General features: G+C 39.7%; 2 protein-coding genes across 2 annotated transcripts; one reads left to right on the forward strand and one right to left on the reverse strand.

Moving 5' to 3' along the window:
• Positions 1–4446: 4446 nt before the first annotated feature.
• On the forward strand, positions 4447–39618 carry stat2 (signal transducer and activator of transcription 2). The gene is made up of 24 exons (XM_062997959.1): positions 4447–4648; positions 9303–9434; positions 9529–9673; positions 10939–11034; positions 11158–11250; positions 13731–13809; positions 14351–14430; positions 14544–14692; positions 16696–16854; positions 17739–17828; positions 18348–18407; positions 18555–18575; positions 18685–18778; positions 18865–18912; positions 19751–19834; positions 19947–20045; positions 22027–22162; positions 23042–23094; positions 24502–24596; positions 24710–24849; positions 25379–25567; positions 27092–27146; positions 30633–30691; positions 36417–39618. Exons 2-24 carry the CDS (start codon positions 9304–9306, stop codon positions 36683–36685), a joined length of 2424 nt encoding a protein of 807 aa, XP_062854029.1. The 5' UTR covers positions 4447–4648; position 9303; the 3' UTR covers positions 36686–39618.
• A 2885-nt stretch (positions 39619–42503) lies between these two features.
• On the reverse strand, positions 42504–43778 carry gpr84 (G protein-coupled receptor 84). The gene has a single exon (XM_062997960.1). It carries the CDS (start codon positions 43776–43778, stop codon positions 42540–42542), a length of 1239 nt encoding a protein of 412 aa, XP_062854030.1. The 3' UTR covers positions 42504–42539.
• Between the last annotated feature and the right edge of the window lie 9833 nt (positions 43779–53611).

Raw genomic sequence — 53611 nt, forward strand, 5'->3', positions numbered from 1 at the left:
TTTGCAAGCAAAGATGGGTCATGGCACACCACCAAACCTTTTGAGACAATTGAAAAAATAAAAATAAAATTTTATTAAGCAAAATTGCAAATAATATTGATATTTTACCTTCTTCTGTACATAATGCTGTTAAAAGTTTTGTAAACGTAACATAGTCCGACTCTGCATCAAGAAATGCAACTATTTTATGCAAAAAGGAAACCATACATCAATTCTGTGCAGAAACTTCTCTGGGACCAATCTCATCTCAGATGGACTGAAAGACAGTTGAAACATGCTGTGGTCAGATGAGTCTGCATTTTTTTGGGAAAATATGGACCTTGAGTTCTTCCTGTCGAAGCTGAAAAGTACCATCTAAACTGAAAAAGGTACAAAAGTCAACATCTGACATGGTATGGGAGTGCATCAGTGCCCACAACATTAAGGTCATGCGTATACTAGGTACCACTGGCATGGAGGTGTATATTGGGATCATAGACATCTTTTTCTTGAAATCCATGACTATTTAAGCAAAACAATGCCAGGACTCATTCTGCATGTGCTTTGCAGTTTGGCTTTATAGACACAAAATGTGTGTGCTTAACTAGCCTGCCTGCAGTCCAGATCAGGCTCCTACTGGCGTATCATAAAGAGCAGAATTAAACAACAGCGACTGCAGACTGTTGAGCAGCTGAAGTCTCGTATTAAGAAAGAATGGTTAAAAATGTTATTTGCAAAACTGCAACAAGTAATATTCTCATTTTCTAAATGATTAAAAAGTGGCGTTAACAGTAGGGCAGTTGTAGCCTAGCGGTTCAGGTACTGGACTAGTAAGCAGAAAGTTGCTGGTTCAAACCCCACCAGGTTGCCACTGTTGGGCCCTTGAGCAGGGCCCTTAATCTTTAATTGCTTAGACAGTATACTGTAAGTCACTTTGGATAAAAGCGTCTGCTAAATACCGTAAATGTAAATGTAAAACAAGAAAGGTGATATAACACAGTGGTAAACATGCCTCTATCCCAACTTTTTCGAGTGTGTTGCAGGCATATTAATTGTTAATTTGTTTATACTTACAAAATACCATTAAGTTGGTGAGTGAAAACTAAATTTTTTTAGTTAAATAAAAGTACAAAAGAATCAACAAATCACAGATTTTTGTTTTTATTGCATTTTAGAAAATGTCCCAGCTTTCCTAGAAACATCCACAACATGTACTTTCCATAAATAATTTTAAGAGTGGTGTGACTGTTACTAAAGATAAGTAAATGAAGTAAAGGAAAAATAACAACAACATGTAATTGTAGTAAAGCTCTATAAAAGGGTTCAGATTTAATGCTAAACAACTTACAGCAGTTTGATGTCTTTATGCTTCACTGCTGGTTGGAAGAATACTGTTTGGTGGCTGGATAAAAGCATACATTTGGGTAAATGGTTCATTGAACAAGTTTCCTTAATTACATCAATGTTTTTGCTTGTAATTCTTTTAATACTTTGTTGTTTTAGCACAAGCCAGGGTGTGGCAGTGTCTCATCACTTATTACGTATGTAAGCCCTAAAAAATGTATCAGATACGTCATTAACCACTAAAAGACGCATGAGGAAAGGGGTTAAATGAGTTCAACCCTGTCAATTATATATTGACACACAAAATATCTACATAGAAGAATAAGGCGCCTGCCTGGGTGTGAACTGCAGTAACTTACAGCACTGTAAGGACAGTGTATTGTCTAAGCAATTGAGGGTTAAGGGCCCAACAGTGACAACCTGGCAGTGGTGGGGCTTTTACCAGCGACCTTTTGATTACTGGTCCACTACATTAACCGCTAGGCTACAACATTTCTATGAAAATTAACTTTGTCAGTGTAGAATTACTGACTGTATATAACATTTACATTTTTTGCATTTAACAGACGTTTTTTCCCAAAGTGACTTACAGTACTGTGACAGTATATTGTCTAAGCAATTCAGGGTTAAGGGCCTTGCTCAGGGGCCCAACAGTGGCAACCTGGCAATGATGGAGCTTGAACCAGCAACCTTTCGATTAGTTCACTACCTTAACCACTAGGGTACAACTACCTAATACATTTTGCCTAATATGTGAAGAAATGCTACTGACATACTCAAGTTGAGCTGATTATAGAACTTAGGGAATATGAAGTATCATATATAATATTAGACAATGTTAAGTAATAACAAAAGAAGAATAAACATTATTATTTATATTATCATCATTATAGCCATGTGATAATAGGATAAACTATGGACCCACCACAATACCACTTGTGCTTTATAAAGGCCTAGATAAATGAATGAATGCTATGACTGTTATGAATGTTTAGCTTCACCACCAAAATCACCACCTTAGCACCAATAAAAATGAACAAGAAAAATAACCCGAATAAGCAATGAGTTTTTTAAAGGCTTTTACAGCCCAAAACACTTCTTTCCCAGGGAGTGACAAGCCTAAAAATGTGCAGGCCCTTCTTTCTCCACCTTTCAATTACTATAGTAATGATTAATTGATTTTCAGTTTTTATCATTTTTTTCTGAAAAAGATAGCTTTTATCTACCATTATCTCCAGTTAAATACTTTGTTTACAGGTGACCTTGGTTCCGGTACATCCTCACAGTCCTCAGCAACTCCCTCATTTTCTAATTATTTTTACAGCATTACTTCATAGACATCAGAACCTTTCTTGTATAAATGGGATTGTGTTCTTAAACATGATTACACATAATTTCACTCCATCATGGACAATGAGAGCCACCCTCTGCACACAGTTATCATAAAACAGAGGAGTATGTTTAGTGACAGACTGCTGTCACTGAGTTGCTCTAATGACTGACTAAAAGTGTCCTTTGTCCCCGAAGCCATTAGGCTCTACAACTCCAGCAATCTGGGACAGCGGGTGATATCTAAGGTCTGAGGGCCCTACATGGGGTCCTACATGTATTTGTACATACAGGTATATATGTGTCCTGAAGTATATTCATACACATACGTATGTTGATGTACTGTATATATATATATATATATAGCTCCCTTGAGATCATTGACAAGCTCCTCCCGTGTAATTCTGGACTGACCTCACCTTTCTCAGAATCATTCTTACCCCACCAGGTGAGATCTTGCATGGAGCTCCAGAGTGAGGGTGATTGACTGTGATCTTGTATTTCTTCCATTTTCTAATTATCGCACCAACAGTGGTCTCTTTCTCACCAAGCTTCTTGCTGATGGTCTTGTAGCCCATTCCAGCCTTGTGCAGGTCTACAATCTTGTCCCTGACGTCCTTTGATAGCTCTTTGGTCTTGCCCATGGTGGTCGAGAGATTTGAATGGAAGAAACTGATTCTGTGACAGGAGTCTTTTATACAGGGACAAGACTAATTTGTGTGTCTCATGGGCACATAACCGGTCTGTGGGGGTCAGAATTCTTGCTGGTTGGTAGGGGATCAAATACTTATTTCCCTTAATTAAATACAAATTAATTTATAACTTTTATTTAATGTTTTTTTTCTGGATTTTTTGTTGATATTCTGTCTCTCTCTCTGTTAAAATAAACCTTCCATAAAAATTATAGACTGTTCAAGTCTTTGTAAGGGGGTAAACTTACAAAATCAGCAGGGGATCAAATACTTATTTCCCCCACTGTATATATATCTATATTTAATTTGTACCATACACTGTATACTTGGAACTGCACTTTTACTTTCATTTATTCATTTTTCACTCAAATTCTTCCTCATCATTAATAACTGCACTGTAGTTATGCAATATAGGTAAAACTCAGGTAACTTTCCATCTTAGTTGTTATATTTGTGCTGTTTTTTCACATTTATATTATTGAATATAGTGTCTATAAATCACGTTGTCAGAACATATAACATGTACCAGTAGTTTACATTGATCACAGTGTTTCTCAAAAAAAATAAAGCAGTTTAAATAAGGGCAGGTCCTTTGATTAATTTGAACTACAATAAACAATATCTGACATGTTTTTATAGTTTTTATGAACTTGTGTTGCTGATACGAGGGTTTGAATTTAGCGCTTGGATGAACGCAGTAACTTTCGCTTCGTCATTTCTTGGAAGCTTCAGTTCTCAGCCCTTAAGTTTCGATATGGCCGCTGTTCCGGCTTCCTCCCTCCGCCGATTTGATTGACAGGTAGTTCGCCAAATCGCTGTGAACACACGCAGTGGCTGCTTTCTGCGTAAACACGGCCGCTCAGGGAACAGGAATATTAACGCAATATGACAATAACGAATAAATAATAATCACCGGTCACGTTTTACTTCAGTTCGTTCATGTTTACTGAGAAAATGCGTGTTAAACATGAGGCATGTGCATTACAATGTGGGAGGAGGCGGAACAACCGAAAGAACAGACCAATAGGAAACAAGAACCAACACAAGCAAAAGGCAGGTTAACCAATGAGCTGTGGCTTTTCAGGAGGGGGTTGAAAGAAAAGCGAGCGGCTGCTGTTCCACCGCACGGAGCTCGTGTTTATTTACTCTTGTTTACTATAATCATAAATTCTGACATGGTTATTTACCTCAGACTGCTGTGTTGGAGCGTAACAGAGTTTATATGCGGTGCAAGTGCCTGATTTGCAGGACTTTTTGCAAGAATTTTTGTACTCAAGTGGATCCCTGTTAATCTACTGTAACAGGTAAGAGATTAATGCATGTGCTCAGTTATACAGGTGTTGAGGTGTATTCACGGTGTTCCGTACACCGCACAGAGGTGAGCGTTTCATAGTTGACTTATCAATACATTTACATTTTAATACCATTTATACTAATTAGTGGAACGGAATTTCCTATGCTGTTCGAATCACAGAAGCGCTGTCGTCCGGTCGGGCCCAGACAATGCCCTGGTCCAGGGTATTCTTGTCTTTCCGATCAAATCGGCCCCGCCGCGACCCTGACCAGGACAACGCTGTTGATGAAAATGAAATTAAGCCCAATTATCAATGCGACCTGTATGAAACACTGTTACCTCTGTGATATATGGAACAAGTGTGTGTGTGTGTGTACTCTGTGATGGACTGTCCAGGTGTTTCCTATCTTTCGCCCAGTAAATCGTACCCACCGCGACCCTGACCAGGACAACGCTGTTCATTAAAAAGACATGAAGCCCGATTATCAATGCGAGCTGTGTGGGACGCTGTTATCAGTGATATATTGAGTTATATGGAACAAGTGTGTGTGTGTGTGTGTGTGTGTGTGTGTGTGTGTGTGTGTACTGTGATGGACTGTGATTTCGCCCAGTAAATCGTACCCACTGCGACCCTGACCAGGACAACGCTGTTGATGAAAAATAAATGAAGCCCTATTATAAACGCGACCTGTATGAAACACTGTTACCTCTGTGATGTATGGAACAAGTATGTGTGTGTGCGCACTGTGATGGACGGTCCAGGTGTTTCCTACCTTTCGCCCAGTAAATCGTACCCACCGCGACCCTGACCAGGACAACGCAGTTGATGAAAATGAAATAAAGCCCGATTATTAATGCGACCTGTATGAAACACTGTTACCTCTGTGATGTATGGAACAAGTGTGTGTGTGTGCGCGCACTGTGATGGACGGTCCAGGTGTTTCCAACCTTTCACCCAGTAAATCGTACCCACTGCGACCCTGACCAGGACAACGCAGTTGATGAAAATGAAATAAAGCCCGATTATAAACTGTATGCGAATTGTATGGAACGCTGTTATCCATGATATATATGGAACAAGTGTGTGTGTGTGCGCGCACTGTAATGGACTGGCGACCTGTCCAGGTGTTTCCTACCTTTCGCCCAGTGAATCGTACCCACCGCGACCCTGACCAGGACAACGCTGTTGATGAAAAAGAAATGAAGCCCGATTATAAATGCGAGCTGTGTGGGACGCTGTTACATCAGTGATATATTGAGTTATATGGAACAAGTGTGTGTGTGTGTGTGTGTGTGTGTGTGTGCGCGCGCTGTGATGGACTGGTGACCTGTAAATCGTACTCCCCGCGACCCTGACCAGGACAACGCTGTTGATGAAAATGAAATTAAGCCCCATTATAAATGCAACTGTATGCAACGCTGTTACCTCTGTGATATATGGAACAAGTGTGTGTGTGTGTGTGTGTGCGCACTGTAATGGACTGGTGACCTGTCCAGGTTTTTCCTACCTTTCGCCCAGTAAATCGTACCCACCGCGACCCTGACCAGGACAACGCTGTTGATAAAAATGAAATGAATCCTAATTATAAATGCAAACTGTATGGAACGCTGTTACCTCTGTGATATATGGAACAAGTGTGTGTGTGTGTGTGTGTGTGTGTGTGCACGCACTGTAATGGACTGGTGACCTGTCCAGGTGTTACCTACCTTTCGCCCAGTAAATCGTACCCCCCCCCCCCCCCCCCCGCGACCCTGACCAGGACAACGCTGTTGATGAAAAAGAAATGAAGCCTTATTATAAAAACGAACTGTATGAAACGCTGTTACTTCTGTGATATATGGAACAAGTGTGTGTGTGTGTCTTGTGATGGACTGGCGACCTGTCCAGGTGTTTCCTACCTTTCGCCCAGTAAATTGTACCCACCACGACCCTGAATAGGGTAAAGTAAACAGACAATGAATGACTGAATGATCAGTTATCAGTTATATGTATATGACAAACATTTGTTACATTCAGATAAACTAATACTTTATCTGGATGATGAGTTTTATTAATACTTACACTTGGCAAAAATGGAAAAAAAGTATTATTGAGAGTACAGGAAATCCACTGATTCAGTTTTTCCATCTGATACCCACCACAGAAATTGTTCAGTGTTTCTGTAAACCTACGCCATAACAGACTTTTACACACAGTTACCACATTATCAGATAGACCTGCAATAAAGGTGCACTTTGCTGTTTCAGGAACCAACAAAAATCCATTTGTTGTTATATATAATTTCCCAGCTCCTTCACCCTTCACCAATGAAAAACACCACTGACCCAGCACTGGCCTTGGGAATTGGCCTACAGGGCTTGGGAATGTAATCTTGGGTCATGGCTGGCCAGAGTCACTGTCCATCTGAGATAACTGGCATAAAATCATTGTAGTTTCTCCATCATAAAATTTTAGTTAGTAAATAATTCTTGTTTGTTCAGATACCACAACAGTACATATAAATGTTGAAGTAAAATGACTACAGGTCCAGAGTGCATGTACATTTTATTATCCACAAAAGGATAAGCTAGGGCAGATAGAATGCCTTTATTTGTTATATATACATATACAGTGTATCACAAAAGTGAGTACACCCCTCACATTTCTGCAAATATTTCATTATATCTTTTCATGGGACAACACTATAGACATGAAACTTGGATATAACTTAGAGTAGTCAGTGTACAACTTGTATAGCAGTGTAGATTTACTGTCTTCTGAAAATAACTCAACACACAGCCATTAATGTCTAAATGGCTGGCAACATAAGTGAATACACCCCACAGTGAACATGTCCAAATTGTGCCCAAAGTGTCAATATTTTGTGTGACCACCATTATTATCCAGCACTGCCTTAACCCTCCTGGGCATGGAATTCACCAGAGCTGCACAAGTTGCTACTGGAATCCTCTTCCACTCCTCCATGATGACATCACGGAGCTGGTGGATGTTAGACACCTTAAACTCCTCCACCTTCCACTTGAGGATGCGCCACAGGTGCTCAATTGGGTTTAGTCCATCACCTTTACCTTCAGCTTCCTCAGCAAGGCAGTTGTCATCTTGGAGGTTGTGTTTGGGGTCGTTATCCTGTTGGAAAAGGGAGGGGATCATGCTCTGTTTCAGAATGTCACAGTACATGTTGGAATTCATGTTTCCCTCAATGAACTGCAGCTCCCCAGTGCCAGCAACACTCATGCAGCCCAAGACCATGATGCTACCACCACCATGCTTGACTGTAGGCAAGATACAGTTGTCTTGGTTCTTCTCACCAGGGCGCCGCCACACATGCTGGACACCATCTGAGCCAAACAAGTTTATCTTGGTCTCGTCAGACCACAGGGCATTCCAGTAATCCATGTTCTTGGACTGCTTGTCTTCAGCAAACTGTTTGCGGGCTATCTTGTGCGTCAGCTTCCTTCTGGGATGATGACCATGCAGACCGAGTTGATGCAGTGTGCGGCGTATGGTCTGAGCACTGACAGGCTGACCTCCCACGTCTTCAACTTCTGCAGCAATGCTGGCAGCACTCATGTGTCTATTTTTTAAAGCCAACCTCTGGATATGACGCCGAACACGTGGACTCAACTTCTTTGGTCGACCCTGGCGAAGCCTGTTCCGAGTGGAACCTGTCCTGGAAAACCGCTGTATGACCTTGGCCACCATGCTGTAGCTCAGTTTCAAGGTGTTAGCAATCTTCTTATAGCCCAGGCCATCTTTGTGGAGAGCAACAATTCTATTTCTCACATCCTCAGAGAGTTCTTTGCCATGAGGTGCCATGTTGAATATCCAGTGGCCAGTATGAGAGAATTGTACCCAAAACACCAAATTTAACAGCCCTGCTCCCCATTTACACCTGGGACCTTGACACATGACACCAGGGAGGGACAACGACACATTTGGGCACAATTTGGACATATTCACTGTGGGGTATACTCACTTATGTTGCCAGCCATTTAGACATTAATGGCTGTGTGTTGAGTTATTTTCAGAAGACAGTAAATCTACACTGCTATACAAGTTGTACACTGACTACTCTAAGTTATATCCAAGTTTTATTTCTATAGTGTTGTCCCATGAAAAGATATAATGAAATATTTGCAGAAATGTGAGGGGTGTACTCACTTTTGTGATACACTGTACATGTGTACAAAGCAATTCTATATTGCCCCCTATAGAATGCCCCCCCCCCCCCGAACGAATTTTTTAAAAAGGAGTCCACTGGGGGCCAGTACTACTGTGTCAGCCATCTTGGACTCCCTGTCCTTCTTTTAAATGAACTTATGTTACTGTTTTGCATCTGGTGACATGATAAATGTGCTGAACTGAGTAGGCCAAGTTTTCCAGAGAATAGTTTAGATGGCATTGTATCAAAATATATTTTATTGAAATTGAACTTAATTTGAACACTTTAGACACAAATAATAAACCAGCTCAGGGACCTGTGAGAGAAATGCAAACTTACACCAGCATGCGAGTACACCAGCCAGAACGTGAGCATTGTTAGTAAAGTTTTGTTTAGTAAACTGTAGCCTGTCAAATTGAATTTTAATTGTAATTCCTACTTAATTTAATAAAAAAGATCTACTGAACTAGCTTCTGATTGGATGTATGTTTTTGTGTGTAGAATGTCGCAGTGGGAGCGCTTAAAACAGCTCGACACATCGTGTTTGCAGCGGTTAGATGAATTGTACAACAAAGAGGAGTTGCCCATGGATGTGAGATACTATCTTGCACAATGGATAGAGGACCAAGACTGGTAAGTACCAGTAAAGCTAATACAGCAGGGCTGAATGAATGATGCAACCTTAGTAAAGCTAAGTAAAAATGTGTTTTCTGTGTGCATTTACTAGGGAAGGAGCTTCTCGGGACACTTCTCGGGCGGTGGTCCTGTTTCAGGTCCTGTTGGAGAATCTGGATAATCAGTACAGTCGTTTCGTCCAGGAAGGAAATTTTCTTATGCAGCGAAATTTTAGACGCTTTAAACAAATCTTTCAGGTAAAATCTTCTCTCCTTTTGTCCTTTCTTTCTTTGGCTTAATATTTCCTTTTTCTACTGGTTCTAGTTTACCACTGTTACATCACTTTTTATTTAAAAAATGTTCTCTTAATGTTTTCCATTGTCATATATTGCACAAGAAGTCCTTTTTTTAAATGGGAGACAGGTCTAGACTGCTGGCAGGCCAGTCTAGCACCTGTACACTCTTATTATTATAAAGCCACACTGTTGTGACAGCAAATGTTGGCTCGGCATTGTCTTGCTGAAACACAAAGATGTTATTTGAAGCACATGTTGCTACTAAATGTAAAAAATAAATAAATTAATTAAAAGGGGGAGAGGGGGATTGGTTGCCCAGCACAAAGAGAAAGCCGTCCTGAACTCCAGCACTCTTACCTGGCGTTCACAATGGCAGCGATGCACCCAAGGGACAGGCTGTCATTCATTTTCAATTAGAAAAGGCGGTTACTGCTAACAAGCGGCAGTGCAAACGTTAGTGACGCAAAGTGGGCGGAGTCGGTGGTGCGACAATGTTCAGCAAAGTTCAGCTTTATGCAAATTAGTAGCGAAGTGATGTGGCGATTGCCTGTAATAATTATGTATTGTGCAGAGTGGTATGCGCTTCATCTGCGCCACCGTGAAGCAGTACACGCCTTTTTCGATTTCTAGATAATTGTTCCTTTTAGAGATGAAAGCAGTGTAAATCTTTGGAAATAGATGGTAGTGATAGATGGCAGATGCAGTTTTCTTGTCATAATGACTTCACAGACAGTGATGCACTACGCAGAAGTTACATTTATAGACAAGCAATTTGCCTTCAGGAATTTTATTTTAAGTGGGATTACATCTGATTTGTGGTAAAAACTGGGTAAGAATGAATCTGATTTGTAGTCAAAATGTTTTTTTCTATATACTCTGTAGATACTAGCAGTAAAGTATGCTGTACTACCATAGCATTTGCTTGTTTTTCCCTTGGTGTCAGTTAAACCATGGCAACCAAATGTCCATGGGCAATAATGACTCTGCCGGTGTGAACGCAGGCCCGCATTCGTAAATGCTCCTTTTACACTCGATTATTAAAACATTACCTGTGGAAAGGCTTAGACTTTCCACTCTTACATTGCCTCAGTCCCAACATTACAGCTATCAAATTTTAGCATATATTTTTAGGAATAATAAAGGTAAAACATGAGTTATCATTTTTTAATGCCTGTAAAAGCCAATTCACAAATGAACATTTCCTAAGTTTTTTATTTGAATTGTAGAGGTACCAAGAGGATCCATGTACTTTGGCAGAAATTATCAACTGGTTCCTGGCCAGCGAGCGAGAGATTCTGCAGGCTGCAGAGCTAGCACAACAAGTCAGTACTTGCTTTAAAACTATTACAAATTACCCTCTTTACCTGTGTGACCATGATTCTTACTGTATGTCTTAGAAACTTAGAAATTAGTGAAACTTATTTTATTATTTGCTGTTATTTCAGGTTCAGATGTTGCAGGTTGAACAGAGCTCAGTGGAGTCGGAGGGACAGAAACATTTAGAGAAGAATATCAAAGGTTTTAAGAGCAAAGTTCAGGTAAGTCATAGTAATTGGGTTTTCAATGAGATGTTTCACAAGCTTAATGTACATTTGTAAAAGGTTGGCAAATAAAAATAGAAGTGACTGTTCTATTATGACTGTACTTCACCTGCTTAGCAAAAAAGACTACCTGATTAGAATTGAAGGACTACAACATGCTTACAGCACAGCGGCTGATAAGCAAATTACCACTGCATATACAGTGTATCACAAAAGTGAGTACACCCCTCACATTTCTGCAGATATTTAAGTATATCTTTTCATGGGACAACACTGACAAAATGACACTTTGACACAATGAAAAGTAGTCTGTGTGCAGCTTATATAACAGTGTAAATTTATTCTTCCCTCAAAATAACTCAATATACAGCCATTAATGTCTAAACCACCGGCAACAAAAGTGAGTACACCCCTAAGAGACTACACCCCTAAATGTCCAAATTGAGCACTGCTTGTCATTTTTCCTCCAAAATGTCATGTGATTTGTTAGTGTTACTAGGTCTCAGGTGTGCATAGGGAGCAGGTGTGTTCAATTTAGTAGTACAGCTCTCACACTCTCTCATACTGGTCACTGAAAGTTCCAACATGGCACCTCATGGCAAAGAACTCTCTGAGGATCTTAAAAGACGAATTGTTGCGCTACATGAAGATGGCCAAGGCTACAAGAAGATTGCCAACACCCTGAAACTGAGCTGCAGCACAGTGGCCAAGATCATCCAGCGTTTTAAAAGAGCAGGGTCCACTCAGAACAGACCTCGCGTTGGTCGTCCAAAGAAGCTGAGTGCACGTGCTCAGCGTCACATCCAACTGCTGTCTTTGAAAGATAGGTGCAGGAGTGCTGTCAGCATTGCTGCAGAGATTGAAAAGGTGGGGGGTCAGCCTGTCAGTGCTCAGACCATACGCCGCACACTACATCAAATTGGTCTGCATGGCTGTCACCCCAGAAGGAAGCCTCTTCTGAAGTCTCTACACAAGAAAGCCCGCAAACAGTTTGCTGAAGACATGTCAACAAAGGACATGGATTACTGGAACCATGTCCTATGGTCTGATGAGACCAAGATTAATTTGTTTGGTTCAGATGGTCTCAAGCATGTGTGGTGGCAATCAGGTGAGGAGTACAAAGATAAGAGTGTCATGCCTACAGTCAAGCATGGTGGTGGGAATGCCATGGTCTGGGGCTGCATGAGTGCAGCAGGTGTTGGGGAGTTACATTTCATTGAGGGACACATGAACTCCAATATGTACTGTGAAATACTGAAGCAGAGCATGATCCCCTCCCTCCGGAAACTGGGTCGCAGGGCAGTGTTCCAGCATGATAATGACCCCAAACACACCTCTAAGACGACCACTGCTTTATTGAAGAGGCTGAGGGTAAAGGTGATGGACTGGCCAAGCATGTCTCCAGACCTAAACCCAATAGAACATCTTTGGGGCATCCTCAAGCGGAAGGTGGAGGAGCACAAAGTCTCGAATATCCGCCAGCTCCGTGATGTCGTCATGGAGGAGTGGAAAAGCATTCCAGTGGCAACCTGTGAAGCTCTGGTAAACTCCATGCCCAGGAGAGTTAAGGCAGTTCTGGGAAATAATGGTGGCCACACAAAATATTGACACTTCAGGAACTTTCACTAAGGGGTGTACTCACTTTTGTTGCTGGTGGTTTAGACATTAATGGCTGTATATTGAGTTATTTTGAGGGAAGAATAAATTTACACTCTTATATAAGCTGCACACAGTCTACTTTTCATTGTGTCAAAGTGTCATTTTGTCAGTGTTCTCCCATGAAAAGATATACTTAAATATCTGCAGAAATGTGAGGGGTGTACTCACTTTTGTGATACACTGTATATCAGACACAGCATTTATTTACCACACATTCATGTTTCACTGGAATTTATATACTAGAGGTGTAAATTACTGCAGGTTTCAACAAGCAGCTCTGACTGCACACGCATATGGCTTAGTACAGATTAGAAATTAGCTGATTATGTTTAAGGTTGGCTCTATCCAGACCTAGCTTCTTGTCTTAAGAATGGGAGTGATGCAGATGGTTTAAAGTGGTAGAAGTAGCCTGAAGCGAAAGTTTTGTAATATTTATATATTCCACCGCTTTACCTGCATATATCATTATATATATTTATAAGTTCTGTTGTGGTGGAATTGTGTGAAGCATGTCAGTGTCACTGCAGTGCTGAGAATGATCCACCACCCAAATAATACCTGCTCTGTAGTGGTCCTGTGGGGGTCCTGACCATTGAAGAACAGCATGAAAGGGGGCTAACAAAGCATGCAGAGAAACAGTCAGTAATTGTAGAACTACAAAGTGCACCTATATGGTCAGTGGAGCTGATAAAATGGACAGTGAGTGTAGAAACAATGAGGTGGTTTTAATGTTATGGCTGATCAGTGTAGTCTGTTGTATGTGTGGATTGATGGATGAATGGATTGGTGGATGGATTGATGGATGGATTGATTGACAGGTGCTGGAGCACTCATTGAGGTGTCTAGAGGAGCAACAGGATGAGTTTGACTTCAAGTATCAGACACACCAAATGGAAGGTGAGTTTTTTATATCTATTATTCTTATACCCTCTTCCATCATACTATGATTATAAATGTTCTGTTTCTTTAGTTTTAATACATTTTTGTACTATTCTGTATGTTCTACTGTTATGGGAGGTGCAAAGCCGACTTGGTCAATATTGGGGTTAGAAGTTGGCACATGTTTTCCAAGTATTTGGGGCGTGCGGCTCTCTGTGTGCTTTTTCTACCTGTGTGAGCTTGTTCTTCTGGTTTCCTCATACATACATTCCGAAAACATACAAAAGATGAATCGGCTGCACTAAATTGCCCCAGATTCATGTGTAATTGTGTAAAGTCATTTGTATACGTTGCCTTGCAATGGATTGGTGCCCTGTTTAGGGTGTGTCCTCACTTTGCGCCCAGTGTTTCAGGGTTGCGCCAGACCCACTGTAACCCTGACCAGAATGACATGATTGGTAAACATGAATTAATAAATGATTATACAGGGTTTGTGAGAATACATGCTCAAATCAAGAAAGTGAAATTACCAGATTCTGACCATGCTTGTATATTTCAGGTACAACAGATGAAGCAGAGAAAAACAAGCAGCTAAAAGTTCTGCAGATGATGCTCAACAGGCTCAATACATCTAGAAATGTACATCTTTATATTTTTATGTATTTATCATACATATTTGGTTTCTTTGTTGGATTTTAGATCTTGACCACTTTCATCTCTTTTTTTTTTGTCTTTGCCTCTTTCTGTTTCAGTCGTTTCTCACTGAGATCTCCTCTCTGCTGGATGCTGCTGCTGCTCTCTTGTCTGAGATCATGGAGGAGCTGGAGGGCTGGAAGCGCAGACAGCAGATCTCTTGTATTGGGGCTCCGGAAAACACAGACCTTGAACCATTGGAAAAATGGTATGACGGACACTGTGAATGGCTTAAAACCTGCTCACCTGGTGGCATATGGGTCAAATGCAACTATACACAATATTTTAAATGACCAGCCAGACTGTTGCTAACTGCTGTAATAAACAGTTATAAAAAGGGAGGGACTAGGGAGTTTTTCTGTCCCTATCAGTGTGGGTTTCCTTGTTGTAGAGGGTGGATTGGGTACTGTAATGTGCACCTAGGTAAATAAGTATGTTTGTATGTGTGTTTTGCCCTGCAATAGAATGGCACCTCACCTCACCAGTGCAGGTTATTAGGGTCCCTTTCCATTTTTTTCTCTTTTTCTCTAATTTTTCCCTCCAATTTTCTCCCCTAATCTAGTCATATCCAATTACCCTGATTGTGTTATGCTTAACCTCTACCGATACAACCCTCTACTGCTGACTGAGGAGCTTCGCAACTGACACACACCCCCTCCAACACGTGTTCAGTACGACTGCATCTTTTCACCTGCACGAGGCGAGTTCATATGCGGGTCAGCCTTGTGCACGGAGAGCCAGCATTGATCAGCATTATTCCCCAACTCTGCGCAGGCGCCATCAATCAGAGAGCCACACCGCAAGAGCCAGCAGAAAGCCAGTAGAGGTCGTAATTGCACCAGTTTTGATGAACCCTGTGAACAACAGCCAATCGTTGTTCATGTAGCCGCCCAACTGGATGGCAGAGCTGAGATTCGATATGATGTATTCGAAATCCCAGTTATGGTGTGCTAGTGTGTTTTTTTTAATGCTGCGCCACCTGAGCGGCTTCCCTTTCCATTTTTGACGGGGTAGAGGGGTGACAAATTGTACAGCGTAACTACAGTCAGTAGCTGTATACATTTATCTATACCTATATCTTTAAAGTTGAAAGTTAACATGAACTCTTTTTGATTTTATGTTTGCATTTCCCCTCTTTTTCCATATTCAATTCCCCAATTCTAACTTCCTTATGAGGACTGTCACGCACCCTCCGACACACACATAATCTGTGAATCAACCATTCCTCATGCAGGCACCACAGTATGTTGTAGCAGTCTTTAGACTCTTTTGGTTACATTCATGACAGAAATGGTAGTTACTCATTACACAAGATTCATCAGTTCACAATGTTATATTGAACACAGTCATGGACAGTTTAGTGTCTCCAATTCACCTCACTTGAATGTCTTTGGACTGTGGGAGGAAACCCACACAGACAAGAAGAGAACATGCAATCTCCACACAGAAAGGACCCGGACCTCCCCACCCACTTGCTGTGAGGCAACAGTGCTACCCAATTAGCCACCGTATCGCCAATAGACTTGGGTAGAGACTGTAGACTATAGGTGATGGTGAAACTGGTAGCTCCTGTATTGTTTGGATCACACAGTTCTATTAGTCAATATGAGTTTAATTCTCATTATTGCAGCAGTGGTATTAATCTAATTAAGGAGATATATCCTAAGTTTTCTGTGTTGTGCAAGTCAGCTGGGTGGAGACTTGCTGTTAATTTAAGTTGCTGGTAAAAGTTGTAACCTATATAATAAAACAAAGGTTTAAGGAGGGAAAGGATAAAGAACCACTGTAGTGTAGCTATCATCTTTTTAATTTTAGGCAGAGGGTTTCAGCTTTCATAGACAAGTTGTAAGTCTGTGAAACCTACATGTATTTTGTATTAATATTACTTAATATAATATTTTCCTTAGTTTCAAGTTAAAATGGTACTTGAGAAAAATAATTAAACGCTGATGTACATTTTAGTTTGGTCAGATCCACTGTATGTGATAGTTGATTTTAATAACGTTAGCTGTTTACTTAACAATGTAAATTCATTTAGTCAACAATTAACTCAACAATGTAAATTCATGTGAGACTGTAGTGTGTAAATAACACAAAACCATTCAGTGGTAAATGTAACCTGGTAATTACGTGAATTTTGAGTGTCAAAAGAACACTGTACCATGAACTGTACTGTACCTGAACCTTCTAATCTCAGTTTTACCTAATTAGGTACACACAGGTAGGAGACGGGATGTTTCAGTTGCACAAGTTCCTACAGAAGCTGGAGGAGCTTCAGGGGAAGCTGAGTTATGACGAGGACCCCATCAAAGTCCAAAAGCACCCCCTACAGGAACGCGTGGACATGCTAATTAAAACCCTGCTGACGAGGTACACACAAACACTTGAAAAACTGAGTATGTTTTTTACAAACCCCATTTTTATCAAGTCGGGATGTTTTATAAAATGCAGTAAAAAGAAGAAATCTGTGATTTGTTAATTCTGTTAAATCTTTATTTAACTGACAAAACTAGAAAGAAAATATTTCCAATGTTTTAACAGATCAAATTTGTATTTTGTAAACATAAACACATTCAGAATTTTATTCCTGCAACACACTTTAAAAAAGTTGGGACAGAGGCAAAATAAGAGCGAAAAGTTTGTAGAATAATCAATTACAGAATTTCACAATGAGCAGGTGAATTGGTAACAGGTGAGTGTATAAAAATGGGTATGAAAGGGAGGATCCACTGGATCATTCTGCACCCGCGACAATAGTGTGGCTTCATAGACACAGAGTGTGTGTGCTTGACTGGCCTGCCTGCAGTCCAGATCTGTCTCCTGTTGAAAATATAGTGCAGCATAAAAAGGAGAATCAGATGACGGGTGACCACAGACTGTTGAGTGGCTGAAGTTTAGTATCAAGCAAGAATGGAGAAAAAATTCCACTTGCAAAAATGGTTTCCAAACCATTAAAAAGTCTCATTAATAGGGTGATGGAACACAGGGGTAGGCACACTTTTTTGGAGTGTGTTGGAGGCATTGTGTTTATATTTACAGAAAATGAACAAATAACAGATTTTTTTTTATTGCATATTACAAAGCGTCCCAACTTTTCTGGAAATGGGGTTTGTATTATTAACTTGCGAACACAAACATATGGGGTTCAAGTATGTATCCTGTTATTATCATTTTAAAAAAATATAAGAAAACATTCATACTTTGTACACCAATAAATGCATTAAACCCTGGGGTTTCCTGTTTGTTTGCTGTAGTGCCTTTGTTGTGGAAACGCAACCCTCCATGCCACAAGGTCGAGGCCCTCTTGTGCTTCGAACCAATGTCCAATTCTCAGTAAAAACCAGGTAAGGCCATGTTGCATTCTATAAATCAAAAAACACGTTTGATTTTAAACACATGTTAAATTTGGCTGTGTTCTTAGAGCTCAACCATTCAAGCATTTTGTTCACATTTACACTGAAAATGACTGCATGGAAAAATGATTTTTAGGGGCACAGCTGTGACACCCGGTACTTATAATAAGCCGTTCTTTAATAAAGATACTAAATACTATATACTTTATACTACCTACTGCTGTTAAAATATAACAAGCAACATGTTGTGCTATGGAGACCATAAATACTTTTATGTGTTTCAATTTCTGGGGGGATGAGGGAAGTGTTTGAATTATTTAGTCTGTAAAAATAGTTGCAGAAATAATTGAGATCTTAACACTGTCATACTTTTGACCCTAGTGATGTAGCTCGGCAACTTTTGAGGTCAAGGTTTAAGATCAGACTCGGTTTTGGTGCTAGGCCACATCTCCACATGTCTCAGCTCTTGTTTAACCTTCACTACTGTTCCCATGTGTTCTGTGTTTGCAGATTTCTTTTTAAGGTGCCTGAACTTAACCATGCCATGAAAGTTACTGTGTCCATTGATAAGTATGAGCACTTCTGTTTTTGCAAGATAACCTTTAGTAAAAAAAGTTAAAACAGAATGAATCAGATGCTTCAGACTAATTTAAATTTTATTGGCTCACACTTGGCTTAACAACTGTTTTCTCTTTCTGTTTTCTTTCTGCATATAAGGGCTGCTCCAAATGTGAAGGGGTATGTACTAAGAAAATAGTTTAAATAGTTTAATAGTTTAAATCAGACAGTCCTGCCAACATGCAATATCACTGATGTGCCAATCTTTATTTGTGTGTATGTGTTAAAGGTATCGTAGGTTTAATGTTCTGGGAACGTTAAGCAAAGCTTTAAACATGTCTGAGAGCATGAATGGTGGCATGGTGGCAGATTTCAGACATTTGGTAAGTTGATTTTTTTAAATCTAATTTTAAGACAAATGCTGTAAAAAGTTCCTGCAGTAAAAGGTTAAAGATGTTGTGTTCTCCAGACTTTAAGAGAGCAGAAGGTTGGAGCAGGAGGGAAGGGGAATAATGATGTGAGTATCACTTTGATTACTTGTATTTAATGTTCTTTAAAAATGGAAATGTATTTAGTTGGAAGCTTTGTATAAAAACCTTATAAATTACATCTAAATTTCTAGCCTTAGTTAAAATGGTTATTTTACTGTGAAGATACTCTTAGGCTGCGTTTATGCTTGTAGTTTAGTTCCCTCGGTCTGGACCAACCAAAAAAATGATATATTTTACCTGTTACATTTTAGTCCTGGTTTGTTTAGCTTTCACACTAACAAATTTATAATCAAACCAAAACCAAAAAAGTGACGTATGACACATTTTGCAAGCCAGTCATCATGTAACAGACCTTCCTGTAATGACACTGATAATGGTCACTGTATGTGCTTACACATTTTCAACAATTGTCAACAATTGATCAAAAAGTGTGTTTCACGGCATTGAATCATTCATCTCTCACTGTATTCTGTATTGCACCTTGAAAGAGTCAGTAAAGTACACTTATGTTCCACGTAACAAAGTTTTTTTTACTTTATGAGTTAAGCAAACCCTAAATGCCCCCAGTTACAGTCAGAACAATGCACCACGCTGGGTTTAAAAAAAAAATGTAACCCTGGGTTCAAATTCTAAATGGGAATGACAGTGACAGGAGGTGCTTTTGTATTATGGCAGTTGCTTAATCAAAAATAAAGGCAAATTAAGTTGCAATTAAAGGCTCAGCTGTTCAGGATGATTTTTGTTGTAGTTCTCCTTCATCCTGGTTATCATCTGTGTCTTTGCACTGTACACCCCTTGCTCAGTTACTGAGGAATAATTGGTGTTTTTAATAATTGTTTTATTTTTGTATCTGTGTGTATCCAGCTGTCACTGAGTGTGACTGAGGAACTGCATACAATTCACTTTGAGACACAGTTTGATTTGCATGACCTGTCTGTGCCTCTAGAGGTGAGGATTACCCTTTGCACTCTCAATAGTGTTTCAAAATGGCCAACATTCATCTTAATGGAAAATGTGTATATTATTAAATTCTTATTTTAATATTTTCTCTGTTTCTCAGACTTCCTCTCTCCCTGTCATTGTGATCTCCAACTCCAGCCAGCAGCAGAGTGCCTGGGCATCTATACTTTGGTTCAACATGCTCTGCACTGACCCTAAGGTGGGGAAAACAAGTACTCACTGACTTAAGTGTTAAGGTAGCAAGGGGTAGAGTTTAGGCACTAGTGGCTACGAGGTGAAGTGCAGCACCAGGTCAGGTTTTCTTTTTCTACCACAGTATCATTTAATGCTAGCCTTTCAGCAAGGGAGTCTGCCATGTTTTCATTCATGCATTGTAAAAATTGTGGTAAGGCTTTTGGATGCATGTCTGTAATGTGACTAAGAGGAAACATTTATCACAAGAAAAAATCGGCTTATTGTGCGTTGTAGTGTTATTTTGACTTCTACATTTTGAAGTTTACAAGGTTCTTTTTGATGAACTTTCAATTTGAAAGGTAATTGTGGTGCAGTTTATTGCTTTTCTTCACTGTGTAACTGTTGATTCTGCTGTTTTTAGGTCATCCTGCATCTGTTTGTGGGTGACTGCTGGCTTCTTTGTTACCTTTTATAGTTAGTCTAGGAGCAAAATCTGTGGACAATTTGTGGTTCTATTAACTTTCCACTTGCTGATAATAAACCAGTTGTACTGACAGGACTGTTAAATATGTTTGTTGTGGCTCTGTAGCTTGTGTCAAGAATTTTGTTTTTTAACGGCGACGTCTTTTTAATTAAATTAGGTGCAGTTTGCACTGTAAAAATTTTTTTATTAATAATGTGTAAAACTGTGTGTAAAAAATTTTTTTCCAACCCTTCACCCTTTTGTTTGTATTTAATAATTTCCAAATCCACACTATAATTTCTCTGCTGCTTGCACCATCCCCACTATGGCCAAGGAGAATTGTCTACTTTTTCTGTCACGTTGCAGTTGCTGGCTTCTTCTTTACACCAGCCAGCTGTGGATTCTTACAGAGAGCAGTGGTGTGTGCCACCACTACTCCTGCTTATGCCTAGCTCACACTACACGATTTTTGCCCCGATTTTTGCTCGCCGACTGGTCGCCTCTAGATTTGCTGGCTCGGAGGCAACTCGGCATTTGTTCGGTGATCGAAATTCGGCTCTCAATTGCTATGTGTGAACTGCTCAACAACTTGATCCGAGTTCCGGCGACTGAAGAGAGATATCTAGCATGCTAAATATCTGGATATCAGTCGGGCGACTGGATGGGGAGGAGTTGTAAAACGTGGGACGGGCATAAAATAGTTTATATCAGAATACATCAGCACACACAAGTTTTACAGTATTCTCGACCTTATCGTTCTTGACAAAACACAATACCAACTTTAAATAGCAAAAAAAAAAATTATTTACCTCCAACTCACTATAGAAAAATCCATGCTGGATGCGTAGCCCACTCAAGTCAGATTCATTTGTTTTTCCTCTTTGATTTTACGCTGCACATCAGCACACAAACAACTTTGATCGCTCGCTCATTATTGACGTGCATTTTTGGACGTAGTATAGTTAAACCCCTCATCACTTCTCACGTTTGTTTTCGTGACAAAACGTAGTTTGGGAGACCAGACAGACTCACCTGCGATTCCTCCTGATGGTAGATCGTGTAGTTTAAAACCCCCTATCGCCGATCAGTCGTGTGGTGTGAAATACACAAGGACTGAAAAGACTCCCGAGTGCAAGAGATCCAGTTGTGTAGTGTGAACTGTACAGCGATCTAAACAACTTTAAAGTCGTGTAGTGTGAACTTGGCATCAGTCAGACAGCGGACCTATCGTCCCTTAGATATGGCCAATTGTATTGTTGCATTGTTGAGTGCCCAGCCAGACCGGTAGCACTAAACATTTAAACTAAAGAGCTCAAACCCTCTTGGTGGTGAGCTTTTGTTTCTGCTGGGCCATTGCATTGTACATATAAACATTTATATTATAAATACTAATTAAAATTCCATTTTTACACATATGGTTGCTAAGATTTAATACTAAATCACGAAACATTGTTTGTTTATGTTGTATTTATAAATCATATTTATGATTCATATATATTTATGCAGTGCATTAACAATTGCATTTATTTCTGTGTGCTATTAGAACCTGGTGTTCTTTGCAAGCTCTCCTGTAGCATCATGGAGTCAGCTTGGGCAAATGCTAAGCTGGCAGTTTATATCTTGTGCAAAACGTGGCCTGGATGAAGACCAGCTTGAGACTCTTGCTCAAAAACTCTTTGGTAAGCTTGTATCCAGTCTTAAATAAATCACCCATTAATCATGCTTGAGTAAAAATAGCAATAACGTACACTTAAGTCATTGTTTTATAATAAGGACAGAAACCCATGAGGATATTGCAGCGTTATCTAGTAGCTTACACTTCTTCAATGTCACACACAGTGAACAGTTGGACCTTCTGAGTATCCTAGGTTTTAGGTAATCCTTAGGTAATGCACACTATTATATGATGTACATAAATATTAATAATAATAATAAAATAATACAGTAGGATATTTTATTTGGGGGATTTATAAACATTAGTGCTTTATTGTTCAAGAAAAGTGGGTCCTAAGGACCTGTGTTCAGTCTTTACCTCCAGTCATTGTGAGGAATACAACATTCAGGCATAACATTATGACCACCTTCCTAATATTGTGTTGGCCTTCGCTCCCCACGTGCATCACTGAGCCTTTGCTGCCCTTGACCCTGTCGCCAGTTTACCACTGTTCCTTTCTTGGACAACTTTTTCTAGATACTGACCACTGCAGACCGGGAACACCCCACAAGAGCTACAGTTTTGGAGATGCTCTGACCCAGTCGTATAGCCATCACAATTTGGCCCTTGTCAAATTTGTTCAAATCCTTATGCTTGCCTATTTTTCCTGCTTCTAACACATCAACTTTGAGGATAAAATGTTCACTTGCGTCCTAATATATCCAACCTACTAACAGGTGCCATGATGAGGAGATAGTCAGTGTTATTCACTTCACCTGTCATTGGTCATAATGTTATGTCTCGTCTGTGTATATTCTGCATATTCTTATTTAAGGAATATAGATATTATTTCACAATACCTGTATTTTTTACACTCATCTAATTTTACCATTTCTTTATTTAGGCAGACAACAGAGCTATGAAAACTGTATAATATCCTGGACTAAATTCAGCAAGGTAATGATGACTAAAAACTAACCTTCTACTAATGTAAATGATGTGTATTTGAAATATATGTGTATATTTAAACTCCGAGTTTGCATACAACTGTATGGACAATGTGTTTCATGGCACTTATGGGATTTCAATGATTTCTGCAACTGATCTTTTTCTGTGACTGATTGGAACCCAAAACTCTTTAAGTCCTGACCTCAGCTCTATTAAGTATATGTTTACTGTACTGAAAAGTCAAGTATCCAACAGAAGTCAAGAAATCCAACAAATGTGTAGTGTAGTGGCTAAAGAGTCATTTGTTGTGTCAGAAGCGTATTGATGGCTATGAGTAAAAAAGAGCTATATACCGTATACACCCATCAGCCATAACATTAAAACTACCATATTGTTTCTACACTCACTGTCCATTTTATCAGCTCCACTTACCATATAGAAGCACTTTGTAGTTTTACAATTACTGACTGTAGCCCATCTGTTTCTCTGCATGCTTTGTTAGCCCCCTTTCATGTTGTTCTTTAATGGTCAGGACCCCCACAGAGCAGGTATTATTTAGGTGGTGGATCATACTCAGCACTGCAGTGACACTGACATGGTGGTGGTGTGTTAGTGTGTGTTGTGCTGGTATGAGTGGATCAGACACAGCAGCGCTGCTGGAGTTTTTAAATACCGTGTCCACTCACTGTCCACTCTATTAGACACTCCTACCTAGGTGGTCCACCTTGAAGATGTAAAGTCAGAGATGATGGCTGATCTGTTGCTGCTGTTTGAGTTGGTCATCTTCATCAGTGGTCACAGGATGCTGCCCACGGGGTGCTGTTGGCTAGACATTTTTGGTTGGTGGACCAGTCCAGCAGTCCAGCAGTGACAGTGAGGTGTTTAAAAACTCCATCAGCATCGCTGTGTCTTATCCACTCATACCAGCACAACACACACTAACACACCACCACCATGTCAGTGTCACTGCAGGGCTGAGAATGATCCACCACCCAAATAATACCTACTCTGTAAGGGTCCTGGGAGAGTCCTGACCATTGAAGGACAGCATGAAAGGGGGCTAACAAAGCATGCAGAGAAACAGATGGACTACAGTCAGTAATTGTAGAACTACAAAGTGCTTCTATATGGTCAGTGGAGCTGATAAAATGGACAGTAATTGTAGAAACAAGGAGGTGGTTTTAATGTTATGGTTGATCGGTGTATGGCCAATATAAGGTGTGCTGTATGTATATTTTGACCCAGCAGATTTTTTAAACAGTGACAAACAAGCATAAATGAGCTCATTATTCTAAAAAAAATTGGACAAACGAGTATGTGTCCCTGTCATTTAATCACAGAAAATAAACAGTTGCAAAAGATATTTAAAATTCCCGTCCAAATGTAAAAAATTGACTCTGCATTCCTGCTTTGTAGGAGAATATCCAGGACACAAATTTTACCCTCTGGGTGTGGCTGGATGGCATTCTTAACTTGGTGAAGCAATACCTTCCAGACTTGTGGAATGATGGGTAAGTGTGTATGTATGTGCTGTATTTTAAACTAAATCTCTGAAGGAAGTCGGATGAAATCTGGCTGTGCTCACAGAATTATGATTGTGTCCATACTCATAACATGTGTGCAGGTCTATAATGGGTTTTGTTAGTAAGGGAAAGGAGAAGGTCCTGTTAAAGAAGAAGCAGAATGGCACTTTTCTCCTGCGCTTCAGTGAGAGCATCAGGGATGGTGGCATCACATTCAGCTGGGTGGAGTACTCCAACAATGGTACGCTCTCACACTCCTACACACACACATATACACAGTGGGTGTGTAAGAAAATCTAGTGAGCTCTCTACATAGACAGCATTTTACGTCATCCTATGCGCGCTCCAGAGAAGGAGGCTGTTCACTAGTAAGGTATCTTAAAACTTCAACGGTATTTTGACTCAAGAACGAGTGAGCATCCAATGCTGCCTTAGCGGTGGAGGCAATCCCAGCATTCAGTGCGGCACAACTTTTCTCACAGAAAAAAATATAAATATGGTGGACGGTGTGGAGAAACGAACATTTTCAAATGTAAATAAATGATTATTGATTTTTAATTTGTATGAACTTGCACAAGTGTCATTTATTTATCGAATAAACCTGCCTTATAAGTCAGTGACAATAGAATCCTCTCTACTTAGGCAGCTGCCTATGTGGGCAGTAAGACAGCAAGGCAGCTCACTAGGTTTTCGAACACACCCAGTGTTTCTGTTTTCTCAGACTGATTCACACACACTTAACTTCAGGCTTGTTTCTGCTCTGAGTGTAGGGAAACCCAACGTGCGAACAGTGCAGCCGTTCACCAGTGTGGACCTCAAGCAGATTCCTTTACCAGAGATCCTACGTAACTTTCAGATCATGGAGGCAGAGAACGCACCCGTGTACCCACTTACATTTCTCTACCCAAACATCTCTAAAGATCAGGCATTCGGCAAGTATTACAACGAAAAGACTGGAGGTAAGCAGCTCAGCGTCTGGTCTTTATGCATACGGTGTTGACATGTCATTCAGTGGGATGGACATTTTACAGTTTTGGCTTTACAGATATTTACTTTTTTTCAACAAATACTATCCAAAAGTATCACTGTTGTTCCTCTTTTACTTAATTTTTAACAACAGTTTTTGTAGATTCTAGACATTTTTGTAAGTAATAAAAAAAAACGTTGCTCTGGTCGAAATCATTTGATGAGTTCATTAACTTGGAGCGTTTTCTCCATAGTTTAGTTTCATGTCACACAGAGACAAATCCAAAAGCACCAAAGTGCATCACAACAAACTATGTGAGAACGTTTACTCTACTTATTGGTCATATGTGTCTGAAGCACAAGTAAACATGGAGCAACAGCAGAGATGGTATTTGTTTATAGCTGTGGCAATATACCAAGCTAATCTACATCAGCAGAGTGCTGAAAATGCTGTACTGCTTTAGACTTTGACAATGTACAACATACAAACATGCTATTTGGGTCAGATCGAGGTCAGACCACGTTCTCAAGTCAGACGAACTGCTCCAGAGGTTGTTTGGTACTGGACCGAGGCCACTTCCTTTCAAGGATCTTGGTGCAGTTGTTTTGGTCTACATCCAAGTGCTATTAGTGTGTTCACACCTACTCAAATGAATCACACCAAGATGGAAAAAAGAACCTGGGTCTGATTTAATTTGCAGATGTGAAAACACCTTAAGTGTTAAGGACTTTTGGGGGTGTCAAAAATGTAACAGCTAGGAGGAAGGAAAACCAGTCTAGACCTGTATTTTCTCAAGGACTTCTTTGTAATGTCTGGTAGATATGTGGAAATCCTACAACAAAAAAGTATTTTGGTTCAGTTCATTAAACATAAATATCGGCAACAATTAAACCTGAGCTTAGGGGATAGGGGGCAGAATCACTTCATATTTTTATATTAAAAAACTTAAATTGGGCCGCTCAGATGGCACAGTGGTAAAAACACATTCTGGAACCAGATCTGGGATCTCGAATACACCGTATCGAGTCTCAGCTCTGACTGCTGGCTGGGCTGAGCAGCCACATGAACAACGATTGGCCTGTTGTTCAGATAGGGGTGGGATATTAAAAGCCAGAGAGGGACTCTCTCATAACTAATGCAGTTACGACCTCTGCTGGCTGATTGATGGCGCCTGCACAGAGATGGGAAAAGAGTGCTGTCAGGGTGTGTCTCTTTGTACACAGTGCTGATCCGCCTTGCACTCGTCAAAGTGTAGGTGATAAAATGCATACGGCTGCTGGCCACGTGTCGGAGGGGGCATGGGTTAGCTTTGTTCTCCTGAATCAGAGCGGGGATCTGCATTGGTGGAGAGGAAGCATGACGCAATCGGGCAATTGGATGTGCTAAAAGGGAGAAAAAGGGGAGAGAAATGCATAAAAAAGACCTTACATTGTATTAAATGGGTTAAAATGCATATTTGTGTGTGTATGGGTAATAGAAAGCAATCACTGATATTTTTTGTTTCTGTTTGTTGCAGAGGAGAGTCCTTATATAAAATACATTAAAACCAAACTGGTCTTCGTATCAAAAGAGTAAGTGTTGCTTCTGAAATTTCTTTTCTTACTTGGCCATGTATTAAATACTCATATTAATAGTACGTAATCCAAATATTAGGAGCATATAGGACATTTTAACATGGAGTGCAAGGGGTAGAGCAGAGTGATGACATAGCCTAGATGTACCATGACTGTACTATTAGAAATTAAAATGCAGAAACATAGAATTAAGTGCATACAATAGATACCTTTTTGATACAAGCATTTACTAGACACTGCAACACAAGCAGCAACAGTAGGCTCTCACTGCATGCCGAAAAGGGACAAACCTTGAGCAATGTCAGTGATGGTCACCTGCTAGTGCAAATACTGGGTAAGCCAGTGGCCCTGCAGTATTTTGATTAATTTTTAGAACAACTCATTTATTTAAGGGTGCCCAGGTGGCGGAGCGAGATAATCCGCTAGCACACCAGCGCCGAGATTCTGAACTCCTGGGTTTGAATCTTGACTCTGTTACCGGTTGGCTGGGTGCCCTCTAGCAGGCTAATGCCTGCAGCAGACAAAATTGGCTTCCAGTATACTTGGTTGGGAAAAATCAGACCAGGGGGTGGGGTTATCAACCCTGTGTAAGGACCTTGGTTGCCCAGGGCGTCTGTACAGAAAGTGGAGGAGCGCAGAGATCGGGGCGTGGCTCTCCATATGCGAAGCCGACCTCAACGCGCACTTTCTGAATAAGAAGGGATCGGTGGACTATGTACATGTGTACAGGGAATGTGTGTCACACAAATGTACACCCTCCACGGACGCCGTCGGGGTCCCCAGCAAGGGAGAAAAAGGGAGTTAAATGCATAAAAAAGAAACTAATTTATTTAAAAGCTAACATCAATACAGAGACCACTGTTTTAGTGCAGCACAGTGTATTTACACTAAGTTATCAATCCAGCATGGCGCATTGCAATCTAATTGCTCTGACCTATCAGTGTGCTTGCTGCTGCTGCGGATGCTTTAAGTGCCCCACTTATGTTTCACTGTGAATGCCAAAATTCTGGTTCATTTAGTCATTAAGTTTAGTTAATATAGTACTCAAGGTTGGCAGCTGTGCTAAAGCAATTCATTATCATGAAGAGCATTTGCACATTAAGGATAATGTTATTCCACTCGTTATTCTTCTGTGCTTTCAAATGAAACGTTTGGATAACCTTACACTCAATTACACCCAAGGATTTTAATGCAATGCATCCTGCAACTCTTCTTTATTTGGGATTGAATGATTAAAACACATACACACAGAAAATGAATGAATTTGACAATCTGCCAGGTCAAAATTCATACAATTTATACAGGGCACTTGGGTAGTGCAAAGATAGAATGCGCTAGGCCAGTGGCTTTTTAATTACCGGCTGGCTGGCTGAATGTGCCTGTACAGAGATGGTGGAATAATGATTAGTGAGTCTTCATGATACTGTGCTCTGTATGAACCAGTTTTGGGCAGGTGAAAAAAAGTGCCAACTGGGCGTGTGTTAGGTACAGTTCTCCGTGGTCAACGCAGGGGCCTGTATCTGTGTAGGAAAGATACTGCTGGGTAATTAAATATGAATAGTCTGGGAGAAAAGGAAAAAATGACAAAACTAATCAAAACATTTATAAAGCACTATAAATTTAAATATCAACCATTTGATGCAATGGTTAAGCATTGTATAGTGAAGTTGCTGTCTAGCTTGCTGCGTGCATTTGGCATTTTGCTTGCTCTGTGGATTTATTTAGAAGTAAATGCTGATGATAACATATGTAGTATGTGTTCATATTTAGCTATTTGGGACTTAGATCACAAACTTAATGAGCAATGCACTATATGGACAAAAGTACTGGGACACACCTCCTAATCACTGAATTTAGGTGTTTGATTTATTTCCATTGCCACCTGTGTGAAATCAAGCACTTAGCCATTCAGTCTGCCTTTACAAACATTTGTGAAAGAATGGGTCATAGGGAGATCCAAACCTCATCTGGCATTAACATCAGCACAGAAACTGTGCACCGGGAGCTTCATGGCATGGGTTTCCATGACCAAACAGCTGCATGCAAGTCTTACATCACCAAGCACAATGCCCGGCATCAGGTGGTGTAAAGCACTTCTCCACTAGACTCTGGAGCAGTGGAAATGTGTTCTGTGGAGTGATGAATCATGCTTCAATATCTGGCAGTCTAATGACAAAGTCTGGCTGTGGTCAATACCAGGAGAATGTTACTTGCCTGACTACATTGTGCCAACTGTAAAGTCTGGTGAATGATGGATAATGCTATGGGTAGTTTTTCAGTGGTTGGACTATGCCCCATCATACCAACACATTTTGGACTTTATAGGAACAGTTTGAGAAAGACCCTTTTTATTCCAGCATTACTGAACCCTATTGCAAAAAGCAAGGTCCCAATTCTTTCATCCATATAGTATATAATAGCAGGAATAAATTCTAAACTATTTGTCATGTGCATAAACCTTTCTTGTTTGCAGTGCTGTTAAAAAGTATTTGCCCCCACGCGATTTCTATTTTTGCTCATTTGTCACATTTAAATGTTTCAGATTTTCCAACTAATTGTAATATAGAATAAAGATAGAATAAAGACAACACAAGTAAAATTGTTTGAGGATAAAGATTTGTTCGAAAACTCACCCATTTACATTTTCAGCATTTAGCAGATGCTTTTATCCAAAGCGACTTACAGTACTGTGACAGTATACTGTATATTATCTAAGCAATTGAGGGTTAAGGGCCTTGCTTTAGGGCCCAGCAGTGGCAACCTGGCAGTGGTGGGGCTTCAACCAGTGACCTTTCGATTACTAGTCCAGTACCTTAACCGCTAGGCTACAACTGTCCTAGCAAAAAAGTAAATGCCCCCCTAAATCTAGTAAATGCTTGTGCCACCTTTGTCAGTAACAACTGCAATCAAACACTTCTATTTAAGTGATGTTTAGATTCAACAGATCTGACATTGCAAATCATGCTTAGGTGTGGCTAGTGACATTAACTTTTTAAGATGTTAAACTAAGGGGCAAGTACTTTTTCAAATAAGGCCAGGTAGGACTGAACAGCAGACATTTACTTCACCACAAATTATCATTCTAAAAAGCAGTTTGTGTTTACTTGAGTTATCTTTGTCTGACATTAAAATTGTTTTATAATCTGAAATATATAAATGTGACAAATTACTGTCTTGCTGCTTTTAATGCCACAAAATGTGTATGACTAAATAATGATAGCAATTTTTTAGCAATTAAAACAAATGTTGGTTGCATGTAAGTTGTATTAAAATCGTGACTTGCTTTCTGGCAATACTAATCTAATGAATATTACAATTTAAAATGACGTATGGTAGCAGTTAATAAATGTTCTGCCAAGTGTGTAAATATATGCTCAGAATGGCCACAAGATTTTTGTAATTAGTGTAAATTGTAGTTGTATAACTTAAGATGATTCTGTAAGTGTTAGTGGCTCAGTAAATGGCCCATTGTTGTTGCAACAGGAATGGGTCTACTAGCGCGCCTGATGGGCCCGTCCCTGATCTGTGTGCTCAGCCCACTGGTGAGTCAAGCCTCACAGTTACATTAATAATCACTCAGATGCACCACTACTATGATCCACTACCTCTGGCTAATAACTCGGTGTTGTGCTTTAATTGCTGTCCTTCATGTTCATTGTTTAGTGGGGTCATTCTGTGTCTTACTAATTAATTTCAGTTCAACCTTTCATTAATCTCCTTCATTTTTTATTTTGTGTCCACCTGGTAATCACAATCTGGAAGTACATAACGTAGTTCAGCACTTTTACCAATCCTCTTTTGTGTTGCCTGATTAGGAATCCTTTCTTTCTGTCATTGCCGCTCAGCATGAGTTTCATCTCAGACTTTTCAGTGGAATTTGTTTAACAATGTTTACACTAGGTCCTGACCGATATCAGCCAATACTAATGTTCCTCAAGTCTATTAGCAAACCCATTATCCAGAATCAGAAATTACGTTTTAATAAGTTGGTAAATGAAAACATTAAAAATATTTTCTTTCTTTTATTGGAAATATTTTAAATTGTAATAAAGGTTAAAGATAATAAATAAGAGATTCTGTTTTTTATCGTAATTTACAAAATGTCTCAACTTTTCCAGAATATTTTTACAAATATAACTATATTGCTACAGTAGACCCTTGACTTATGAACCGTTTACCATATGAACATTTTGGGTTATGAGCGATTTTTTCAACTTAACGTCCGAACAAATTTCGGATTATGAACCAAAATTTGCATGCGAATGAAACGAACAAGTTGACTCAGACCTCTCTCTCTCTCTCTCTATATATATATACAGTGTATCACAAAAGTGAGTACACCCCTCACATTTCTGCAGATATTTAAGTATATCTTTTCATGGGACAACACTGACAAAATGACACTTTGACACAATGAAAAGTAGTCTGTGTGCAGCTTATATAACAGTGTAAATGTATTCTTCCCTCAAAATAACTCAATATACAGCCATTAATGTCTAAACCACCGGCAACAAAAGTGAGTACACCCCTTAGTGAAAGTTCCTGAAGTGTCAATATTTTGTGTGGCCACCATTATTTCCCAGAACTGCCTTAACTCTCCTGGGCATGGAGTTTACCAGAGCTTCACAGGTTGCCACTGGAATGCTTTTCCACTCCTCCATGACGACATCACGGAGCTGGCGGATATTCGAGACTTCGCGCTCCTCCACCTTCCGCTTGAGGATGCCCCAAAGATGTTCTATTGGGTTTAGGTCTGGAGACATGCTTGGCCAGTCCATCACCTTTACCCTCAGCCTCTTCAATAAAGCAGTGGTCGTCTTAGAGGTGTGTTTGGGGTCATTATCATGCTGGAACACTGCCCTGCGACCCAGTTTCCGGAGGGAGGGGATCATGCTCTGCTTCAGTATTTCACAGTACATATTGGAGTTCATGTGTCCCTCAATGAAATGTAACTCCCCAACACCTGCTGCACTCATGCAGCCCCAGACCATGGCATTCCCACCACCATGCTTGACTGTAGGCATGACACACTTATTTTTGTACTCCTCACCTGATTGCCGCCACACATGCTTGAGACCATCTGAACCAAACAAATTAATCTTGGTCTCATCAGACCATAGGACATGGTTCCAGTAATCCATGTCCTTTGTTGACATGTCTTCAGCAAACTGTTTGTGGGCTTTCTTGTGTAGAGACTTCAGAAGAGGCTTCCTTCTGGGGTGACAGCCATGCAGACCAATTTGATGTAGTGTGCGGCGTATGGTCTGAGCACTGACAGGCTGACCCCCCACCTTTTCAATCTCTGCAGCAATGCTGACAGCACTCCTGCGCCTATCTTTCAAAGACAGCAGTTGGATGTGACGCTAAGCACGTGCACTCAGCTTCTTTGGACGACCAACGCGAGGTCTGTTCTGAGTGGATCCTGCTCTTTTAAAACGCTGGATGATCTTGGCCACTGTGCTGCAGCTCAGTTTCAGGGTGTTGGCAATCTTCTTGTAACCTTGGCCATCTTCATGTAGCGCAACAATTCGTCTTTTAAGATCCTCAGAGAGTTCTTTGCCATGAGGTGCCATGTTGGAACTTTCAGTGACCAGTATGAGAGAGTGTGAGAGCTGTACTACTAAATTGAACACCTGCTCCCTATGCACACCTGAGACCTAGTAACACTAACGAGTCACATGACATTTTGGAGGGAAAATGACAAGCAGTGCTCAATTTGGACATTTAGGGGTGTAGTCTCTTAGGGGTGTACTCACTTTTGTTGCCGGTGGTTTAGATATTAATGGCTGTATATTGAGTTATTTTGAGGGAAGAATCAATTTACACTGTTATATAAGCTGCACACAGACTACTTTTCATTGTGTCAAAGTGTCATTTTGTCAGTGTTGTCCCATGAAAAGATATACTTAAATATCTGCAGAAATGTGAGGGGTGTACTCACTTTTGTGATACACTGTATATATATATATACAGGGGTTGGACAAAATAACTGAAACACCTGGTTTTAGACCACAATAATTTATTAGTATGGTGTAGGGCCTCCTTTTGCGGCCAATACAGCGTCAATTCGTCTTGGAAATGACATATACAAGTCCTGCACAGTGGTCAGAGGGATTTTAAGCCATTCTTCTTGCAGGATAGTGGCCAGGTCACTACGTGATGCTGGTGGAGGAAAACATTTCCTGACTCGCTTCTCCAAAACACCCCAAAGTGGCTCAATAATATTTAGATCTGGTGACTGTGCAGGCCATGGGAGATGTTCAACTTCACTTTTATGTTCATCAAACCAATCTTTCACCAGTCTTGCTGTGTGTATTGGTGCATTGTCAGCCTGATACACGGCACCGCCATTGGATGCACATGGTCCTCCAGAATGGTTCGGTAGTCCTTGGCAGTGACGCGCCCATCTAGCACAAGTATTGGGCCAAGGGAATGCCATGATATGGCAGCCCAAACCATCACTGATCCACCCCCATGCTTCACTCTGGGCATGCAACAGTCTGGGTGGTACGCTTCTTTGGGGCTTCTCCACACCGTAACTCTCCCGGATGTGGGGAAAACAGTAAAGGTGGACTCATCAGAGAACAATACATGTTTCACATTGTCCACAGCCCAAGATTTGCGCTCCTTGCACCATTGAAACCGACGTTTGGCATTGGCACGAGTGACCAAAGGTTTGGCTATAGCAGCCCGGCCGTGTATATTGACCCTGTGGAGCTCCCGACGGACAGTTCTGGTGGAAACAGGAGAGTTGAGGTGCACATTTAATTCTGCCGTGATTTGGGCAGCCGTGGTTTTATGTTTTTTGGATACAATCCGGGTTAGCACCCGAACATCCCTTTCAGACAGCTTCCTCTTGCGTCCACAGTTAATCCTGTTGGATGTGGTTTGTCCTTCTTGGTGGTATGCTGACATTACCCTGGATACCGTGGCTCTTGATACATCACAAAGACTTGCTGTCTTGGTCACAGATGCGCCAGCAAGCCGTGCACCAACAATTTGTCCTCTTTTGAACTCTGGTATGTCACCCATAATGTTGTGTGCATTGCAATATTTTGAGCAAAACTGTGCTCTTACCCTGGTAATTGAACCTTCACACTCTGCTCTTACTGGTGCAATGTGCAATTAATGAAGATTGGCCACCAGACTGGTCCAATTTAGCCATGAATCCTCCCAAACTAAAATGACAGGTGTTTCAGTTATTTTGTCCAACCCCTGTATATATATATCAAATTGGCCCCAAACAAGGTGCAGAGAAAGCTTAGTGTTGAGAAAATGAAAAAATCTACTACTATCTATTACTAAATCTATTACTATTGAAAAAAGAAGGAAATGTATTATGGTATATGGTACAGCAAACACACTGTACTGAAATGTAATGTGTGTTTTTTTATGTACAGTACAGTACTACTGTGTATTGTTGTTTATTATTGTTTATTACAGGAATGTCTATTCTATGTAATGTATAATAATGTAAGATTTAAGGGAAAATATACTTGTATTTATAACAAAAAAGACCATTTAAGACATTAGAAAGTTTAGGTAAGGGGGGTGGTTTGGGAGGTCTGGCACGGATTAATTCTATTATTTCTTATGAGAAAAATAGGTTTAACTAACTAACATTTTGACTTAAGAACAGCCCGTTGGAACCAATTAAATTCGTAAGTCAAGGGTCTACTGTATATCATTAGTGGTCTCAGTCTTTGTGCGGCCACAGTATGGAGATGTTTTAGTATTTTTTTATTAAAACATATTAAACAATGTGTTATTCTTAAATATGTAGGTCTACTTCACACAACATACTGTGGTCAACTATAGGGCTCTAGTTAACAATCTTTAATTATGGCGCCCATATAAATTAATTGCTTAATTTATAATTAAGCATTGTGAGGTTTATTATATTCATGGTTATGTAAGAAATGTATTTATTGGCTTGTTTAGTACTATTTTAAGGCCTTGTGACGTTTAGACATCATTTACAATCATAGTAGTGTAGCCTTATTTAACTAAAACTAACTAACATTTGACTTTATGGGAGTCTGACACAGTTTTATCAGAAAAATATTAGATAAACTCTTTAAAACATTGAAATCTGACACATGATATCGGTCTTGCCCTAATCTTACTAATTTTATTTACATTTTTTTATCCTAAAATTCAATCAGCTTGTTGTGGACAATACACCAATCAGCCACAACATTCAAACTACCTGCCTAGTATTGTGTAGGTCCTGCTCATTCCACCAAAACAGCTCCAAAGGCAACAAAATGTTGGCAGCAGATCGTTTAACTCATTTAAAGTTTCAAGTCCATGGATTGGAGTTGTTTGTCCAGCACATCTCATAGATGCTCAGTTAAGATTAGTGAAATTTGGAAGTCAAATCAACACCTTAAACTCTGTCATGTTTCTCAAATTGTCTCTGAAAGAGGCCACTGTTATTGGGGAATACTGTTGCCCTGAAGGGGTGTACAGTGTCTGCAGCAACATTTACATTTACATTTTCAGCATTTAGCAGACGCTTAGGTGCGAGGTGTGTGTTACATAACACACGCATGATGCCAGGACTCAAGGTTATCCAGCAGAACATTGCCCTAAGCTTTATACTCTTCCCATTGTACATCCTGGTGCCATCTCTTACCCATGTGAGTGATGCTTACTCTCCTGGCCATTCACACGATGTAAAAAAAATAAAAGTTCATCAGACCAGGTCCCCCTTGCTCACATGGCCATTGTATTCGTCAGTGTTGGCACTCGGGTCACAGCCAGCATGAACTTTGTGCTACAGTAGCTTCTCTGTGGCATCAGACTGACCCTGATGCTGGTTTATTGGTTGGCCTTCTTTGGAACACTTTTGGCACTAACCATTAACCTGCGTGCAACCGGGAACAATCCAGAACAGACCTGTTGTTTTAGAGATGCTTCCAGTGACACTTAGATGCTTATGCTTGCCAATTTTTATTGCTTCCAACACATCAACAACTGACTGCTCACTTGTTGCCTACTGTTTCCCATCCCTTGATGGTGCCTTTAAAGTGTGATAGCCAATGTAATTCACTTCACCTGTCAGTGGTTTTAATGCTGTTGCTGATCAGTGGATATCTTCAACAACACTGTAAATATTGTATTTGTGGAATTCATTCAATTTATACTACTTACATTCAAATTTCTCTCTCTCTCTCTCTCTCTCTCTCTCTCTCTCTCTCTCTCTCTCTCACTCTCACTCTCACTCTCTCTCTCTCTCTCTCTCTCTCTCTCTCTCTCACACAGACCCTCCTCCTGATATAAATGAAGTGCTAATACTGCAAGAAAGATCACCTATGCTCTCCAGCTATACCGATGGTGTTTCAGAAGATTTTTTAGACATCACAGTCCATCAGCCAGATTTAGATAGTTATAATGATACTCCTCTGAAGGGTTTCCCCAATTTACTGATGTACCTTCCAGAAGCACTTTCTCCAGAAGCCAGTCTTCCTATGCTGCATGAGTTTCTTACTGATCCAGATATCCTGGCTGGGATGAGCCATGCTCTGGATTAGACCCAGACATCTTTGACCTTGACCTTTCTCCTCTAGAGCTGTCCTCTGTCCATTCACACTGACCTCAGAATTCTTGTTACGAGACGATGCCTGAACTGACTAACTGCATTGTTTAGTGATAATGAGGAAGTTCATTTTTAAATGTTTAGCTTTCTAGATATTCAGCTCATTAATACAACAACATTCATAAATTCTGTTTATCAGGCAGGATTTAAACATGATACCTTTGCATCGCATAAGCAACAGCAATGTTAAAGCTGGCATATGTACAGTGTAAGTTCTGGGAAACAGTACAACAGGATTTAGTAAGCAGTCTGCAGAAAAATCTGAAACTAAATCCTGCACTTTCTTTTTATATTATAGACCTGTAATATGTAACTGGAGTGCAATTGTATTTGCATTTGTTTAATTTTCAGACCTGTGATTGAGCAATCATTTTAAGCCTGTAGATGATCAGCCTACGTTATGACAGTAGCAAACGAGACTCTGATCTGCCCTTCCCCTGTCTGAGTAAAATCCAGCCTAGTTTACTCTTTTCTCTCTTAAATTAATGCAGAAGTTAAGAAACAAAATAATTAAAATGATAGTTCAGACTTAGAAATACAGAAAGCAAATAACATAGTGTGGGTCATCTGAACAAAATAGTTAATTTCTTTAGCAAAATGCAAATCCTCCTTACAAATCATCACATCATCACACACACTCTGTGTGCACTGTGTGTGTCAAAGTTAGCAATAACAAAGCCCATTCATTTAAAATGGTCACTCACCGAATTATTATTGCTTGGTCCTCTGTAAATTTATGCTGGACCACCAATCAGCAACACTCTTTTCAGCAACAGCAGAGGCAGCAACATTCTATTAGGGAGACAGAGGGGCTTTTTTAACACTTCACATTCCAACACAAATTGGATAGGCAGGTTTGCAGGTTTTATTTGCTTAGATTTGTATTTATTTAAATGTCAATGGGTAGATTAAATTAGCTGCTCACTTAATATTCTAGGCTCTCTCTTGTGGTGTAGAGGGCAATGACAATCTTCTGCGTTACAGTGACCTGCAATAATTAAAGTCATTTTGGCTTTACTAATGGTCACATGTCATAAATTAATAGATTTACTGTGTAATAGCCAGAGCTCATCATCTATACATATTTTTTAAACATTGGTTGGTAGAATATACAACGTTGGTTTCCACAACTGATTGTACTATGCTGACTTGTGTGCGACATGTAGAATAATGTGCAGAAAGCATTGCTACTGGGATGCAATGCAGTGTAAACTAATCTACCATGGTGACATGGGTGCAGAAACTATAAAATACTGTATATGTAAATTCAGCCTTAGCCATTTCAATCATGGATTTCTCCTGTCCTGCACATTTTAGTACTTTCCTTGCTCCTTAGTGACTTTGCATGTACTTTTTGCACTTACTGGTAACTGTAATAGACCCACCTTCCTTATTGGTGCGATTTGAAAGTGTACAGTCAGAGATAGAGTGCTATAAACAAGTATTTGCCCCCTCCTATTTTTGCACATTTGTCACACATTTAGATCTTAAAAATAACAAGACTATCTAACTAACTAAACACAGAATATATATTTTTTATTATTTATTATGAAATAAAAATGAAGCGAGTTCATATGCAGATCAGCCTTGTGCATGGAGAGCCACACCCTGATCAGCTTTATTCCTCTACTCTGTGCAGACACCATCTGTCAGCCAGCAGAGATCATAATTGCATCAGTTATGAGGTCCCTATCCGGCTCTGTTCCCTGGATGAACAACAGCCAAGCGTTCATATAGCCGCCCAGCCCAGCTGGATGGCAGAGCTGAGATTTGATACAATGTATTTGAAATCCTAGCTCTGGTGTGCTAGCGTATTTTACCGCTGCGCCACCTGAGCGGATCTTAAAGCTTTTTTATCAGGGAAGCGTTGCGTTTGCAAATCAGTAGAGTCTCATATTTAAAACCATTATATTTTGCTCTTGCGCAACGGTCTAAAGGTTACATGCCTCTTTTGTCACAGTTTTTATTACAACTGTATAATCGGAGGGATTCATTTTAAATGAATATGTGAAATGATTGACTCAGTTTTAGGGCTGAATGTCTCAGCACTTTTATTATGCCCTAGAGCAGAATGTAAAAGCCTTCTTCTTTGTCCTTTCCCGAATGGCGCAGCTGTTCATTATGCCAGCCAAACAATGGGCAGTGATAGCTCAATGGTTAAGGCACCGGACTAGTAATCTTAGTAAACTAAAACTTGTGTTCAGTCATAATTGTAAGTCGCTTTGGATAAAAGCGTCTGCTAAATGGCGAAAATGTAAATGTAAACAACTGCTGAGATTTAGGTTTGAATCCCAATGGTTGTATCGGCTGGCCGGCCGTACACACAAACACAATTGGCTCAGTTCGGGGTTTCCCTGACTTGCACCCAGTGTTTAATCGGGCCCACTGCAACCCTAACCAGGATGAAGTGGGTGATAAAACTGAAATAAATAATTTATTATATAGATTATTTTGTGATGTCAGCCAACCAAGCACTTTCTTAAAAATTTTAACTATCCTTACTAATAAATGAAATTAGGTTAATTGTGTAAGGAAACTGAATTTAAGTCTGTTTAAGTTGAATGTAGTGTTTTTCCTGTTCTGTTTGTAAAACATTAGATCACTATTTCTGTGAACTACTTTCTAAATGCACCTTTTAAGATGATTGTATTACTTTATCTATACTTTTATGTATCCTATACTCTGTTATCTTACTTCTTGACACTTTCCAACCACTACCTTGTTCTCCAGACACACCACAGCTACCAATGTGGGAGGACAAGGGCTGTGCGATTTTGAGATGTGAAGTCAGCATGAGTTGCATATACTTTACTAAACAGATTTGTTCTATTTGATAAATTTGTTTGAATTAAATTCCTAACCAATGTGGTTTTTTTATTGTCTTTTGGTGGGGACTAACCTATATGGGCTATTTACAGTTAGTTCCAAACTACTGGCATCCATGAAAAAGATGAAAAAGCATAAATTATTGACATTTATTACATTGTGCAACTTCTATTGCTAACAATACATTACTGGATGTTTTTCAATCCAGTTTTAACTTCTTTGCAAAGGCGGACAAATATATATTTGAAACACACACATTAGGCATAACATTATGACCACTGACAGGTGAAGTGAGTAACACTGATTATATCTTCATCACGGCACCTGTTAGTGGGTGGGAAATATAAGGCAGCATGTGAACATTTTATCCTCAAAGTTGATGTTAGAAGCAGGAAAAATGGGCGAGCATAAGAATTTGAGCGAGTTTGACAAGGGCCAAATTGTGATGGCTAGACAACTGGGTCAGAGAATCTCCAAACCTGCAGCTCTTGTGGGGTGTTCCCGGTCAGCAGTGGTCAGTATCTATCAAAAGTAGTCCAAGGAAGGAACAGTGGTAAACTGGCGACCGGGTCATGGGCAGGCAAGGCTCATTGATGCACGTGGGGAGTGAAGGCTGGCCTGTGTGGTCCGATCCAGCAGACGAGCCACTGTAGCTCAAATTGCTGGTTAATGCTGGTTCTGATAGAAAGGTGTCGGAATACACAGTGCATTACAGTTACAGGGCTGTTTTTGCAGAAAAAGATGTTATGCCTAATCGGTGTATGTTTTTAACATCATACTAAATAATGCAACTGTAACTCAGTTCAGCTTTGAAAAAGCCTATAAATAACAGGTGTTTACATTTGCCCCCATCTATATGCTTAATTTATAACCCAGTTCACTTTCTTCAGCTTACAGGCAGTGACCCAGGTTTTGTTCATATGCGCTACTTCCTCTATGGCAATGCAGAAAAACAGGATCAACTCTGGTGTTGACAGCATTGACACATTACCCAGGTTGTGAAATTTAGAAATGAACACATTATCATAATGGCACGTGTGGCACCTCTGCACCATATATAGCAACATGTGTATGTATGAGGAATCATTAATAGACTAAAAGCCGATACTTCTATTGTTGACAAATGCGAGCTAATGTCATTAGCAGTTACATAGCCAGTCTGATAGTAATGCCAGGAGAACATAATGGCATTTTTTAAATGCATATTTATTTTTATAGCTACTGTATGTTATCTATGCAGAGGTATTCTGGTACTGAAACAGAGGTATTCTTGGTTCAAAACAAAGGCATTAAAAAAACACAAATATATTATTCTACACATACAAATACACATGGTAAACACATATGCATTATTATTAAACAAAACAGACAGACACAAGAATTGCATTTCAATTTAAAATACACACTGGTGAGAATGTCTCAATGACTTAAAGGTAAATAAGGATCATTCGATTAGGTTAATTGTCTAGGAGAACGTAAAATGACAATTTACTATACAATTTACACAGTACACAATTCCCACAACAGCAACACAAAAAAGTGATAATCACAGTTTAAATTAGTGAATTAAATGTAAATGTAATTAACTTTTATAAATTCAAGCTTTCATAAATTCCTTAGAATATTGTTATTACATAAGAACATTTCTAATTTGCATTTTTTTTTAAATTTTCTATTTTCTCCCCTAATCTAGTCGTGTCCAATTACCCTAAATGCGTCCTCTATACTGATTCGACCCTTCACTGCTGACTAAGGACGCCTCTCAACTAACATGCGCCCCCTCCAGCACGTACAGTCAGTACAGACTGCATTTTTCACCTGCACGAGTCGAGTTCATACACCGACGGGTACTGTGTACGGAGGGCCACACCCCCATCAGCATTATTCCTCAGCCCTGTGCAGGCGCCATCAGTCAGCCAGCAGGGGCCGCAGTTGCACCAGTTATGAGGACCTATGATCCCATTTTTTTCTTTTCCCCTAACCCATGAACAACAGCCATGTTGTTTGTTGTTCATGCAGCCACCCAACCCAGTCAGAAGGCAGAGCTGAGATTCGATACGATGTATTCGAAACCCCAACTCTGGTGCGCTAGTGTACTTTACCGCTTGACCACCTGAGCGGCTCTAATTTGCATATTATATAACCAATAATATATATTTTGGTATTTAAAATATTTTTCTATGTATGTTTTTGTAACGCCACGTTTTCACATGTGTGATATTTATGGCAGGAACCATTTTTTCAGTTTGTTTTATTGGTCTTGTATCATATGTAAGCATTCAGTCTTAAGAATTATTTCTGTTTTATCTTTGGTGAGGGTTTTTTATGTTTTTTGGCACGTTTTTTTTATTAAGATTTTAATGACATGTTTTTACACACTTTGGTAACATTCATGACAGAAACGGTAGATACTCATTACACAAGATTCATCAGTTCACAAGTTTTAATGTCAAACACAGTCATGGACAATTTTGTATCTCCAATTCACCTCACTTGCATGTCTGGACTGTGGGAGGAAATCGGAGCTCCGGGGAGACACGGAGAGAACATGCAAACTCCACACAGAAAGGTCCTGGACCGCCCCACTTGGGGATCGAACCCATGACCTTCTTGCTGTGAGGTGACAGTGCTACCCACAGAGCCACTGTGCCACCCTTTTTGGCATGTGCAGTCTTTGTCTCTCACTGTTGTACTTTGGGCATTCGTTCAGGATTTGTTTATTATTCTGTGTAAATTGTAATTGTTAAAATTGTTTCAAAAGAAAATTTTTATTATTTGTAAGCTTTGCTGTGCAAACATACAAGACACAACAGTGGCAGCCATGTCAATGAAAATTGGAGTAAAGTCTGCCACAGTGTTGTGGATAAGAGGTTAGTAAAGGCATTCTGCTTCTTCACAGTAATCCAGCATGATCTGGTATGATTTACTCCAGAATTATGCTGCATTAACTAATTGTCCAGTTATCATTTTCTTCTCCATAAGTGTGTTACTGGCCATAAAGCTCTGGACAGCAGGTCTTGGTAGGCCTGACTAAATTGGCGGTTCATTGCTGCGTACAGCAAGGGGTTGATGCAACTGTTAAGCCATGTGAGATTAGCACAGAACATATGGACCACCTGTGGAGCTCGGCTTTTCTTGTCCGCTATGTTCAGGAGCAGAAAAGGTGCAAAGCACCCAACGAAGCACAGAAATACAGTGAAACACATCCGGGTTACACGTTTAAACTCGTTGTCTTCACCTGAACTAGATGCTGGTTTTGAAGCTTTACTTGAAGCGGGAGCAGTAACTTTAGGTGAATCCCTCGATCCATCTGATGCTTCCTTACTTATAAACTTGGTCTGCTGAGTGGCTGGGGTGTTGGTGGAATCTGTCTGAGACTGTTCATTTACACTGGCCTCGATGTTGTCTATCTCTGGTGCTTGTTCACTAACTTCAGTGCTTTGAGTTGCGGCAGTCCCGATTACAATACCACTGTCATCACCGTCTGTTCCTTCAGCTTCAACCTGCTTGCGTCTTGATGAGCGTTGGCTTGGCCTGTATTTGATCAGCGCCTTAGAAGCCACTCGCACCTTGCGGTAGATAAGCAAGTAGAAAAGTCCCACAAAGCCTAGCCCGAGGAAGAAGTAAACAAAAAGAAGCACAGTGGTGTAGGGGCGGCCTTTAATGCGGTGGAAGCTACAGGTGCAGACCTGTGGTGCAAACACATACACAGGCCATAAAGGGGCAAAACTGGCCAGCCCCAGTGCCCAAGAGCTGATGAGAAGCACAGCTACACCACGACGAGACAGCAAAAGACTGGCCACTCGCGAAGTACGATGAGCGACGACCATGTAGCGGCTTGCTGCAATCAGACACAGTGTGATTATGGACACGCTGTTTGACAAGAAAAGGAGAAGCCCAAACATCTGACACCAGGTAGCCCCGCCCCTCCATCGCAAATGCAGGTAGGAGTCCACGCTGACCGGCTGCAGAATGGTGCAGTATAGGATATCAGCCAGAGCCAGGTTTACAATTAGGACATTAAAGCGTGTTCTCAGACGGACATCAGTGGCAAAGGCAAGAACAGTCAAAACATTGCCTATTGTTCCTACTATAGTCACGATGGATCCCCACAGCACGCCAAAGTAACGGTAGCCTTCCACTGATGGTGAGGCACAGGAAAATGAGTCATTGCTGTAAAGGTCTGTGTTATTTAGCAACATCCTGGTGGAACAGAAGAAAAGGTAATGGTTAACATTTCAGAAGTGTAGTATTATTTAATTATTTATTAGGATTTCACACACTTTGGTTTCATTCGTGACAGGAACGGTAATTACTCATCGGTTTATTGTCAAACACAGTCATGGACAATTTTGTACCTCCAATTAACCTCACTTGCACGTCTTTGGATTGTGGGAAGAAACCCAAGCAGACATGAGGAGAAACTCCACACAGAAAAGACCCGGCCTGCTCCACCTGGGGATCAAACCCAGGACCTTCTTGCTGTGAGGCAACAGTGCCGCCCCAGAAGTTTAGGATAAAGCTAAGCCTTTATCAAATAATTTGCTTAATTAAAGATGAAATGTATGTTCTTTTTAGTTCAGTATTTGTATTTATAAATCACAATTAGTATCAGAACGATCATCTTTTTCTCAAAAGGTGTTATTACTTTAGAAAGGCAAAATCAATTACCATATACCACCTAAAAAACAATCTGTAACTCAAACACAGTTAGGGAGGCATGGTGGCTACGTGGGTAGCACTGTCGCCTCACAGAAAGAAGATCCTGGGTTCGATCCCCAGGTGGGGCGGTCTGGGTCCTTTCTGTTTGGAGTTTGCATGTTCTCCCAGTGTCTGCGTGGGTTTACTCTGGGTGCTCCGGGTTTCTCCCACAGTCCATGCAAGTGAGGTGATTTGGAAACACTACATTGTCCATGACTGTGTTCAATATACCCTTGTGTGTGAACTGATGAACCTTGTGTGATGAGTAACTACCGTTCTTGTCATGAATGTAACATGAATGTAAGTGTAAAACATGATGTTAAAATCCTAATAAACAAACACAGTTAACCCTGACTATTTCCTTGTATTATGTAATTTTCTTATTATCTGCTTTTTCTTTCTACGAGAGAGAGAGAGGGAGGGGGTACATCAGATATGCTCAAAACGTCCCCCGATATACTGATGTAAAAATAATAAATAAACATAATCCATTTACTGGCTTTGCATAACGTTAGGATCTGTCAGTTGTTCATGTGGAAGGTCAAGTTTTATAATTTAGGACCCCAACCCCCCAAAAGTGCTAAAAGAAATATTTTACCCACGCTGTCAAAAATGTTTAACATTAAGCAGAATTCTTTAACATTCCAATGAGGAACATTGATTAGAGGGGAAGAATTACACCTGAATGGATCCAACAGCTGCCCAAAGTATATGCAAAAAGGTAAATTGTAATAGAGATCATAAAGGCAAAATGTGGGCTCAAAGGTTATAAAGAAATATCTGCATCACTTCAAACTGCTGTAATTTTTACACTAGTGATGACACATTCTTTAGCCAATCAATATCAATACATGCAAAAACTAAAAATAATAATGAGCCATTAATTTCCAAATATTTTGGCACTTGCTAAATTAAAAACTAAAATCAAAGAAATAGTAATCTCTTGCCTTCTCGTTGTCTTCTTCTTTCTCTTCTGTTTGTTTCCTTTTGTCTTATCCTTCTGTCTTCAGCTGTTTTAACCACAGCACCGTGCTTATCTTACTTCATAAAATTCTGAGGGGTGTGTGTGTGAGTGTGTTAATGTAAATGACGTATTTATGTGCATGTGATAGAGGGAGCTTGCCAATGTAGTTTTGCAACACTGGAAGGAAGTCAGACAGAACATTTAGAAAGACAGAACTTTCCCGTATTTGTCCCGAGGCTTCAGTTATTAACTTTAGTCTGACTAATCAAAAATTATTTTTGTTTTTTAATGAGTAGCCAAAATTTGTCCACAGTTTGTGGTCACATTGAGTTAAGCCATCGTAACTTGAGTGCAAATATACTGTAGATTTACATGATCATTTTGGAGCTAGTTTATACCATTACATCTCACATGTATGTTACACTTAAACTATATTAAATCTTCCATTTAAAATTCATGTACAGCTTTCCACATTTACATTTACACAGACACTTTAATTTTGAAGAAACAGACCAAGAGAATATCTAGGTTAACAAGTCATTTAGATTATTTATTTGTTTTGGATTACTTTTCCTGGGTCCATGGTGTTAAACTGAAATACACCGATCAGCCATAACATTAAAACCACCTCCTTGTTTCTACACTCACTGTCCAGTTTATCAGCTCCACTTACCATATAGAAGCACTTTGTAGTTCTACAATTACTGTAGAATTAGTCCATCTGTTTCTCTGCATGCTTTGTTAGCCCCCTTTTATGCTGTTCTTCAATGGTCAGGACCCCCACAGGACCACTACAGAGCAGGTATTATTTGGGTGGTGGATCATTCTCAGCACTGCAGTGACACTGACATGGTGGTGGTGTGTTAGTGTGTGTTGTGCTGGTATGAGTGAATAAGACAAGACAATGCTGATGGAGTTTTTAAACACCTCACTGTCACTGCTGGACTGAGAATAGTCCACCAACCAAAAATATATCCAGCCAACAGCGCCCTGTGGGCAGCGTCCTGTGACCACTGATGAAGGTCTACAAGATGACCAACTCAAACAGCAGCAATAGATGAGCGATCGTCTCTGACTTTACATCTACAAGGTGAACCAACTAGGTTCACTTCAGCAGTGTTGCTGTTTCTGATCCACTCATACCAGCACAACACTCACTAACACACCACCACCATGTCATTGTAACTGCAGTGCTGATAATGATCCACCACCTAAATAATACCTAATCTGTAGTGGTCCTGTGGGGGTCCTGATCATTAAAGCACAGGGTGAAAGCAGGCTACAAAAGTATGTAGAAAAACAGATAGACTACAGTCAGTAATTGTAGAGCTACAAAGTGCTTCTATATGGTAAGTGGAGCTGATAAAATTGACAGTGAGTGTAGAAACAAGGAGGTGGTTTTAATGTTATGGCTGATCAGTGTATATCATGTAGCTTAAGATGCACCAAGCACAAAAAACACTTTACAGAAAGCACATTTAATGGGTTAAATAATTTCTTATTGGCATTCATAAACAAATTGTTTTTGCATCTGACACCTAAACCACATTCAAAACCAAGGGTATTATTATAAAGTTGGTTCCCCTTTTATTGCTTTTGTTACCGCCTTCACTTTTATGGAAAGACTTTGCAACATGACTGTGGGGGATTCACTCTCTTTTCACTTCCTTTCAACCACAAGCACTGGTAGACTCAGGCAGTATAGATTGGTAATTAGGTCTGGCTTGCTGACAGAGTTTAGATCACAGCTCTCTGTAGGCCAGTCATGTTCTTTTACATTAATCTCAGCATATCTTTTCCTTATGGATCTTATTGTCAAGCTAAAACAGGTCTTTCGTCGTGGTGGTGCAACATGTATTTACCAAATGAAGTATGTTTGAAGTGTACTAATGAACTGTTCATGTTCTGTCTCAACTAAGGCGCCGCTTTTATCGATTTGCATAGTTACCATAGTTAAAGGCATTGAATACACTTCAGCATTTATTGTGGTGTCATTGTTTGGAAGTGGAACAAGTGAAATGATATCAGGCTTTTTTTCTCTTAACTGGTAGCCAGTTATCACAGGAACTTTACTGTAAAGGAAGTTACTGTGAGGCCGCAAAGCAGTAGTGTGGTTTTCTGTGGTTTTTGGAGAAAAAAACTTTAAATTAAGGTTCAAAATAAGTTATAAAAGAGTGAAAAGAAAAGCTTTCTTGTTTGCAATAGCCCTGGAAATTTCTGGTAAAGCATGTTTCCACATTGACTTATATCATGAGCAGTTTTTACTGACATGATAATATTTTAAATCTATTTTGGTGACAGAAAGCATGTTTCCACATTGACTTATATCATGAGCAGTATTTACTGACATGATAATATTTTAAATCTACATTTTGGTCTCTGATGCCCTGCAATAAAGTGATGCCCTGGTAATGGTGTGTTTCTGCCCAGTGTATTCCTGGTCCGCCGGAAACCCTGACCATAAAAAAAGCATATCAGTCTGGATGGCCGTAGATACAGTATGTGTCAAAACTGACAACATTAAGGACCAATCTGGACAGTGTGTTGCAAATCAAGCATGTCATTTCATAAAGCATGGAGTCAGTTTCAGCTTCTCTGGGCTCAAGCTAATCTGAGATGTATTGATGCAAAATGTATTTGTATCATGTGGTCTAAAAATGGTTTTAAGTTGTTTTTGGAAATAGTGGATGTCTTGCTCTCCAGAGCAGAGAGGAAAAGGACCATCCTGATTTTTACCAATGCTAAGTTCAAAAGGCAGTTTCTCTCATGATACGGTAGCGTGTTAGTGTCAGTGGCATGGGTAACTTGCACATTTGTGAAGACATCATGTCAATGCTTAGAGCTACATACACATTTTGATGCAACATATGCTGCCATCTAGATGATGTACTTTCTGAAACATCTGTGCTTGTGTAAAAAGCCACATTTTCCTTTTTCCAACAGCAAAACAGTAGTAGGAGAGTACAGACACTAGACTGACATTCCTACAGTCCAAAACTGACTGTACTTGACTTGTTGTTCACTTAAAGTTAAATATATGACAATGAAGACCCCGCACTGTTAAGCAGTGTCAAATTAAGCATGATTTGAAAAGGAAGTCCCTTTTACAACATCAACAATTGGTGCTTTTAATTCCCACTGTTATAAGGAGAGGTGTTGTAAAACATTGGTAAACATAAACCTAACCAAAACTGGAAATGGGGATGTTTACCACCATTAATAGCTATTTTCAACATTAAATACTTTATTTAAAAGATACAGATTATACAATTTTCTTACTGTCCAAATGTTTTTGGAATAAACTCCATTTCTGGAAAAAAAAGTTGTAAAATGGTCAATAAAATCAGTGGAAATGTCTTTGTATTTTTGTCAGTTAAATAAAGGTTCAAGAGAATACAATTACAGATTCTTGTTTTATTGTATTTCACAAAATGTCTTAACAGCTCTAAACTTGGAGCTATTTCCTAAAATAGTAAAGTAAATAATAAAATACCTTTACTAAATTAAAAAATGCATTGCCAGGCCAATAGACCAGGCACAAGATAATTTTTTAATTGTATGTTATTGGTCATACAACATACATTAAAAACTCTTTTGAATTACTTGTTTAGTTTGTGAAGATATCTTTGTAGAGGAAATGTATCTCTTTAGTTTTCCATTCTTAACAAGACATTAAAAACTTTTCTAATATAATCAATTCATCTTTCCATATCTTAAAAAGGTACTTATAAATTAACCAACTTCAAGATAATTTATGTTTTCTTTTTTATAGGAAGTAGAAGTGTATTTTAATTGAAAGCATTATTGTAGCAATGCTAATTAGTATATAAGTTGTTGTTGTACAGAAATTTACCAGTGCAGAAATGTACACAGGAAAACAGAAAAGGAAGCGATTTCAGCATGTTCTGTGATTACCACAGCTATTATGAGTATAGAGAATTCAATTCACTTGTTGACATGACCTGAAAGAAAGAAGAAGTTGGAAAGTTTGCAGCGATTCATTACTGAAGTAATCATGAACATCCTTTTCTTCCCTCTTCTTTTTGTATGTCATTTTCATGATTCATACATGATACGTACACACTGAGTCATATCCCTAAATACACTCATCACAAAATTTCTTCTTTTCTAGTTACATCATTAATCAGTATAATGCCATTTAATTGATTTAATAATGTGTTTAATTAAAGCACCCAGAACACAACCCTAATTTGCTTTTTACATTTAGTCTTGATACAGCATATTTTTTAACTCAATGCTAAAAGGACATTCTTACCAGCTTCCTCTGTGTACCCAATATTTAAAATTGATTAAGTGCAGCAAGATTCCCAAAGTAACTGCTGCTGATGATGTGTAAAAACAACAAAACTAATAAAATTATTAGACTATGATGTGGTGTTGTATGTTTGTAGCTTTATTTGTCTATGCTCATTTATATCAAGCTCCCAGCAGCTCCAACTACATGGGTTAAACCAGAAGTGCCCAATATGTCGATTGCGATCTACCAGTCGATCGCACAGTGCAATGTGGTAGATCGCACCTTATTCAAACAGGTCAATGTGATTGACATTCAATGCCAATCACTTTGGCATTTAATGCTTCTTTAATTCGCGTTTGTTATCAACGCCTCTGCCCGCCTAAAGCACTGCAATTCTAGAAAGTTTTCATTCGTCAGTAGCCAGTTGCATTTTTCCTTTCATAACCCACACTGTTTGTAAAGATAAGTGCACAACCAAGCACAAACAAACCAGAAACGTTTCTATTAGGTTAAATTTTAACCCTACGATCTGACATTCATATAAAGTTAAGGGCCTTTGCTGGACAATTTTGGAACTTGCTGGCTGAGGTAAAATATCTAAACATGAAAATGTGCCACATATTTGACTGCCAGCATTTTCTGGATCAACCTACTTGTGTAAATCAGCTATTTCCCACATGAAAATAATTAAGTCTAAATATCGGTCTACGCTTACTGATGAACACTCGGAACACTGCTTGAGAATTGGCATCAGCAGCTATTGTCCAGACTACATAAACCTGGCTGGCACCATTCAGTGCAAATCATCAGAATAAGGTTAGTGTGATTTTTTCAGTTGCATGCCCTGTAATACTGAATATCAATATAGGCAACTAAAGCACATTTTAAAAAGCTACAAAGCTTTTTGGAAAAATGATGAGGCCAACCCTTTAAAAAGTAGATCGCGATGACCTGTCGACTGAAATAGTAGATCTCAAACCACAAAAGTGTGGGCACCCCTGGCTTAAACGGATCAATAGAATTGGCTCACGAATTTAGATTTTTGGAACCATTTCTTTTATTATGGCAAACACCTGAGCAATCATTCTACACCCAACTAGCAAATTGAGTTTCTGGTTAATTTTAAGTCTAGCATGACCAATAACTACAACATGCAATTTAAAGTTGATTGTTTAAGCATTGTGAACTGCAACTGATGTTTGTTTTGTTAATCTTATAATGAAGGTTTTATTGATGTAAATTAAGGATTCTGTTGTGACTTTGTATTAACATTTCAATAGACCAATAAAATATAACTTTTGTAACACTTTGTATAGGTAAACTTTATAAGTAAAATGTATAAAATTATTAGGATCCGGGGGCTGCTAGTGTCAGGGAAAACTGAAATGACATTAACTGACCAAGCACGCTGTTACACGCTGTTATGGGGTTTTAACAAAACCTGGTAGCTTTTTCAGTATTAGTACTTTTAGTATAGCCAGACAACAATTCTGGTGGTGGTGAATAATATTATTAGAAAATTAAAAAGCCATTATTCTGATTATTCACCACTTGCGTGTATTTACAAATGCAGTTTCATTTCATGCCCGCTGACTATGAATGACACAATACAATAATAAAGATTGTTTCCAGAGTTTAATGGATGGGCAGTAGAGCTGGGCGGTTCCTGAATCACCCGGGTTAATGATTTGAATCTTCGTACTGAATCAGGAATCACGAGTCCGAGGTCTCAGTTAACCTGGATCCTATGAGTCCTCTGACTGGCTGCTGCTTGTACACAAGGCAGGGCCGGAGTGGGCCCCTTTTTCAGCCCGGGAGTTTCATGCCCAAATCCGGCCCACTTTTTCCGCGGAGGAAAAATTTGGATAAATGAAACAGCAGGTAGCTCTTACAATGACTTTTATTGGGTATAAGTTCAGGTGTATGTTGGTAAGTTAACAGAAAACACTTCACTTAAACATGTATAATTCAAATTAAATCAGATAAAGATTTAAAAGGTAAAAAATGTGATAAAGATGAAAAAGTATTTACATTTGTACATAAGCAATAAGTTGAAATAAAAATAAAAATTGCATTTGTCTTTTCAACAGAGAGGTGCTCTATTGTTAGGTTTACACTAAACTCTTAAGTAGCTTCACTACACGTATATTTAGTAGGCTACCTACAGCATCAAAAGCCTCCTAAGCAGTGCACTGGTTTCTGCAACTTTATTAATAATGGTGTCATTGTCTATAGACATGAGACATGGCTTATCTGCTGCTCTGAGGTTAAAAAAACCCATTTCATTAAGGGTTAAAGTTTGCTTAAAGTTTTTTTTGTTTTTAACAATTTAGCCTATACAGTGTATCACAAAAGTGAGTACACCCCTCACATTTCTGCAAATATTTCATTATATCTTTTCAAGGGACAACACTATAGACATGAAACTTGGATATAACTTACGAGTAGTCAGTGTACAGCTTGTATAGCAGTGTAGATTTACTGTCTTCTGAAAATAACTCAACACACAGCCATTAATGTCTAAATGGCTGGCAACATAAGTGAGTACACCCCACAGTGAACATGTCCAAATTGTGCCCAAATGTGTCGTTGTCCCTCCCTGGTGTCATGTGTCAAGGTCCCAGGTGTAAATGGGGAGCAGGGCTGTTAAATTTGGTGTTTTGGGTACAATTCTCTCATACTGGCCACTGGATATTCAACATGGCACCTCATGGCAAAGAACTCTCTGAGGATGTGAGAAATAGAATTGTTGCTCTCCACAAAGATGGCCTGGGCTATAAGAAGATTGCTAACACCCTGAAACTGAGCTACAGCATGGTGGCCAAGGTCATACAGCGGTTTTCCAGGACAGGTTCCACTCGGAACAGGCTTCGCCAGGGTCGACCAAAGAAGTTGAGTCCACGTGTTCGGCGTCATATCCAGAGGTTGGCTTTAAAAAATAGACACATGAGTGCTGCCAGCATTGCTGCAGAGGTTGAAGACGTGGGAGGTCAGCCTGTCAGTGTTCAGACCATACGCAACATACTGCATCAACTCGGTCTGCATGATCGTCATCCCAGAAGGAAGCTGACGCACAAGAAAGCCAGCAAACAGTTTGCTGAAGACAAGCAGTCCAAGAACATGGATTACTGGAATGCCCTGTGGTCTGACGAGACCAAGATAAACTTGTTTGGCTCAGATGCTGTCCAGCATGTGTGGCGGCGCCCTGGTGAGAAGTACCAAGACAACTGTATCTTGCCTACAGTCAAGCATGGTGGTGGTAGCATCATGGTCTTGGGCTGAATGAGTGTTGCTGGCACTGGGGAGCTGCAGTTCATTGAGGGAAACATGAATTCCAACATGTACTGTGACATTCTGAAACAGAGCATGATCCCCTCCCTTCGAAAACTGGGCCTCATGGCAGTTTTCCAACAGGATAACGACCCCAAACACAACCTCCAAGATGACAACTGCCTTGCTGAGGAAGCTGAAGGTAAAGGTGATGGACTAAACCCAATTGAGCACCTGTGGCGCATCCTCAAATGGAAGGTGGAGGAGTTCAAGGTGTCTAACATCCACCAGCTCCGTGATGTCATCATGGAGGAGTGGAAGAGGATTCCAGTAGCAACCTGTGCAGCTCTGGTGAATTCCATGCCCAGGAGGGTTAAGGCAGTGCTGGATAATAATGGTGGTCACACAAAATATTGACACTTTGGGCACAATTTGGACATGTTCACTGTGGGGTGTACTCACTTATGTTGCCAGCTATTTAGACATTAATGGCTGTGTGTTGAGTTATTTTCAGAAGACAGTAAATCTACACTGCTATACAAGCTGTACACTGACTACTCTAAGTTATATCCAAGTTTTATTTCTATAGTGTTGTCCCATGAAAAGATATAATAAAATATTTGCAGAAATGTGAGGGGTGTACTCACTTTTGTGATACACTGTATTATGATGGTGTAAAATTGATCGTGATTTAGGCTATTTGTCTTCATTTGTTAAAATAAAATAGGTTATCGTGCTGACATCTTTATGAATGTCTGAACAATTTAACATATATCATGTACAGGGGTTGGACAAAATAACTGAAACACCTGGTTTTAGACCACAATAATTTATTAGTATGG

Source organism: Trichomycterus rosablanca, chromosome 6 (genome assembly GCF_030014385.1).
Source record: "Trichomycterus rosablanca isolate fTriRos1 chromosome 6, fTriRos1.hap1, whole genome shotgun sequence".
Taxonomy (NCBI): Eukaryota; Metazoa; Chordata; class Actinopteri; order Siluriformes; family Trichomycteridae; genus Trichomycterus; species Trichomycterus rosablanca.

Coding starts and splice junctions, on each gene's coding strand:
- gpr84 (XM_062997960.1), bottom strand. CDS start 43,778: ATGTTGCTAAATAACACAGACCTTTACAGCAATGACTCATTTTCCTGT.
- stat2 (XM_062997959.1), top strand. CDS start 9,304: ATGTCGCAGTGGGAGCGCTTAAAACAGCTCGACACATCGTGTTTGCAG. Junction 24,597..24,709: donor CCAGACTTGTGGAATGATGG/GTAAGTGTGTAT, acceptor ACATGTGTGCAG/GTCTATAATGGGTTTTGTTA. Junction 24,850..25,378: donor GGTGGAGTACTCCAACAATG/GTACGCTCTCAC, acceptor CTCTGAGTGTAG/GGAAACCCAACGTGCGAACA.